We start from the raw sequence: 51,923 nt of genomic DNA, 5'->3' as shown, positions 1-51,923 counted from the left end.
GACTTTTGCAGTGACGTTTCGTGGTTTCTGTGTAGCATTAAGCTCATCATCTATGTCGTTCTCAGTGAAACAACAAGGAGCATTCATTATCTTGTGGCATCTTATATTATGACTTGTCAAAGTTGACCTTATCAGCCAGCCACATCTGTCCAACTTCGGTCACATTCAGCATCATACGCCTGGATGCCAGGTCGAAATGTCAATCGGACACAGGCAGCGGTCCGGCGTCAGCCCATGTCGTTCGCTGCCACCTGTTCTTCCACAATTCGCCATTTCCAGCAATGAGCTGCATATATTCCGGGCCCCTTGGTGGAATGGTGATCGACGGCCAGGACAAAGACTGGTTATTACACACCATAATCGAAGGGTTGAAGCTATTGTCGAAGTTCAGATATGTTTTGTGATTGTATTACGGCGTATTTAGGGCGAACACAACCAAGTGCTGCCAACTCCGCTAAACCAGACCCACTGAAAACTCAAACTTGTTTATTAATGTCGTTTAACACTATCCTCAGCAAGTAGCTACATCAAGAGAGCAGTCAAACCTATTAACACAGAAGACATCCTCCTAGAGCGGAGCCCAATGCTGTGTAAGGGATCATAAAACACATGTTCGATGATAGGTAATTGGATGTATACCTGCGGATTGGATGTTGTTACTGTAACAATGTGATAATGTCCGAGATGAGCGCACTGTGGATTGCTCTTTCACATATTTGGAACTGTTCAGCGTCCATTTTCATCTAACAAAGGACACGCTTAAAAGATACTACAAATAACAACACTATTGCGGATCCTTTACCTAGTACCAAGAAGAAACCGTAAAGTTCAGCTCTGCCTTGCAACATGCCCAGCTTGCCTGACTGGAGAACGATTCTGAACGTCCATGTACCCCGGTAGATTGCGCCTTGGTGAGATACATTCTGCTGCTTCTCCTGCACGGCAAGTCTGGTCTCGGTCTAGTTATTGCCGTGTGCAAGGTTCCAATCAAGCAGTTTTCTCGTGAGCGGCTTACTCTGGCGGCTTTGAGTCATGCCATGGGCCTTTCCGTTAATTTTCATTCCAACAAGAATGCTGCTGAAGTCGCGAGTGCCATTGAACAAGGAGACAAACTTATGACGGTGACTGAGGCGGCAGTGTTGGGTATAGTACCAACTATTATTGACATTAGCGTGGCATTTGCTGTATTGGATGCCAAGTGTAGTCTATCGGTTTCTGTGTACCATGGTCAATTATTGGACCTATTCAAGGCACAACCTGATGCCCTTAATACGGCGGGTGCAAGACTATTAGAGAATATTCGAGGCAATGTCGAGTTTGACCACGTCACCTTTAGCAATAATAACAAACAACTTCTCTAAAGGACATAGGCATCAGCGCAATGGCTGGCGAAACTGTAGCCACAGTTGAAGCAACGGGCACAGGAAAGTCATCGGTACTAAAACTTCTGATGCGATTTCATGTACAAGAAGGGAGTATTACAATCGACGGACAAGACATCAGTCCTCACTTCACAACGCGTTGGGTGTGGTTCCGCAAGATCCACAGCTGTTTACATCTGTTTTCACTGCATGCCGCTTAGTAGCTATTCACAACAATATCCTCGCACTCACAAATGGGTACAAATACTAACATCGGCGAGAATGGGATGAAGTTGAGTGACGGCGAAGCACAGCGACTTGCGATTACTCCGGCGTTCTTAAAGGACTCGCCTATTCTTATACTGGATGAAGCGACGAGTGATGTTGACAATAAAACCGAAACGCAGATTCAAGATGCGCTTAAGAGACATTGTACGGCGAGGACAAGGTTTGTAATTCCTTCTTTACAGAGCTTCTGGAAACGGCTGTCATGCTGTCGGTAGACGCCCAGCCCAATTGGAACAGTCATGCCCTAGTATTTCTTCAAAGAAGCCACCTATTGCAGAAGTCTGCTCAGTCAAGACCAACTGCCGAATGTCGACATTTTGTACCGAAACATGATATGTCTTTAAGCAATCATAGAACCCGGCCATAACAGAGGGGAAAGGGGCGTGTTGGCTGAGACGATGAGGCTTGTGGGAGTGCAATTTAGTGCGGTTAAGTGGTTGTCGTGTAATGCAGATAAAGCAGCCCGTACATACTGGATATTTGGAACATCAAATCTGCCCTCTTCCCTCGACGGCTAAAGCGATTCTATCACAAGTTGAGATGGCGCGCGGACTCTTCTCCGGTCAAGAGGCGCTGGGGGCGGGACAAGTTTGGTCGCCACGTAAGCCATCGCAGGGCCTCAGTTATAAAGCGGTGTGCGCCACAGCTGGAAGTCCCAGAACCTGCTCATCGGAGGGAAATGCTGAAACCTACGATCTTCGATGAGAACTGGGACTCACGAATCGACTGGCTTGCTTGCACAATACAAGCGCAGTCGAGAGGAACTGGAAACCAGTTACAATCTAACCGAGGCTACATTTTAATCTATTTACCTGAAAGTTTGCATATAAAATTCCACAAGAGTACTCCAATTGCTCATATAAACATCGTCTTCTTTCTAAAATCCAACTGCGTATTATATTAAAACCTCTAGCCAAGCAGAGTCTTGTTTCGACCTACTACAAGTAGTCTCTTCATCCACGCTCAACTAACAAATGATTCACAAAGTTGTTTCAAACTAGTAATCATGACCCTTTTTCAAGTATCGCTACCGGCGCCACTAGCAGAATGTGCCATGGTTGTCGCCTTCATAGCCATCGCCTCCTACAATTGGATCGAGTTACAGGTGATGATCTGGATGTTATTCAAGAGACGCAGCGGACTTTATTTCTACAGCCTACTTGTTTCGTCTTTAGGTGTCATCATTGGCATATCTTGCCTGATAATGACAATTTTTAAAATCGCAATAAATCAGTATGTTTATACTGTTATTTGCATGATTGGTTGGTGTGCAATGGTTACCGGACATTCCCTCGTTTTATTTTCTCGGCTCCATCTTACCACTCGCAGCCTTACAAAACTGAAGTGGGTTCTGCGGATGATAGTACTTGACGCAATCATGTTCCATATTCCGGTTATTGGAATCGTGTTCAAGGTTTATTTTTCCCTAGCCATGGCTGCCGGACGTTGATAGATAACTAACAAACTGTATAGTTATGCTCTCCTGACGTACCTGCTATCTGGAACACGGTCTACGATATATCAGAAAAGATTGAAGTTGTAGCTTTCTTTCTCCAAGAGATTATTATCTCCAGTCTCTATGTTTTTGAGACGAGGAAAATGCTAAGACCCCAAGAGTCCATCAAAGCAGAACAATCTCGCCGCGTACTCAAACATTTAATCTACGTCAATATCCTGCTTATTGTGTTGGATATTGTCATGATAGCTACCGAATTTAACGATTGGTGGCACGTACAAACTTCGCTCAAATGTGCCACGTATAGCCTGAAACTGAGGCTGGAGTTCTTTATTCTTAATCAACTAAAGGAACTTGTTGCGCCCCCACGGCAACGTAGCACGCTGAGCTTTTTGGTCCCGCAGAGTATTACCAACAGCAAGACTGAAAGCACAACAGAAGGCACAACAGAAGGCACAACAGAAGGCACAACAGAAGGCACAACAGAAGGCACAACAGAAGGCAATCTTTCATCCAAGTGTCGATGAGAAGAGGGTTCACAATATTCTGATACATCACGATGAGTCATTTGCTAGCATGACAAGAGGTTCACCCGAACATACTGGTCCTAATCGCCAGTCGCACAGTACACGATTCGAAACCGTTCATCCCTCCTTTGGTAATGGAAAGGAGAATTACGTTACGATAACTCATGACACGTCTTCGATATGATGACTGCCACAGCAGTCGCGCCATGCTACATTCAGCTAGCCCGTCATTACTGCTAAATACCGCATGTCAACCGCAAGATTTCTTTATTTGTATTCTCTATTTGTTATATGTTAGAGAGACCTTTTTATGCATGCTTTACCTGCTGCCTGGACTGCAGAACTTAAAACTGCCTGTGGACTATTCACGAGTGGAATTTGCCTTGAACGGATATAACAAGTGATAAAAAACCCCATTTTTTCTTGTTTACCAGACGAATATGCCAATTTGTTAGTGTGTGGACATTAAGTCGCCCTCTTATGGCCGCTGAAGGATGAGTTTGCTTGGGGTCCAATGAGATCTCATTTTAGGAAAACAGAGGAGTGGAGGATTGGGGGCCAAGATAGTTTCCCCCGGTCTTTAGGCCATTTTGAATGTTGACATCGACGTTAGAGCTCTGTCCTTGGCACACCATAGATCATTGCAGCAGCTCGAATACTTAAAGAAGTATTGTTTTTAAGTGCTTCAAGCGCTAAATTTACTTAAGCTTCATTTGACGTGGATTCCATTGTTTTTGGTAGAGCCATTAGACATATAGAGACCAAGGTAGGTGTTTGGGTGAAAAGTGGTACGCTCGCTATGCACCTACGTTATCTGTCTTGAAAACGACCCCAGCTAGTCGGCACCCCATAAGTCGACACCATGATACGATCCCCTGTAAACAAATTCGCGCCGAAACGTCGGCAAACACGACAAGACCTATAGTTGCTCCTCCTGGACAAGGATTGCATGATGGATGATGAGCTGCCCGGCTTATGGTGTGCTCAATTCTCCCCCTGCCAAGAGTTAGGATTAACGGCACCACCGGTTGGGAGCCGCGGAAGGTATTCTGGACAAGGTTATGCTTCGTGAGTGGAGGGGTGACGTATCAAGCATTTGACGACGGAGTTGATATCTGACCTGACTTGTCAAATGACTTTGCGCATCACAGCCAGGCCCCTTCGCGCCGTGACTGGTGGCCTGCTTCAGCTTTGGGTTATGCCAGTTGTGTTGTCCCGTGTGCTAAGCAGCCACAGCACTGCTCCGGTTGCATGTAGCCAATCATCCTCGAATGCAAATCCATTGGCGTAGCGGCACGGACTGCGGCTCACTAACGGTCAAGGAGTAGTTACAGTAATTGGAAGAGTCGCCACGGCATGCCTGTCTGTAGTGACTGGTCGTCAACCCGTCTTGCCCTGCTCCAGGTGCTGAGAGGAGAGGCCGATACGCGCAACGACATAAGCCGTGAGAGACGAGCGGAAACTTGCCGCAAATCCTGGACCTTGTCTTGACAGCTGAATGCTGAGGAATGAATATATTTAGGCGCAATGAACCATCCACGACATTGAAGACACTGGCCTTAACGACGGACAACGGCAAGGTAAAGAAATAACCAGAGGCCTATTACGATTTTGCATCCTCCGTGAGGGGCAAGCTTAAGAATCCTCCAATTATTCTCGTGGATCGCACGGCGCATTCTCCGGACCTGTGCCACAATCACATCGACATCAAAAGTTCCTGGCAATGACCTCGGGGGCGGGGGGTGTGGTGGTGTCAAGTCAAAGAGCTTATCACAAGCAGCCGACGTCCTTTCGAAACGAACCAGAGGGCGGGTTGATATGAGAGTGCCATCTAATTCCAACGGCCTTCTTGGCTCCAATATTCCCAGAATTCGAAAATGTAGAAAATGTAGTAGGGCAAGTATCCATACCGTCATCTCTACAGAGTACCATCGTCGAGACTACTTCTGTCCGCCCCTAGCTTTTCTTTGGCGCCTCTCCTCCACAAAACCCAATCGTAATGGGTTGGTGGGAATAGTGATGTGGCCTTGTACAGTACGTGTACGTACAGTACTGTATTTTAGCCCTAGTACCGTACGTACAATGGGGTTGTACAATACAGTACATACATACAAATTTCCCCTTCCTTTTTGGGCAATAGTGAGCCCTGCCCCTGCACCATTTTTGAGCCTCAAACCTCAGATTCCACCTCAGTGCCAACACCCAATATATCACCCGTCGACTGTAATACACCCTCCCACTCAAAATCCTCATTGGTTGAGGCCATCGCGCCGTCCATCCAGACCTTCTTGCCCTGCGCATTCACAAATAACTCGAGATATGAATCTTCGAGTTCTAGCCAGTCCTTCTCCTCAAGATCCGCCCAGCGTTTTTTGTGGGCATACTTCTCGTCCTTGAAACGATCTAACACGCGGTCATTCATAAAAATGAAGGCTTGCATATCAACATGCATGGGCGTAAGGCGATTCCGAGCTTTCGTATGTGTGAAACTAATAGCAGAGAAACTTCGTTCTGAGGGTACGGAGTTCGCAAGTGTGTTCATCACCTTCACAGCTACTCTAGCCAGAATCGAGCCCTGGTTGAGGAGGCACTGCCATGCCATTGCTGGCTTAAAGCCATCGTCGTATACGGCGCTGTGCTTATTGAATAAGCCGTCTGGGCCGCCCGTACGCATTCGGAAGTGTGTGAATTCGGAGAGAGCACGGTGATATTCGTCGTTGTTTTTCAGATGTTTCCGCAAATACTCTTGTACGCGCGCAAAGACGCTAGGTGGCAGTTTCGAATTCGGACCTGTTGTGTCAGGCCGGAGGGCATCAGCGACCCAATGTATATCGTACGTTTGCTTATCAAGCCGTGCTTTGAATATAGCGTCAATATCGTCCCACGGAACATCGGGAAACTGATCAGCCTCCCTCATCTCGGCCCACTTGCTTTTGATTTGCAGCCAGCGATTTACAACGTACGCGATTCCCGACTCATCAGCCTCGGAGGCGTGTTGAAAGTCGTTCACAGGCTTTAGCACAGCGATCGCAGTCTCGAGTTTTAGCCAGAAGCTGTTGTCTTTGATGATCCGAACCGCTTCAGGCAGGAGAACGGGGCACCCTTGGGATCGCAGCTCGTCTCGTACATCTTTTCGAATAGACCAGTCTCTGTCAGGGTCTCGAGAACGGAGGAGGGAGAAAAATGAATTGTACTGAGAGCCCCAACGTGTAATTACACTATTTGGTTAGTATAGGGATGTAGCCGACAGACAGCTGGCGAGTTACCTTCTGATCAGCGCGGGAGTATTCCGTTCCACCTTGTGCGCTGGCACGTTCTCAATCTTTGCAATTGTAATTTAGACCGTGACAAAAACGTGAGAAGTGTGGTGACGTTATCAAAGAGATCCTCAAAGAATGGAAGGAGAAGGATATCTTTAATTAAGAGCTGAAGGCCGTGAGAATCGCACAGAGAGAAGTTGACATGTGAGAGCTCTGGGAATCTCCCTAGTAAATCGTGTACCGAGCGCATCGTATTTTCGGTATCCGTACAGATAGAGTTGATTCTGGAGAGATCACCGCCGCACAGTTTCTGCATTTCTCTCCATATCAACTTCACCCAGTTCTCTGCTGTGTGCTGTTCGTCTCCCGTATCAAACGTTTTCCAGTAGAAAGCTGGGCCGTCTGGTATTTGTACCGAGATATTAACGATTCTGTGGCCGGAAACATTATCGGAAGCGTCAAATATTATATTGAACCATTCTGAGCTAGTAATGCGTTGGAAAACCTCGTCGAGGAGTTCCTGATACAAGTCGGGGAGAATTCTCGTGATAGCAGCGCGGCTAGGAGGCTTCCAGCCAGGCTTAATGCGAGTGAAGAAATAATGCCAACGGCGGCTCTCGAACAGGCTGAAGGGGCGGCGGCATCATAGGCGAAACTGTGACTCTCGTCTTGCGAGATATGCTGAACTCCGACCTCGGTTATCTTCTTTTGTATAGCTTCAGAATATGGGGGAGGATGTCCAGCTTCATCTTGAGCCTGACGCTCTTGTTGCTGCTTGCCTTGCCATTTCTCACACGCAGCGAGATGCTCTTTAGGCCTCCCAATAGCAGTGGCTGCAAAGTCCTTCTGGCAGTGACGGCATCTGTATCGCTTGCTTTTCTTAGGGTTAGAGCGGCCGAGGTCGATAAACTGTCGCCAAACAAAGGCAGCGTTAGCTTTGGTGGGCGCCATCTTTTTAGCGATACCTTCAATTGGTACAAAATCAGGCGTGCGTTGAGCCAGCAGAGCTTTTGTACAGCCCCGTATTTGTACGATATGACCCACAGATTCCCCTATTTGGAATATCGTACGTACGCAGTACGCGTACGTACTTTTCTTCTTGTACGTACGTACGTACAACATCACTATTGCTGGCGGGTACTGAATTCTCCGTGCCCGTGACATTTCTTGCCTTTTGTGGGGGGATAACTTTGATATTGTGTTCATATGATTGGCGACGATCTGATCGGGTCTGCTATGTGGAACTTAGGTCTGTAAGAAGCAGCCATTCACGACATCACCCAAACACGATCCACATTTGGCAATATCCTGCATCTTGAACAGCAGTTCTCGAAGCTCTGTTCCTTCTCTTGCAGAATCCTTTCGATAGCTACAGCCTGGCGCACCATGGAGAAATGTTATCGGGCTCTGCTTCCTAGAAATATGCTAAGACCTGTTACTGAGGCTAATGCACGCAGTGGGAACGAAACCGAACCAGAATCCAAGCTGGTAAGCGCGGCATGTGAGCCCTGTCGTCGTAAAAAGTGCAAAGTATGTATCTGTCAAGTAGTATCTAAACGTTTACGCACCAGAGGACAATAATAAAATGCAAGGCTAATCAATTGGCGTTACCAGTGCGATAAGGAACGGCCATCATGTACGCGTTGCGACAAACAAGGCATGGAGTGCGTATACATCACTAACGCTGGCGAAACCCGATCTTCCGCGTTTAAGAGGAAATACAACTCACTGGAAGAAGAACTGGACACTCTACGGACGCTCTTCAGCTACGTTCAGACTCGTCCTCAATCTGAGGCTCAAAACACCCTCATGTCTGTCATTCAGTTGTGCCAGGACCCTGCCGAGGCAATACAGCTATTTCTCACACAGGGCGATGGGGCTACAGAGATAGAGGAATTCGCTGAAGCAGAAGTATCTGAGAGTTTCATAACTCCCACGTGTAGTGAAGCACATCCCTTTCTAGCAAAGCACTTAGTCCATGTTCAGGCTCGGCCCTGGACTACAGTTGCTGGAGACGCTATAGTGTCACAAATTATATCGCAATTTTTCATTGATGAGCGACCACTTGCCTTACCTATTGTGGACTTTACTGTGTTTATAAGAGATATGACACAGGGTGACGGCCCATTTTTCCTGAGCCGTTTACATTTGATCCTACAAGATGGATAAGAGCAAATGAAATGGTCTCAATTTGGAAAACTTCTTGGCTAACTTCACGAAAGGCAGCAGGCAGTGTCTAGGTATTCAGTAAGTTTCAAGCGTAGCATCCAATTACAACCATCCATGAGTCTAGTGCAACATTGACAGTTGCCTTCCAGGTTAGCCTATGCAGAGTTGTATCTCACCATAGCTAGCTTGGCGCGGAAGTTCGATATGGAACTCTACGAGACAACGATAGCACACGTGCAAATCCGTCGAGTTCGGTTGCTTGGATACCCGGAAACAGATCCCAAGTCGAAAAATAGTCGAGGGCAGGTCATGGTAAAGATCGCTGGCCGTGCTTGACTACTCCAGTTTGGCAATAATGAAGGAGACTACGGAAGTCAAACTATCCTGCTTATTCTGGCTATATACAAGAGCACATGTAGCAGCTTGTCGGTTAGGTGTCTCGCTTTCCGACGCTCTAGCGTTTTCAGCCATGCCTTGGATGGTATGGACGCCCCAGTGTTCAACTGTATTTTTGAGATGCTCTACGGAAAAAACCGAGACAAGAGGCTGCTCAATTTCCATGCAAAAAGTGTCCAACAAAAATCCCTACCAGGGGCAGCGCCTTATGTGACATGTCAAAAAAAAAAAAAATGCCGTTATGTTACGGGGTCAAGCCAGTTGGTGAGCCGTGCCAGCCACAACAGTCGCTCTCTGATTGGCTGGACAGAATATAAATCTACGTACAGAGTTTGAGGCCTGTCGTCTTAATGCTACCGTACGAAGGTTCTCCTGTTGTTCACTGCCCATCGAGATCAAGGTTGAGGAGTTCAGAAAAAAGATGAGGGATGTTATGGCACTTTTTGATGAGCAAGTGGTGAAAGGAAATGAAAAGTTTATTGAACGATTTATAGCTTCAAACGAAATTAATTGTACTTTATTGGAGGAAGTTGCGCGTTGTCAAAATAGGCGGAGAATGCCTCAAACTTGGGGGAGATACCGTCATCCAGCGACGATGTACCTCAAGTGAATTTAGAAAGACAGAGTTTTGATTGGCTGATATTCCCGGGCCGCCAGTTTTCCACATGATCGCATATTTTGTCTAGGCGATTACGCGCACTTTGAACGTGATACAACATCACGTGCAACGTCCAGCCTGCGCCTTCCATAAATAGCCTACGTTGGCGGCATCTCTTCCGCTGTGACGTTCAACACCAGTCGCATTAACGGGAGATGAATTTGAGACATTGTAATGAAAGCAATGAAAGGACTGGCTATTAATAAACAGATTGGACTGCGCACCATAGCTTTGTCAAGTTGGTTGACCATAAAGAATGGATTGCTCAATGAAGCTGGGCCCGTTTGGTGAGGAGATGGAGAATGCCTCCTCAACACCGCCGCCTTCCGAACCGTCCATCAGTTCAACCTCAAGCGCACATGGGTCCAGCAGATTCCCGAACTATCAGACTTGGACGACTGACAAGTTCAAGCTATTTCCCAATTTCACAACATGCCATGACCCTTCTCGAGAGCGAACATGGTGGTGGCAATTTGGCTTCAGGATGAAGGACCACGGCTCTGAACCTCATAAGATTGTATGGGTCTGCGAAAGATGCTTCCTTCGCAACAAAATGAAAGCTACGCATTACACCTTCATCGCCTCAACCGCTGGAAGCATTGTTCGACATCTGAGAAAGGAACACACGATTTTCCAGCCTGCTGGCTCACGCGAAGACGGGGTTGTCGGGACAGGAAGTGCACAACGGAGCTTGCTCGATATGCTGCGCGCTGATCCGAAGAATCCTCGCGACCAAAGCCTTCTTAGCAATTTGCATACTTTGTTTGATCCGGCGATGAATCAGCTTCTTCTCCTGGACTGGCTAACTTACCACAACCTCCCATTTAATTTGGTTAATTCCGAGCGCTTTAGACGGCTGCTGCTCTACAACAATCCGTGTCTTCAAGAAGGGCAGATACCCAGCGACAGGACCCTCGTGAACCTCTTAACAAAAGAATACAATCGAGCTCTTGATCCCGTAAAAGCTATTCTTCAAAGAGCGAGAAGCATGATTCATTTTACTTTTGACGGTTGGACCTCCCGACAAAACTCATCATTTCTTGGCGTCAACGCCCACTTCATTGATCGGGATTGGAAGCAGTGGAGGATCCTTCTGGCGTTGCCCGCTCTCCGTAAGCGCCATACTGGGGCAGCGCTGGCCGATGAGGTTGCAGACACAATATGTGCTTTCAGTCTTCAACATAAGATTGGTTACTGTACGCTTGATAATGCAACGAACAACGACACGGCTATGGAAGCACTTGGCCATGAATTTGACTTCGACCAACACGAGCGTCGTATTCGGTGCGCTCCTCATTTCCTGAATCTGTCAGTAAAGGCAATGATGTACGGCGGTAAAAGGGACAATTTTGCTGAGCTGCTTGCGCATTGGGGAGATCAGGACTTCATGACTGACGAAGACGAGCAGCGTCAGCTGTCCGACGCTGTTGATGCACTGAATGGCGACGACGATCTTGACACGCCGAATCTGGAGGAAGATTACGAGTCAAACACTACTCTGGGGGAGAGCCAGGATTCGTGCCTAGTTCCTGAGATAGTCAATGCCGACAAGATGGAGAAGTATCGCAAGTACGGCCCTTTTGGCAAGTTGCACAATATCGGCATTGCTCTTCGAACGAGCAGCCAACTTCTCGAGGACTTTCATGAAGCTCAACGGCAAACTGCCCCTGATGAACCCGTATTAACGTGGGTCCAAAATGTCTGTACTCGCTGGCAGTCCGATGAGGCCATGGCCTCTCGAGCGCTGCTGAAACGATCCGCTTTGAACCGAATGCTATCAATTATTGAGGAACGATGGATTCGCCAAGGCGCCAAAGGACAGGACCGGCCAGCGATATTGAAAGCAGACTTGCAAACAAATAAATGGCATTCAAATTTATTCAAATCAAATCAAATAAATCCAAATATATTCAAATCAGATCCCGCTTTCAATTACTTGAATCAAATCAAATCTGAACGCTCGATTTATTTGGATATTTGACTATTTGAATAACGCCCTAGGGTAGGCTAGTATTCCTCGTTACAGCGCGAAATTCCAGGGGGCTCTCCCACTAACGTTGCTTTTTCTGCCACGCGTTACCTGAGGATGTTGGTGGGCGCACCGCAATTGACGCCACAGAGTCCATAATGTAGATTCTGGAGCGCTTTTACCTAGTAGCAGGCAAATCGAATACAGATCTTGACATTGGCAGGTTTAACCTGTCATGGATCTTTACTGCGAATACCGACTGGCGCCCTTCCGGGCTTGCCCGACAACGACTACGCCCATGGTCACTTCGAATGCGCCAGTTTCCGCGCCTGTCACGGACGGCGGTTTAATCTCTCTTCTGCGCTGGCGATGTTTTCCAAGCGTACCTACAGTCCCTACAGAGACGGATGGTTGAGGCCTTCAGGGCTTGCTGAAAACTGATATTATTGGTCTCTTGAAGAGAGAAAAGTGGGACCACGGAGATATCCAAATGGAGTCAAATGAGTCAAATAAATCAAATTGGGATGAAGTCAAATCAAATTAAATCAAATCCGTGGCTCGGGAACTTGAATCAAATCAAATCCAAGTGTCAATTTGATTTGATTTATTTGTTTGCAAGTCTGATTGAAAGAAAAGCTTTCGCTCGAGGAATGGAAGGTCGTTACTGCGGTTCAGAAGATACTTCAACCGTTCAAGGTTGCTTCAAAACAACTCCAGGGCGCAGGCATTTCTGGCAGACGCTCAACAACAGGTGGTTTCGATGAGTACTCTCAGGTGATTGAGATGCTCCTTGATCACCTTGAGTGGGCCATTCAAGGTGTAATAATCGAAGAGAATGATGATCATATGATGGAAGAGGTTCACTTGTTTGACGACATGGATGCAAAAACCCGTAGGCTCTTAAAAATTTACATCAAACTCGGTTGGAAAAAACTGAACGATTACTATGATAAACTGACCTCGACCGCCTATGTGGCGGCGATTGTATTCCATCCGAGTAAGAAATGGCGAGCTTTAGAGCAGCTTTGGAATCAGCTGCCGTCTCGTCAGACATCAGGGTGGAAAAAAGCTTACGCCGGGAACTTGACAAGCATCTGGGAGGAAAATTACAAGCACATGGCTCACGAGCCAGCCTGCAATGCCATGTCAGCATCTGGAAGCCATGATGCCTTGGACTACATTGAGCGCCGATTGGCGTTTAGTCGATCAATCGTTCGTCAAGACGCCGAAGGACTACAGACAGAATCCGGGAGGCGCTGTTCTCCCCACCGAATCAGGCGGGATCTGCCGCCGCTTTTGGCGGCTTCGACAGTGAGGGGCCAACACACAACTCAGGTACAGTGTACATTGAGCCAGGAACAGGCACGACTAGGCAGATTTGCCAACAGGCCCCAGCAGCTCCACCATGCCAGGCACATGACGGTTTCAAGCCAACATGGCACGCACTTCGATCCAAAGTTCCTGAATCTGGTTTACGCAATCTGGTTTACGTGAATCCGTTTTCCGACACCACCAAAGTTGACGACCGTACCAAGTCCCTGAGCAGTGCCTGAGTAGCGCCTGAGCCGATGTGTCATTGTTTAAAATGGCCGTCTTCCGCTCGACCTTGCTGGGTCACTTTCTCAACGTCTTCATCTCTTGAGACTAGCGACTAGGTAAATCATCATGGCACCTCGAGTCCCCCGCAAGAACACGTACACAACAAATCATGACGATTTCCTTCAACAGTTCACTCAACGAGAGAATGAGAAGCGACGAATCAACAAACCCAAGCCTCGCAGTGCAAAAGAACGGGCTGCTATTCGGGAGAAGCTGAAGGACGTGCAGTTCCTTCTACCTGACCACGCCGACGGAACGAAGATCAACATCGCAGGCATACTCAAAAAATGGAAAGTGTACGTATTTTGTCCTTGATGTAAGACACATATCATGCTAACAAGGGCTAGTTACTGCCATGCTGCCGAACTAGGGGATTGGAAAGAAGCGATAAAAAAGCTCTGTCGGCCTGTAGCCCAGGATTTCCTCGACCATCTGTGCGAGAGATGGAAGATCACGTCCTGGAGCACATCGTGGATATACTGGCGGCAGTTTAAACAACTCTTTACGAGTGTCACAGGCCAATTCTTCGACAGGAATGACAACAACGAAGTGCGAAAGGTATGTCCTTGCTTTGATGCCTTCTAGGGATAGTACAAACCGTGCTGACCAGGTGGTAAAGTGGCACGACACGGTTCTAGTTACAAGATGGGATTTGCGGCCACCTAACGTTGACGGCAAGCCAGTTCTTGGTACCGATGACTTGTTAGTGCTGCAAACTTTCAACCTAGCCTACGATGACACCATCTTCCCTTCCGAACGACATAGAGTTCAGCTTTTAGGCTGCTACCTGTTGCTTGCATTTACTGGCGCACGACCCGGAGAAATCGTAGACAATGAGAAAAAGAAGCCAAAGGACGGCTCATGGCAAGACATATACGGCCGAAAGACAGCTGGGGCTGAAGACTCAGATGATGGCAATAAAGATCTAGATGAAGCTGACCGTTTGCTCGAAGAAATGCTTTTTCAGGAAGCAAAGCATCGTGGCCGGCCCAAGGCACTTTGCTATGAAGATATCTTCTTGTCGATTGTGCGACATCCCGAAACTGGCAAGGACGTCGCGACTATGTCAATCAAGTTTATCCACCATAAAGGCGAGGACCGAAAACCCAAACCGTAAGCATTGGCCTGGCTTCCTCTCAGAGCCACAGTACATAAGCTGATACCCTGCAGAACTATCTTCCTTTTCACTGGAACAAGGAGGCTTATGTTTTGCATCGTGACTGTCATAATCAGTCTTGCTATTAGCGACGACGCATTCGACGCTTCGAATTTGAAGAGCGTTGCAGATGTGTTCAAAATCCGCAACAGAGATCCGGAACAATGCCAGCAGCTTCGATGGAAGAAAAAGTGGCTAAAACGGCCAATCTTCCGTGGGTTTGAAGGCTCTACCGTGTCTCAGGAGAAAGCTCTTCCTTACGATGAGCTGAATGACGATATGCAGCGCCAAACATTAGATGCCGGATTTGAGCAAGCGTTTGGGCCAAGAGCATTTCGCAGAGGAGCTGCGAACAAAGCCAATGGTACGTATGGTAGTCCGCAGTCGAATCCGGAAACATATTAATTGTCGACATGAACAGGGAGGGCATCAGATGCTGTTCGCGACCAAATGATGCGGCACGACCCCAAATGGGCCACTTTCAATAGCGCATACATCAACGAGAAGGTTCAGCTCCACCTCGAGAGGGTCGTTGCTGACGAGCCGACCGACGACTGCCTCATTGACTTGTTCACACATATGAGCATGACCCGGGATCCACGAGCCAGTCAGAATATGGTGCCTGCAGAGGTGTTGCGGAAATTGCCACCGGACCCTGAAATTGCACAGCTTGAAGATCGCAGAGATCAGCTCAAGAAAGGACGATATCGGATCCAAGGTACCGAGCACGAGGACCAGATACGGGATCTCACGAAAACGATCCGTACGAAGCGGACACAACGAGAGAAAAACCTCCGAAAACAGTATCGACAATACTACTTTTACAACCGGCCCACTTGGGAGATAGAGCGGCAACTCGCAGGCGAAAGCGACGACGAGGCGGGGGTTGTTTATTCTGAGCCAGCTATTGACCTTCACATACCTGAACGAGCTCGGCTCGCTGAACTCCTCTGCCACCAGCAGCCAGACAAGCAGAGCTATGAAGAATACTGTAAACTTCGCATTGAAGTTGCGGAGTTAATGGTCGCGCTGAGCAGCAAAAGAGAAACTATTAAACGCAAGAGAGTCCAAAAAGTGTCGGACGTTGATACTATGAGTGGGGTTCTCACAGATGTCCATGTAAAGGAGGAATCGCCTGAGCCCGACAGATTTCCACTCCTGATGCTGAAATCGCAGTGTCCGCGATGCATCGGTGACGAATCCCTGTCTGTTGAAGAGAGAACTTTCCCCTACTGCCGCCCTGCGGTAATGAACGATCATTTTGACCGCGAGCATCTGGATACGATTGAGAGCTTTGATAATCTTATCATGTGCAACCACCCGAAGTGTACGGATGCTGATTTGAAGTTGACAAGCTTAGACCATTTTCGGAATCATGTTGCCCGTGTTCATGGCGTCACCCTTAGAGCCTCGCGGTCGTAGGTAAAGAGGCGCAGGAATTACGTAGTCACAGCGGGTTTTGATCCTGGATATAGGTCTTACCCACTACGCTGTACACTGATTGAAAGTTTTCCTTAGCTTTAGTCTAGTTATTGAATATATTTACAACCGTTTCATCGCCGGCAGAAGTAATGCTCACAACAGGGCATGTGCCTGGTTTCCGTTTTTTTTTTTTCTTGGTTTGCGCCATTCAAGTGCAGTAGATTCTGCAATGGCAAGCTGATGGTAAGACCCAACTGGTTAGGTCAGGACTACGCAATGCGACCCTCGTGCCATCAATTAGTTCTGTGTTTTGCCACTGTTTGACTGTGCCAAATTTTTAGTATCCGGCCAGATGGTTCCTAACTTCATATGAGTATAGCCGAATTTATCATGAATAATGCCTGTGTGTTACGCGATAAAATGTAGTTGACTGACTCTCATAACGTGACAAAGCCAGCCACACAGTAATTTAAAGAGTATACACGAAGAGTAATCTGTTCATACTTGCAACGATACCCCCCGTATATTCTTCTAATCTAGCCAAAACTCATCTAAATGCTGTAAGAATTCCAGATCAACGTTAATGAAACTCTTCCACAGGTCAATCTCTCGCAGCCACGGCTTTGTCTGTATGGCGAACGTCACAGCCGTACAAGTTCTCAACAGGTCCCCAGCATCCTCTCCCATGGCGAGAACTAAGTCCCCGCGGCTCACCACACGGTCTCCAAACTGTTCCCGTAGCAGCTCCAATCTTCTCCAAGTGGTGTGATGTGCGCTGAACTCGCTGCCGGGCATGTCTTTGGGCACAAACTTCCACTGCCAAGATCGGCCGGCGCTGTCGAGAAAGCTGGTTCCCTGCCGGTTCTGTATTCCGACCATGAGAGGGTAGAAGTGTGGCGCCGACCAAAGCCGGAGGAGGGCAAAGCGGGCGTTGTGATGTGCGTTGGCGAAGTTCCGTGCATGCGGCAGCAGCACTGGCCATTCATCTGGGGCAGTAAAGAATAGTGGGTATTTCGTGGGGAAGTTGCCATAACGGTCTTCATAGTTGATGAAGAGGTCTAGTTTGTCGGGACGGTGAGGCTCCGTGTTGGCCGTGGCCATTCCCGAGACGACTTGTGGGTCATTTTGATAGTATGCTGGCGCAACAATTCCTGCCCGATACACTATAATTTGTTAACAACTTCTGCCATGTGAGGTACGAGATATCTCAAGGGGATTGACTAACAGTGAGCTACGATAGGACGAATCGCAAGGCTCCAATCGAAGGGGTATACATCAGCGTAGTATCTCGTGGTTTTCGTGACTGTCTTCCAATTCGCCCAGAACTCTTGACTACGAAACTTGTAACTCGTTCGGCTTCGTCGATCAGGTCGGCTCATGCTTCGCTCTTTGGGGTCAAACAGGAGCGAGTTCCTGAAATCCTCGCACTGGTCCAACTTTAGGAAGTTGGTCACAATCGCAGTGACGCCGAGGTCAGGAAAGAACATAGCCATGGCTACAAATGCCCGAACCATGTCTTGGATAATAAAGCTATGTGGCCATGGTGCGGAAGGATCCTGTGCATAGCCATTGTACTCTGCTCGCAAATGAAGCCAATCAAGTACCTCTCCGATGAACCATACCCAGTCGGTAGGGCCGGGATAATCGTATTTGAGCATTTTGTCGATTTTGTCCTGGACTTCAAAATATTTCTGGACACTTCCTGGCTCGAGATCCCCGGCATGAAATGACTCTTTGAACTCTAAAAAGCTGTACGTTAGTGTCATTGATCAAGGGACCGAAAATTCGACTATCAGGTTACTCACCGAAAGATCTGTCGCGTTCCATGTTTTCCATGCAGTCTACCTTGTCAAGTCGCTGCCCGAATGATGGTCTCTTGTGGGTGGTATCAAGACCGGTACGTTTGAGGAGCTTGCTTTGTTCTCCCGTAGGTTCCTCTCGGCGTACCTGCTTCATTCCGGACTCCCAGACCTTGGGTAAGGCCCAGATGTTTTTTTCATCATCTCTCGTACCATGGAGCGCTGCCATGAGACCCTTACCCTGGTTCAAAATCTCCACGCCTTTCGCGAGATGCCGGGCTGCGCTGGGCAAGATGCCACTCTCGATGCGATTGATGCCATTTCTGATCTCTCTGAAAGGCATATTTTGCTTGCCAGAGACCAATTCATCTGGAAACAGGACCTCATCCTCGACAACGTTAGCCTCGCAGTAGAACACGTACGGTGACGTGGATAACTCCTTTGCGCTGCGACTAGCCACACTCTTTCCGTCAATACTGAACATGAGGAATTCGTTCCTGTCATCCATCAGACTATCCCAGAGGCTCTCGACGTCCTCACCTGCCCTGATTTGTCGAGTGCGCATTGAGTCTTTCTCCCTAGTCATGGTTCGGAGGAGTGGCTCCATATGAGCATAGATGTCGCGAGGTTGTGTAATGCGCCATGCATTCCTGAGTTCCTGTGGTGTTCTGCTTAATTCACGTAACATCTAGGTGCTTAAGCAGGAAACTTACAGCTATAATCACGTTGTACGTGACCATTGACGATTGACCAGGCACAAAGTCCCAAATGAAGACGTCGTAATAGTCATCGAACCCAAGGCGCCATTTTCGCAACGCATCGGTCATGTCAAAGTATTCAGGTCCCACCTCCAAGACGTTCACCCATTCATTCTTCGAAGCCCTTCCAATGCCCTGCTTCTTGCGATATGTCCACAAGTGTTCCTCAGGAGGCGCTGTGATGACGCGGCCGGTCTTGCCATCCCGTACCAAGACCAACAGCTCTCCGGCCCGCATCAAAAGATACTGCAGGAAACGTCGAGTGATCGGGTTGTTGCGTTTCATGTGGCCGACAACGATATTTCTCGTCTCGACGATATCATGCTGACGCCGACCTTGGCTTCGACCACCGACCTGATTATGGCGGCTGTGCTGTTGGGCATCGAGATCAACAAAATACGGGAAAAATTCTAGTTCCTGAAGCTGCTGGATCAACCTGTGGCTGCCCCAAGAGAGCCAATTCGAGGCTGGAAAGTATTGCCATAGAGTGAGGAGGTTCAGGTCTGAAAACTCAGCCCAGTTCCGGCAGAGCTGGATGGCGTCTTCAAGGCTGCAGTCCTTGGCCAAGACTGAGAATTGAAGCCAACCGTCTCGGGACATTGCCTTCTCGCTAGCGTGATTCCAGATGCTTTTGCCACAAATGGTGACTTTCATTTTGTGCAACGGGGATGCGGTCTTCTGCCGTGGAAGCTTTGCCTTTTTGCCGACAACCTTGTCGAGGAACCAGTCATGAGTATGGAGGTGTGAATATCGTCGCTGGTCATTGAGCAGTTCTTCAAAGGTCTCGTCTTCGTCGTCAGTGATGTGTTGGGTATCCTCATCTGCTTTGTCTCCGCGGGCAAAGTCGGCACATGCATCTCTAATGACTTGGAGAGTAGGCTCTTCTAACTTCAAACAGAGATCCCGCAGATCAGATTCGCTAACCTCCGCGTCGCTGAGAAATTCCTGCACACTGCTGGCTCGTAGCGCAGCAGGCAACAGGGACGCTTGTGCAAGGAGCAGGCGACTAAACAGTAGCAGTTTGATCTCCCTGATATCGTTGACGACCGATTCGATCTCGTCATCCGTCATCGGTGCTGTCCTTTCATGGGTCTCATGAGGGTTCTCCAACGTACCGACAAGCTGAAAGCCCCAAATGTTGTCGTAATTCTTCTTGACTCCTTGGCTCAGGCGTTTCCTCATTTCCTCTTCTGTCTCGATGTTGTTCTTATCTGGCTCTTCTAGATCAGTGCTACTGGCGGTTTGCGAGCTCTGCTGCATTACCAAGAGCTTCTTCTGGCCTCTATAGGCCATGCCTGCGTCCGCAGAGTTGTGACCTCCGGCGTTGGATTTAGAAGCTCCACCTTTTGTCTTTGACTTTTTTCTCGGCTTCGTGGTGGGTGTTTGAGGCTCACCATAAGGACCAATCTCTTCGGTTTTGGTATTTGAGCCATTCAAATGGGTTTTGGCCTCGTCTGTGTCCAGCACCTCCAGCCAGAGGAAGTGCTTGATCAAGTCAATGTAACGATGCCGCTTCTCGTGTTCCATATCTTCAATGGGGTCCCACGTCCCATCTGCCGACTTATCTACCGACAAGGACAATCGCTCCCAATAAGCGTCGTTGAGGTATGCATCTTGGCACATCTTTTCCTCATTTTGTCGCATCAGGTCTAGCCTTGTCCGCAGGTTCTTCATGTGTCGCCTAAACAAAGCAGCTTCTTGCTTGACCTTTTTCTGTTCCTTCACTCGATTTGCTTCTTCCTTCTCCTGGACCTTGCGAACCCATGTAAACCATTGCTCCTTTTGATACAATACTTGCGCAGTTCGCTTTTCGAGTGTCTCCAAAGCGCGAAGAATAGTGTGACGCTGGCTGCTGAGCTTATCGACGTATGCTTGATGGCCATAATCAACCTGGAGTGGGTAGAAGTGCCTGTGGTGAAGTTTGCGAGCTTCGATGACCTTGCTGAGCAATACATACTTGCCAAATAGATGAGAGTGAACTTCTCGAAGCACGTTCTCGTGTTGAATACTTTCGAAAGTTTCGTTCGCGAGAGGAACTTGCGTGTTCGTTAGGTACGGAGGCGACTCTTCGTCGAGCGCATCTAGCTGGGCATTGCGCCGTTTGTAGCCCTTGTATAAGCCGAAAGCCTGCCTGGCATGGAGCTTACAGAAGAGGCCATTGGCATTTGTGGCCTCGTCCTTGCATTTCTGGCCATCAGAAAGTTGCAAGGCCTAGGGCGTGTCACGGTTAGCCGCAAGACTCTTTTAAAGGACCAACTCTTCATCTTACCTGACATTGTGACTGGTCGGAGGCCATGATGATACCAGGCCAGATCAAATGACGGGTATGCTGAGCACCAGACGCGACTTTCAGTGCCGTCGGACGCGTCATTGCTGGAGACGCCAAACTAATGGTGCGCTCTGCCGATATTTCTCCGGGCAGGCGATTTTGTGAAGTGCCACGCCCCAGTTTCTGGATACCCATTTTGTGACTTGGTTACTTGCATGCTTCTCATGGCTCATCGGCTGCCCAGCAGGAGGACTCCGTAGCCCAAGTTGTCGCAAAGCATCTGAAGTCGTTTCCCAACCGTCTTACGATAGTGGAATTTTTCTCTTCGTGTATCTTTCAGCGAGAACCCGCACCCCACGCACATACGTCAATCCTCGACAAGCTGCCTTCTGCTATGGAAATGAGCGACAGAAGGGCTAGTTATGCATTACGTGAGTGGCAGCACAATGTTATGATGCTGAGAAGCAGGTCAGTAACGAATAGTAGCTCTTACTACGAGTGTGAACAGCCCACATTTAGGCAACCTACAATTTATTTCGACGAAGATTTTCCAGCTTACCGAATGGGTGTACAAATTCATAACGTCGGCTCACTCGAGCAACGAAGAGAAGATCTCCAGTAAATCAAGGATATTCTACAAGGAGTGCCTTGATTGGTATACAGAAATTCTTACCGTTGCCGAGAAGGATTTTGGTAGAACGCCATTCGTACTATTTGTCCAGTAAGCAATCATCCAGTAAATCCCCAAAAAGAAGAGTCGGAAAACCTTAACCGACGCAGTATGTACTATCACTAGACAGTCACGAATATGTCTATGCGCGAGAACTCTCCCTTGTAAACATTTTGTGCTGTTAGCAGCCCGTTAGCAGGGGTAGGGGTTACAGGCCACTCAGCCACTGGTCCACGCTTGGATCCAATCACGACACTAACGGCACAATGGACGACTTAGGAGGTGCTCCCGGAGGAAGGCAAGCAGATATTGAGATTCTTTTGCATTTAACCCGTCGATGTGGGCAATCGTAGTTAATGATTTCACAATGTATACGTCTGTCGTCGTGCATTGGGAGCCCAAACAACTAATACGTAATCACCTAGTGGCTTCATCTGCGGCAAAGAACCGTACAGTTCCACGTCATACCCTTCCATCGGCGAGACGATATCGGCAGACTTTTATCACAACGGCTACGTAACAGGAACCGCTCACCCAACACTACCTTCTCGTAAAGATTCTACCAAAAAGCAACCACAACATAGGAAATCAATTAATCTTCGCTGGTATCCTCTTCATTAGATGTTTCCACATCAATCTGACATGTTCGTGCATTATGGCCAGTCTTGCCGCACACACCACATCGCCGACCCTTCCTCTCATCCCTCGGTTTGCAACCTCTCGTCCGGCGATCTTCTTGCTTTATCTGCTCATCCACGTCATTCTGGCTGGTCCTGTAGAGCTTGTCCCTCGGCAATAGTCATGCTACCGCCCTGACGTAAACGGGTTTTTCGAGCTCTTCGCCGCTTGCTTAGTATTGCATCTGCCTCTCGAAGTAGCTGGTTCTCCGCTTTCAAGAGTGCCATCTTGTGCATAGTTCCGCATGTACCCTTCGAAAATTGATCCATAGCAGCCAAAATTGACGTTGGAGAGCTTCCTTGGTGGCGGCTTATTCGCCTTTTGATATAATCAGTCTGCGAAGTAGCCTCAGTTGGGTTATTTGGGGTCTTTGGAACCCACAGTTGCGGTAGCTCAGTAGCCTCTTCAACAGGTGGTGGCGTCCGTGGCCTTATATCTAGCCGTGACAAGACACCTTTTGGATCAAATGGAATAAGGCCTGCACCCCTAAAAGCCCCCTGGATATTTTTTTCCGTCATTGCAGCTTCAAATGCGGTGAAAAATGCGGGTAGGAAGTCCGCCTTCGTAATGTGTGTAATCCCCGCTCTCATTAGCCCTTCGATTTCTTTACCATGGGCCTTCTTCAGTGGCCCAAAACAGCCAAAATCTAGTGGCTGAAGAATATGGGATGGATGAGAAGGCATGCAAAGCGTGATTATCTGATGTTCCTTGCAGAACAGCTCAAATTCCGTGGAGTGGTGGCTTTCATGCCCATCCATGATCAGAAGACGATATGCGCCTTGAGTTCGCGGCTTAGTATGCTTTTCGAAGTGCTGAATCCATTCAACGCCTTTCTCATTTGTAGTCCAGCCGTTGTGAGTTGTAGAGATAACCCAATCCTTTAGTAGCGCGCTATCTTCATACCAGTTCAGTGATGTAATTGGATTGGAGGCAATTTGGATTGGACTGGATTTGACGCTGAATGGCTGGACTGGATATGGTCGTCTCGATGAGTTGGACTGGACTGGATTGATTGGCAACCAGCTCCTGGAGCTCCAATGGTCTAACCTGATAAGGCAATGGCTAAGCCTAGTTTAGTAGTCGTGACAGGGCTCCGGTCGGTAGACGACGACACGACGGCCTGTAACTTCGTTGTGCCGTAGGCGTCACATCCAACACGCGCAGTTTGGTCTGCTACTAAAAGAATGGAGGTAAACGCGTCACTGGTAACTTCAGCAGTCCATCTGCTGTGGCAGACGTGTCTGAACAGCCAACCCACTACCTACACCATGGCCACTATATCCAGCTATTTCGGCGCTGCCAATGGTCGCCGTCCTGATTCTGACCGAGTTATTCTTGCTCCAGCACATATTAGCTCTCGCCCAAAAGACGTCAACGGAATCCTGATCGAGCCTGACGAATTTATGCTGAATGGAAAGCGATATGTTCGCAACTCTGCTGTGGCAAAGCCCCAAAAGCACACCAAGAAGAGAACATCAGTTGTCTGGCAATATGGCGAAGACATACAACTCATGCAGGACCCGACAAAAAGATTCTGGTACTGTTATCTGTGCGAACAGCAGCAGCGCCAACAGGGACTTCCAATTTCCGGCAAGGGCAATTGTACTGCCTTGCTCAGGGCTGGCCTCATTTGGTGGCGTTATTAGCATCAGCATCAGCCGAGAGTGCACATCAACGCCAAGCCCGTTACATCATGCATGCTGCAGACAAACACCTCCGTTTTAGAGTGTACATGTTTATTCCACCAAACAAAGGTCTGAGACATGTGTTGAATAAAAGTAAGAAGTTGCCATTGAGCCATACCTACCTCGGGGGGACCCTAACAGGTTAGGGGTCACTTGTGGGCCTCCCAGCATCCGACCAGAACGAGATCAAAACAAACTGTAAAGCCAACTTCTAATGCCGGGCTGGGCGGTTGAGGTGCACTCGGCTGATGCCGATGCTAGTAACGCCACCAAATGAGGGTCTCATGCTCAACCACTCAGCGTAGAAGTATGTAACTAGCCATTCAGCTCTCTCCGAGAGCTTTCAGTTCTTTTTCTGCCCAATGCAATAAATTTGTTGGTTTCGAGACACACTTCTGGCTGAATAAGCCTCGTGCCCCTTACAACAAGGCGCCCCTTACAACGAGGCTCAAATTTAGCTTAAGGCCCAGCAGAAGTGTCCGTGCGCTTTGCCATGCCTCTTTGTAGGTAAAATTGACCTTCGACACACGACTTGTCTTTCATTTCGAGACTGCACTCGCTTCCCGTCCAGAAGTCGCTCGTTTCCATTGCGCAGCAAAATGCCGCTCATTGTGAATGCCGACGTTGGCAAGCTTAGTGGCCTGGCGCCACGTGCCTGCGAGCTTTGCCACAGGAAGGACGGCGTCCTCCGCTGCTCGGCCTGCCAAGCCGTCTACTACTGCGGGCCAGACTGCCAGGCTGAGGACCGTGCCGACCACAAGGCGCCGTGTAAGGTGATCAAGAAAGCGCGTCTTCGCTTCGAGTTCGAGGAGAAGAAGCTGCGCGACACACCGGGCGACCTCCACACCGAAAATATCTTTAAAGACCATGTCGGCTACTTCTGGGGCATCTTGGAGACGCGTCCGTACATGCGCGCGCGCTATGAGCTGGTGGATGTGATGCTCCTGAGCTACGGCACCGCCGGTGGCCCTGTGGACGTGGTGCAGATGGCCCTGGATCATCTCTTGGATATGATGCGGTTGTGTCGCGGGGACAACATGGGCGTGCGGCAGCTAATACCCGCGCTGTATATTCGACTCGGCAGGGACCAGGACGCCTACGACTTTATGAAGTGGTACGCGACCACGGGGGAGGAACCGCAATACGACCGGGGCGATATGGACCAGCCATTCCTGGACGTCAAGGATGCAGATGCGTTGGAAGCACCAGCGAAGAGATGGACGAAAACCACCTTCCTAGACCTGAGCCACGCCGTGGCCCTGGTGCTAATTAAGATACGAGTCCTGCTCGACCTGCAGGCGATCCAGAACGCCAGAATTGCGCTCCGCGGCGCCATCCCACAGGAAATTATTGAGATTATTCGTGGCCAGCTTGTGAGCTGTATCGTTGGGTCGCGGCACGATATTCTCCTGGCCAGGCCGGAGGAGACGGCACAGCTAGCCGAGACGATCAAGAGCCAGATCAGGGAGGTGTACGGAGCCATTGAGACATATAACTCACACTTCTGGGAGTTGCTGGTCAAGGATCCGGATGCTGGCGTTTTGCAGAGACCAAACGGGCCATACACACACCGGTCGAAGGAGGAGGCTTTGTTGGTAATCGGATACAGCTATGCTTCGTGGTATGAGACTCCGGGAGCGGTGGACGTACTTCGGAGTCTGAGCAAGGTGGGCTGAAGTTCTGACTGGTTGAGAATGGAAGTGGGATCGCTCAACGTACATAACAAGAAAGTGTTTGGCGGGATCGAGAGGACATTTTGTATGAAACAGATGTACCGTTGATCCCCCCCTTTTGCGCATTTTTTTTGGTTCATCTGGCTTGAAGGATTAAGGTCTTTTATCTTCATTGGAATAGGTACCCAACCACATGATTATATCAGGTGGCTGGCCAGTCTATTGACGTTGCCTGGAAGCCTCGTCTTCCATCTCATCGGAGTCTGCTTCGTGTTGAGGCCTTTCCAGCGTTTTACTCGAGGCAGAACGTGTTCTAAAACTACTTCCGACACTCTGAGGTACTCCCATTACAGCATTGGATAAGTGAATCGTCTGATTCGTGGTGATGAAGACAGTATGAGGCGTCCACACACATTCACACATTAAGTCTTGAGCCTGGAATTTAAGCACCCGCGCCATGAGTAGATTTTACCGAACTACGCAATGCGACCAGCGAAATTGGTGGTGCATCACTGCCCCTCACTAATTGAATGTGGCCTGCTTAGTGAGAACTTGGCAGTTGTGTTGACACAAGGACAACAAGGGGAGGGGGGTTGGTGGGGTCGAAGGATTGAGTTCCCGCTATCCCTTTGACTGCGGAAGTGTTACATTTTAGCGCGACAGGGGTCCCAACCAATCAAACCACCAGATTCTCAAATTTCTACTTCACTGTACAACTTGTGCCACTGACTCCAGCAGTCTCCATCCTCACACAGCGGCACGTTACACTGCTTACAGTCACTGCATTTTAATGACGATGCACCTGCAAGAACCCACCCTAAAGCTACTATTTCTGCACTCAACATCTCTCCCATCTTTTATGTAAAATAGTCATAATTTGAAAGAGAGTCTAATTAATACCTCGGGTGCACTGTATGAAATTTTCAAAGGCCTTGAGTGGAAGCCTGAAGAGTTATTCAGACTTGAAGGGGAAGCGCCGGATTTTTTGTCCATTTTGCTAGTAAATTGCACAGTTTTCCAGCACTCTCTACGTCATTTGCTAAATACTCCATAACCTGAAGCTCCAAGGCGCCGAAAGTTCAAAATAGTATATTTTTCATCTTAAATAACCCGTCAAATTTAAATTGAGGCATTTTTTACCGGAGGTTTGATGATATGTTATGCGTTAAATTTCATGAGTTTTGGTGAGAAAGTGGGTTTGCATCGTCATTAAAATGCTCCCACTGTACAACCAAAAAATATATTGGACTTTCGTTGATTTTGCCCATGGGGGTACTCAACAGTTAAAATAGCCTTCTTCTTATTAGAAGAACAGAAAGCACACCATCCTCGCTTAGGCCTGCGTATCTTTGAGTCTCTATATAAGTTACGTCTAACGTCTAGATGACTCTCTTTGTTGCCTTCCTGCCGCCGCCAGAGTTGCCATGAATTTGTAATGCAAACCTCCAGTAGGAAAAGGAACGCGATAGCCCGCCAGCCTCCGCGCCTTGTTCGTCGATCCCAGTTATACGATGACTTTAGTTGGTCACCAATATCAACACCTCCCATAAAATGATTGTAGTCATCGATAAACTGTGGGATAGGGAGCTCTTTAGCGAACTCGCCGTCAAATGGGAACCTTGCAGTCTTTGCAGAGCTCGAGGTCTTGGAAGGGCAGTGCCGAAGACGAAGGATCTCTTCTTCTCAGCCATCAAAATAACTTGAAAGCAAAAGAACGAGGGCATTATCTTTCCAAGCAAATTGCATCACCTTTTGATCTTTCGTTGGCCGAGAGTAAGCTGTTCCCCAAGGTATACAGTCCCTTTTATCGTCCTCTTTTTTCAGCGATATGAATTTGTCACCAATACCTCCTGTACGGGCTCTTGTCGTCCCGGTTGCCGCAATGCCACGCTCACGTAGAAGTTTCAAAAGGGGAGCCGTCGCGAAGAGATTATCTATAAAGACATGGTAGCCACGGGAAGGAGATGGTGCCGGTGGAAGCTTTGAAAGGAGCCAAGCAACTACGGCTTGGGTGTTTGCCAAAGCCTTTCCAGAGAAGATTTGAGGAGTCAATCCAACGGGCCCACCGCCTTTCTCATGCCAAGCCCATTGGAGAAAATAACCCTGTTGCGCCATAACCCAAACCTTGAAGCCAATTGGGATTGGCTTTGACGGCAGGCGTACAATCTCTTTACTGCGGCCACTGAAAGGAACCATAGCCTCATCAATGGATATTTGGGAACCAGGACACCAAAGGCACATCGGAATGCTTTGCATATGCTGATTCCAATCATCTACTTTGTCCCAGACTCTAGCAGTAGTATCAGATGAATCGTAAAGACAGATGTTCCGCATTAGAAGAAGGAATCGATCCCGACTAATTAATCGAGTAAATGGATGCCTGGGCTCCAAGGGGTGAGACCATCCAATAGTCCTGGATTTGGCGTTCTTTATGAATCCCCATGTATATCAGGATGGCGATTAAGAGATAGATCTCCTCAGTGAAAGTCGGAATCCAGGAGGCTTGACGCGCCGCAGGCACCGCCATAGCCCCCCTTTTTTCATTCGTCCAAGCAACCCATTTCTCAACTAGCCATCGAGGTATCCATTGCTCAAATAGAGCCCAGCAGTCTGATCCAATTTCTTCTACCACATGAGCAAATGGCTCTGGTTTAAAGGTGTCAAACGGTTTAGGGGTCGCTATTTTATCGAGGGGTCTCAAAGGGGATGAGGGCGGCTCGTCTGGCGTTGAATCGTTTGGCTTAATGCAAGGTCGCTTTGAAGGCCGTTCAGGAGGCGGAGCTGGGCGTTTTGTGCCTATACAATTGTTAACCGCCTAACCGTACCGGCACATAATGCGCAGGGAGCATCTTACCTTCCATTCTGAGGTGAATGAATGTTTTTCCACATTGGGTTGCTCATTGCTGGGGCTTAAGGCTCATGGATGTATCGCGAAGTAGAAGTGGGGCGCGCTAAAATGTAACACTTTCGCAGTCAAAGGGATACTGTCCTGCTGGATGAGATATTCAGGTACAAGTACGGCGAACGAGCGGCCAACGAGCTGGAGCGCCTAACTCACGAGCTCTGCTATTTGTTCGGACGAGCCACCAAAGCTGTGAGCATTTGCCCGCCAGCCTACTATGCCGATATAGTATGTGAGCGTGCTCGTGCTCATCGTCCGGAATACGATGTGTGCGACGTGGAGAGTGCAGTGACCTCTGCGTCGACGGAGTCATCGGGTGCGGCGGGTGTGAGACAGGTTCACAGGTCGTTAAGAGATACAATGTATTATATCTGATTCCCGTCTGGGGCGGCCCTCGGCTAGATTCGTCGCTCTCCATGCTGTCTCTCGCCGACTTTGACAATGTGGCAGCGGATGGATCATCTTGATCGGCTTGCACCACTTGCTCTACATTTTTCACAGGATATTGCAATGCCCATCCCCTTCATCACCCAATCACTCCTATTTTGGGGTGGGTCGCCCGGTGGAGGCGTGGAATGCAGGATGGACCCCCTGCAGCCCACTTCTCCAACGTGCAAGGGGGGACGTAGTATTTTAAATTTTTTGGCGATATGCTGTCCTATATGAGTTCTTGCAATCAAGTCATCTTGCCATCTCCAAGGTGCATTGGAATGGTCCGAAACATGACGAATGTTCATATGCTCGCGCGTACTTTGCTCTGTCATTGATGGCGATCGAGGTAAAATCTGATGATGGAGACTGTAAAGTGACTTGACCAACATATGGAAGTTGATTGGCTTGTTTCACCGACTTGTCGGTCATTTTGGCGGGGAGGCACCTTATTCATACAATGAGGCATAACTAACTAGCTAAAATTAGAAACCACGACTCTGGTCGCATTGCGTAGTCCTGACCTAACCAGTTAGGTCTTGCCATCAACTTTGCCATCCATTGCAAAATCAACTGCACTTGAATGGCGCAAACCAAAAAAAGATACAACTAACAAAACCAGTCACACGCGCTGTTGTGGGCATTACTTTTGCAGACTATGAAACAGTTGTAAATATATTCAATACCCAGACTAAAGCTGAGCAAAACTTTCTAAGACCCGGTTGTGTCAACACTACCAGACTTTGCCTGTCATTACATAACCATTCTCGTCATGGCTGGGATCATCGATTCTGGGTTCACCGATATGGTCTCTCATGTTTACTTGAAAATGAAACAACCAGAATGACAGGGAAGTCGACGAACCATTCAAAACATCTGCCACCTAGCCCGCAGGTTTGCGAAGCGCACCATCTTCGTGTCAACACGACAACATGTAATTATATAAATCTCATGACCCTGGCCATGGCCCTTTCCACCTTCTGCCTTCGCCATTGATCACCCTGATCCCCGAAACAGTCATGCCCCAAACCATATGCTTACCTGTAGATGTGCTAAGAATCGCCTGGAGCCGAAGATTCTGTTTTATCACAGGTAAAATAATGACCAGAGTAGAGCGCGAAAGGCTGATCGAAACGCAAGAATGCATGCCCCGAGCATTGAGACAGCGTGGAAGACTCGTAAAGAGTAATGATTGGGAAAACAACGATGCTGAGAACCAGCTCCAACTTGTCTCATTCATCCTGAAGAGCTAGCTCGGCAAGAGAATGCACTACTGGACGTTCCAGAAGGCACACAGGGAATCTCAATGGAGAACCGTCACAAGCTAAAATTAGAAGCAATGGAGGTGTTGGGTGTACCAAGCGCCCAATCCTCCGACCCCTCCCAGTCCTTTGTGTCAACACCACTGCCCAGTTCTTGACGAAGCAAGCCACATTCAGTTAGTGATGTTTCAGTGAGGTTCCACCGATTACGCTGGTCGCATTGCGTATTAATAGTCCAGACCTAACCAGCTAGGTCTTACCATCAGCTTACCATCCTTGGTAAAATCTACTACACCTGAACGGACAGCCCTGTGGCGCTGGAGGAAGACGAGAATAGTTGGTAGTATACCTAATACGACTTATGATTAGCTCATACTGTGGAATGGTAAAGCGTGATGAATTCATTAATACGTATTCTACTAACTATGCATAGTCTTCCTCGTCATGGAGCTCCTAGCAAAAGCAACTTCAACAGTGGATCTATGTAATTCATCACCGCACGCCTCTCCATAAACCTTGATGGCCGATCCTGAAATTTAGTAATCCATCAAATTAGGGGTATCGTACTTTCTTAGCTGTGCGAATTAAACAAGAACTTAAGCTCACTTTCGCCCAAGCGACCAATCTTCATGCTCTCTGCTTCATCGAGTGCCGCCTCAACAATCTCCTTCTTCTTATTCTGCAACGCCACGATACGGTCCTCTACCGTCTCCTGCGTCAGAATCCGATACACCTCCACTTCCTTCTGCTGTCCGATTCTGTAGGTCCGGTCAATCGCCTGCATTTCTATGTACGGGTTCCAGAACGGGTCCATGATGATGACGCGCGTCGCAACCGTGAGATTAAGGCCTGCGTTTCCTGCGCGAAGAGAAACCAGCATAACCTTGTTATCGGGAATGTCGCGGAAGTTGTTGGCTGCAGTGGCGCGTTGGTCGCCGGACATGCCGCCGTCGTAGCGGAGAGGTTTGTTGGGGAACTTGTCATGCCACATGGCTACTTCGAGAAGATCCAGGAGCAGGGTCCACTGAGAGAACACGATGGTCTTTTCGCCGGTTTCCTGGATTTGCTTGAGCAAGTTCATGCACTCGGTGACCTTTGCAGCTGGCATCCATGTTCTTCGGAGATATCGCATGTATCGTTTATATGCTCGACGGTTCTTGGCTGCCTCGATACGTAGGCTCTTCAACATAGATGGTTTTACGTCGGGCATTTTGGCCTTGCCTTTGCCTTTCTCCTTTCTTTGGGCCATTTTGGACTTCTTCCGCTCTTTGCTTTCCAGCGCGGAAGCTTCCTTCTTGAGAACATCAATGTCGGCGAGCTCTTCTTCGTCATCATCATCAACAACGAATCCCTTGAGATTTCCTTTACTGTTGACTTCATCTGTGGCATCCTCTTCTTCCGATGAATCTTCTTCCTCGTCGCTCGATTCGTCGTCGACCGGTTCAATCTTTCCCACCTTCTCCACAGTCTCTGGCATGTGGACCTTTTTGAATAATTCGTAAGTGAAGCATTTTCTCGGCTCGAATACACCACGGCAGACAGGGCACTTAGCCCGGTCACTCTCGTTTCCTTCGTGGAGGTTCTGCGAGATAGCAGTGTCCACTATGCGTGATAGACAGTCTTTGCAACTGTCGTGTCCGCAAGGTATAAAGAACGAGGGCGATTGTACTGCATCATAGCATATGGGGCATTCAAAAGCATCAACACCCTTGATCCTTTGTACAATAGATGCGTCCAATTCCTTCACAAGCTTCTCCACATCAGCATCGGTAATGGGGCTGACGGCATCGTCAACGTCCAAATTGAGATGAGGATGACAGCAAGCTTGACGAAGTCGAAGGAGCAATACGAGGATGTTGGAATAATTCTTACCAACACTTCCTTCTCGAAGATACTTGCTGAACACTACATGAGCATGCTGTTCGAGCTGTTTGTAAAAGTCTCGCTCGTCCGTTGACAGTTCCGCATACACGATATGCTCTCTCTTCTCGGGAAGTTGCAAAATAGGCTTCCCATCGAGCTTTGAGTCTTTCTTTCGACGCATCATAATCGCTTTGAGCAGTGCTCTGAGCTTGCTCATCGCTATACTCTTAGGGTCGCCTTTTTGGCCGAACAATACGCCAAAAGTCTATTCTATGCGTTAGTTCGAATAAAGAAGCCGACGACACATTTGGCTGCATACCTGACGGAAGTTCTCCCAAGCGTTGTAAGGTTTTATGCGGAGGAACTTCAAGAGTGAATATAGCTCAAGGATCCCATTCATCATCGGGGTACCAGTCAAACACCATCTATACGTAGCCCTCAAGCTGTGGCAAGCTTTTGCTGTTTGTGTACTCCGATTTTTAATGCACTGAGCTTCGTCCAGAATGATGCGGTGAAAGACGGCTTTCACTGGATGTAGCAAGGGAAACTTAACCGCACATGATATGTCATTGAAGTTGATGTTCCTATCTTTGTTCTCCTCAATAAACTTCTCACGGCGCCTGAGTTCCTGTGCCAAGGTACCATATGTGGTGACCACCACGTCGTACTTGAGGAGGTCATCTGTCGACGCTCTCTTGCCGTGATATACAAACACTGACAACCGATGTGCTAGTTTTGTCTTGTTGCTGATTTCCTCTTCCCATTGGCGGATCAACGAAAGTGGTCCTATAATCAGATTTGTCTGCAGCGTGTCAGAACATACCGGGTTTATTCGAAAGAGTTACAAGAATTACCTTTGGACGAGAGGTGGCGAGGTTGGCAAGCATGAGACCCAGGGTGGAAATCGTCTTCCCGAGTCCCATGTCATCTGCCAGAATTCCCCCCTTGTTGGTGCCCTCTTCCATTTGTTTCATCCAAGTAAGCGCAACCTCTTGGTGTCTGTACAGCGGATACTTAAGCCCCGGCGGACCAACGCCTCGGTTATGCTCTGGAATATCTATGTCGGGACGGATGTTCTTCAACAAGTCATCTAATTCCTTTCCTGTTACTGGTGACTCATAATCATCGTCGAGAACACGAGCCAGACGACCATGTAGTGGATTACCGAACGCATCCTGCACGTTAGCGTGGTCAATCATGCTTGTTCTTTCAATGACATTTGAAATAGTAGACCCATTATCACCTGGGTGCCATGGTACGCCGAAAAACGGTGGTCTTGGAGATGGAGTGGGCTGAAAGACATTCCTCAGCGCCGGGCTAGAAAATTGGCTGTTTCGCAAAACATGTCGTGGGTTCCCGGATTGAGTACCGTGCCCTGAAGGTCTCTGACGGGTTGCACCGATCGAATGCCTACTGAGAGCTTTCACTGCATTGCTCGGCAGACGAGCATGACTGACAAGCGGACGTCTATCCCACGGACTTGGGTTGTCCCAGGACCCTGGCATTGAGGCTCTCATCGTTTCGCCTGATGGCACCGGCGTCTGAGTGCTGGAGGATGGCAGAGACTGCCAGTCCCAGCTTGTTTGTCCTCGCGAGTTAGCTCGTTGCGTAGCCGTGAGTCTGGCAAAAGCATCTGATTCGGATGCATTTGCGTTCGAAGACGATGAGGGAACCGGGGAATATTGACTGGAAAATTGCATAGCCATCGGCATGTCTCTATTCTCTTGTTCTTGATGCTGTTGCTGTCGAATTTGTTCGGCGATTACGGTGGAATCGAAGTCGACATCGTCACTGTTTACGTTAACATTCTGATAAATTTCTTTCGCAGATGAGGGAACATTCATACCCAGTGAGATCAATAATATCGATGAATTTGGTGCGATCTGATTCCCTTCCTTGCCTCGAAGGAGTAGAAGAACGGTCGCCGCCAGGATTCGGAGTCGTCCGTCTTGACTTATTTTGACTATTCATCGTGAAAGGATCCCTCGCTCGAAGATCTCTCTTCCTACTCGGTAACGAGATTGATGACGGGCTGTCCCAGACATCGTGATATCCGGAGTATGTATCCATCTTGGTTGAGCGCCCCCCTGTTACAACAGGAGTTCTTGGTTGGGGTGGCGGTGCTTGTGCTGCAAACCCATTAGTAAATAAGAGGGTGAAATACTTTCATGCAGATTCCGCAGGTACAGAACCGTCCAGTTTCAGCGCCCGCTGATATACTGACAAAATGTTAGGTGGGACAACAACAGGAAGTAGTGGCACCTTAACAACTTGGTAACATCTGGGCGGACGCTGAACCTGGACCCCTCTGTACTCCTGCTATATATACATAGGACAAGGTTGCAGCCAAGCCAGTCACAAGCTGTTGGGTGATATTCTCTACGGTTATTTTCCTACCGCCTGCCAGACCACACAGCTGGCAAAGAGTGTCAAAAGGTTCATACCAGCCGGCAAGAGGAGTAACCGTGCAATGTAATCGAAATCCAGACCCTAGGAACCCGCGCAGGTTGGCGCGAAGGCCGCGTAAATAACTTCACGCTAAGGATCGGGGAATCGAGATGGCTAGAATGCACAAGAGGAACAAGCACTCACAGGTAGGCGTGCCGGGCGGAGATTGCTTCTGTGAGGCAGAGCCACCAACATCTGAAATAGAGCTGTTAGTCTATGTCACAAGTGATGTCAACAAGCGTTGACTCGAATCAAGCACCTATAACAGAAGAAACGGAAATCACAGAGGCAAAACCAACCATCGCCGTTTTCATTTCGTGCGCGATCTTTTTTCAACTTTTCGAGCAGGTGCTTCAGCCTTTCAATTTCTTGGATAATGTCGTTCCGCTCGTCCTCAACTCCATTCCATGCCTGGCCATCCATAGAGCTGAGCATGACCTGTTGAACAGTCAACTCATCCATTACCTCCTCTATTCCATCTTCCATGACAGATAGATCTGCCATTTCCACCCCCTAGAGTCCTGCAAACAATCATGCCTTGACACGTCGGGGCATGCTGGCTTGATAGGCTAGGTGTAAGGTGAGGCGTGAGAGTCGCTTCCAGGCTAAAGGACCGGCCAACAATGTATTGCCACAGTAAATTAATTGGGCGCCCTGAATTCGATATCGTTTTCAGGATGGGATGCGATGGGTAACGATTGTTTATCGCTTGGACCATGGGATCAATCAAACCGTGTTGTGACGCGACCTCGGCAAGTATGATTGGTGAGTAGACGCTTGTATTGTGGGGCCATCGACGCCAGCCAAGTCGGTCCCATTGCGAAGTCCAACCTAACCAGTTAGGTCCCCTTCTCGTCCTTGTGTCAACACCACTGCCGAGTTCTCGCCACATTCAATTAGTGAGGGGCAGTGATGCATCACCAATTTCGCTGGTCGCATTGCGTAGTCCAGACCTGACCAGGTAGGTCTTGCCATCAGTTTACCATCAGCTTACCATCCTTGGTAAAATCTACTCCACATGAACGGCGCAAACAAAAATAAGAGTTAACAAAACCAGGCACACGTGCTTTTGTGGGCATTACCTTTGCCGACTATGAACCGGTTGTAAATATATTCAATAGACTAAGCCGAGCAAAACTTTCAATCAGTGTGCAGTACAGTGTGTATTAATATGACCTATAGCCATATTCGTTCAAAACCCGTTGTGATGTATTTCTTGCGCTTCTTTTAGCTACGTCCGTGAGGCTCTGAGAGTGACGCCATGAACAAGAGCAACATGATTTCGAAAATGATCGAGGCTTGTCAATTTCAAATCAGCATCCCTACATTTCGGGTGGCTGCACACGATGAGATTATCAAAGCCCTTGATAGTATCCAGATGCTCGCGGTCAAAATGATCGTTCATTATCGCAGGGCGGCAGTAGGAGAAAGTCCGCTCCTCAACAGACAGGGATTCGTCACTGATGCATCGCGGACACTGCGCTTTTAGCATCAGGAGTGGAAATCTGTCGGGCTCAGGCGATTCCTCCTTTATATGGACATCTGTAAGAACCCCACTCATAGTATCGACGTCCGACACTTTGTGGACTCTCTTGCGTTTAATGGTTTCTCTTTTGCTGTTCAGCGCGACCATTAACTCCAGCGCTCCTAATAGTCCAGACTGCAGTCCAGACTAATAGTCCGTAGACTATTGGTCTGGTCTGCATTTTACAGACCAGACTGATGGTCCAGTCTACGATCCTGACACAGACTGTTGGCCCGGAAGCGAGGACACAGCGCGAGAGCAAGGTTCACACAGGAGGAGGACTGCCTTCTCATCAAATTGAAAGAAGAGCTCGAACTTCCGTGGGCAGACATTCATGCACGGTTTAGCGACAGATTTGCATGCCGTTCAAAGGAGGCCCTTCAGGTTCGTTACTGTACAAAGTTAAAATGCCGTGGATGATCTCTAGGTGGTGTTTGCGAGATCACGTCCTAGATTCAGCACCGTAAGAATAACCTTTTTAGCCTACCTTTATTATCGTGTGTGCAGAACTGTCCAAGGCTGTCCAAAAGACCGCCTCACGTGCCCGAGTGGAATCGGCCCCAAGGGGAAAATGTTCGTCACGACTCTGCCTGTAGCAGTGTGTCTTGCTCTCAGAGTTGGATGGTCATCCGCCTTGCTGATGATCCCGAGGGTGGATGATTGGCCCCACCCAGAGGCAGCTCTAGCCTCGGGAAGTACCACAACGGATTAGAAGCCACTCGCCAGACTTGTCAGCAATGCAATCAATATTGATTGATAAGGCTAGCATTGATAGTGATATCGAAGATTTAGCCAATATTGACATGGAATAAGGACCAAGTTGCAAGAGACATGTCAAGATAAGCGAGCCCTTGGCTGCTGGTCGAAAATCGATGCTGTCCAAAGTGTGTGTCAGCACCAAATTCTCAGTTGTCGATCGGCAAGGCTAAGCCGAGCCTGTACATGCCTGGTGAGGACCTAGGGAAGAATAGCATATATTCCTGGCTCGTCGTCTCACCGGCCGGCCGTGTGATCGGTGACTTTATGGACCTAGGAACTGCTGGAGCCAATGCGAGCAAACAAAATCCAAACTATTATCGCAAATCTAAAAGATTCGTCACCGAACCGCAAACAAGGAACCACATGAAGATCTTACCCGCGAGCGGCGATCATAGTATGGGTACCACCATTGCAAGCTATGAAGAATGGCTTCTTTGAGATGCCGTGCTCAAGCGTATACGCGATAACGGTATTATGACGTTTCAAATGCAATTTACCCACACTTCTCTCCCTGTGGCATTCACACCAAACCACAAAACACGACAAATGAGTCACCCAAAGACACGGACCAGCCGCAGAGCCAGGCAATAAAGCCTAAAGACCGTCGTTTGCGCAACGAGCACTCTTTGACACCGAAGCACGACGTTCTAACCATCATGCATCGTCGAGCGACTCTGACGATACTGATATCTACAAAGCGGAATTACTAGCACGGTGGGGTAAGAACATCTTCTTCCTAAGGTGGCACATCGACGGCAGTACCGGCTGGGAGCCGCGAAGGAACATTCTGGACAAGAAAATGCTGCAAAACCTTGAGTCGACTTATGTCGGGTTTGATGAGGGAGTCGATGTGCTGAACACACGGGAAAGCAAACGGGGTAAGCGACAATGTCTCTTGCATTTCCATGGTCGCCCGGAAGCCGAGGACTCTTGGGTAAAAGAAGAGCTGTTGAGCCCCAACCTCCTGGAAAGAGCCAGGCGCAGTGGGTTGGATGATAGAAAACATTGTACGGAAACTTAGTCCAGGTAATAAAGGCACGCGTTCTTTATGGCCGGTCACAGTTTGTCTGCACTCCTCAAAGCCATAAAGCTCACCATAACGACAGTTGCTCAAGTGACTTGTTACTCCAAACGCTCCTTAGACGTCCAGCTTAAATATATCCCAACAGATTCCAAAGATGATGCTGCTGATACGCGTGGCCATGGAGGCCAGGGGATTGCTTGCACGATGACTGTGATATTGTCCGATCACCGACGGGCCTATATCTCGCTGAGGCGTACTTCATATACTACAAATACTCACGATTGGGAAGATTATTACCCCTCGTCCTCGGACCCTTACGCTACGAATTTCCAGATATTCATGATATCGCCAACTCACACTCCTCTCATCCTTACCAGCTCGTCCAACTTTGCAATGCACCGCGGCAGATATTCCTTTACCCCATACGCAGCAAGGTAGTCTCTTTCTTCAACTAAATCGCTCAACGCCACCTTGACCCAATCACCCATCTGCTCCCTCCGTTCCCTTCTGGCCTGTCGCCTCTTCTTCTCCCACGCCAGCTTCTGGCGGTATATCTGGCCGCGTTGCTGCTTGTTTGGCCTCCCGGTCTTGAACACACCAACATCTGCATCTTTCATTGTCCATCGCCGCGGGACTTCTGGCAGTCCAGCTGCCAGGCTGGTTGGTCTCTCCCGCGCCTCAAGAAGCGGCAAAAGTGCGTCATCTAACATTTTGAAAGTCGGTTTGCTGTTATCACATGGGGTGCCGCACATCTTCAATGCAGCATCGAGGTCAGTATGGGACGCATCAGCCATGCTGAGCAGCAAGTTGAAGGCCAGCGTGGTGTCCATAGTGACTAACTTCTTGACAGCGGCCATGTGCTTGCGCGCGGACATGGCGTAGTTGGAGGTAGTGATCGCCGAGCTGTTGCCGCTCATCGTCTTGACCTTCTTGTCTAATTCGTCGACGCGCTTGTCAAGGGCCTTGAGGCTGTCGGTGTAGAGTTTCTTAGCTTCTTTGCTGAGACCTCCAGAGCTGGTCTTCTTGGCAGTCACGGAATTGGCCGTCTCAGTCTGCGTTTTGGTCGCCTTCGCGGGACGAGTGGTGGCATTTTCTTTGTCGGAGTCATCACTTTTGTATTTTGTGTCGCGCTTGCGCTTTGCCGAGCCGGAGGGCTCGAGTTGGCTAGTGAGGCTACTGAATGGGGCCATTGTCGATGCTGTAGTCGAATTTACGCAGCAAGGATGAAGAAAGTAGAGGGAGTATATCTGTTTTGGCCAAAGGGTGCGAATGTCAGACAGAAATAGGATTTTTTTACCTAACACGCGTTGAAGAGCACGCGTTAAGAAGCACGCGTTGAGGAGATCGTGTGGAGGGCACAGACCATCTTGAATGATCGAAAGCAGTTAACGTCGGGGACCCATCAACCGGCCAGTCCCCTCAACCGGCCACTCTTTTTCGTCCTTTCAACACCAAAAGGCCAACATTCCAACCGCGATTTCTCGTGCAATTTAATAGCAATTAAAATTCTGTTTAAATTTTTATATTTACAATGCCAAACTACACAGAAGATGATATTCAAAATGCTCTATTAGCTGTGCGCAATGGCCTCTCTGTCAGGAAAGCTGCAGCACAGTCGGGGGTACCAAGGACATCTATTCAAGATCGAATTTCTGGCGCCCAGACGCGAATTGATGCCTATGAGCCGCGTCAGCGGCTATCACAGAAGGATGAAAATACCCTCGTTACTTGGATAGTAGCCCAAACATCATTGAACGTGCCAATTACACATCAACAACTCCACCTCTTTGTATCACACATCCTAGCCAAGGGAGGCGACCATCGCCCGCTTGGGAAGAATTGGGTAAAGGGATTTATTCGCCGGCATCCCGAAATAGCAACTAGAAAAGGCAAGAAGATGGATTCCTGTCGCATTAACCGGGCTTCTGCTGATACAATTAAGAGCTTCTTTTCAAGGGTCCAGCTGCCAATAGTACAGGGAATTCCAGCGCGAAATCAATACAACATGGATGAGACTGGTATCCAACAGGGCCAAGGGAGCAATGGCCTCATCATTGGGAGCGTGGAAATTCGAGTAATTATCAGGAAGCAGCCTGGGTCACGCACTTGGACTACAATCATTGAGTGCATCTCAGCAGACGGCAGAGCGATTAGCCCTCTTGTGATATTCAAAGGAGCGAGCGTTCAACAGCAATGGTTCCCTGATAAATTCGATAAATACCGTAATTGGCACTTTACAGTATCACCAAATGGCTGGACTTCTAATGAAATTAGTCTCTTTTGGCTGCGCGAAGTCCAGGGTGGTCATCAACTCAACCCAATCAATCTCAGCCGTATATTGAGTGAGTTGGCCGCTTAATAAGCAATTCATCCATTGAGTTGATCAACCTCGACCTTATATTGAGTTTGGTTGACGTTGAGTTGACTGGTTGACGAAACACTATTACCCCACGAGGCATGCCTCAGCAGGGGCGTGGAATCTTAAGTAGTCAAGGCAAGCTTGCTCCCACCCGGCCTCTTCCTCCTGCGTCTGCACTTGCAGGCCCTTTAGCCATCCTCCTATCCCTTCCCTCTCGACTACCTGCTCTAACACTGCTTCGTCCGCTTTGTCCAGCAGTATAGGATCAACTTCGTCCACAATGCCTGCCTGCAGCCATGACCGCAGCACCTGACAGATAGCAATCGTGCTTGCTTCCAGCTGATTCCGAAGAGGCGTCACCATGCGGCCTGCCGCCGAAAATAATCTCTCACATTCCGCGCTCATCGCCTGAACTATCATGAAGTCCAGTGCCATTCGCGAGAGTCTGGGGTACTTGAACCGCTGCGCGTGCCAATAAGCCCGCGGGTCCCGAACGTCGCCATCCGTTGGTAACTGGTCCTTCTGCCACCTGCTGTACTCATCTTCCGTCTCAGTCCCGCTCTTCGCTAGGACGTATCCGGGCCTCATCCTTGAATTGTTCGAATGGAGAGTAGTACTGTGTCTGTCGACGCTTTGTAGCTGGTTCACCATGCTCCACCACTGAGATGTCCAATGTCTTGTACTCTCTGTCCCAAACTGACTGTACCATATCTTTTGCCTTGGAAATCCATGCCGGCCGCCCAGACCACACCATCTCAAAATAGCCCCACCGATAAGCGGGGTGCAGTGCCAGCGACGTGTAATAGATTGGGGTCTCATCTAGCTTGTTATAGTATTCGTCGAGTTTCTTCCAGCCAAGATTAATATTGACGCTGAAGTGCTCCGGTTCAGGACACTGATTGACCATAGCTTTGGCTTTCTCCAGTTCAGCCAGCGGGAATTCGTATCCCACGATCACGTCCCACACGTTACCATAGGACTCCAAATGCCCGCTTTTGCGCTTTCGCTGAATTCCGTCACCTTCAAGCGCCTTGACCGCGTCCTCGAAGCTCTGAAGGATAGTGCCCAAGCCGTCCAGAACGGCCCAGTCCTTGTCGTCGAGCTTGTTCTCGTCGCGACATATGGCAGGCATGACCACACTTGCCTTGAGTCGCCCAGACCGCTTCGAGGTGTTTTCCTTTTCCCACTCCTGCTTGTGCTTTAGGACCAGTGTCTCGAGATACGGTCGAAGCTTTAAGGCTCGCCGGATCATGTAAAACTGCGATAGCCAACGGGTTTCATTGTCTACGACCACGCTAAGTGGTCTCCGAGTTCTGATCCTAGGATCCTCCGATGCAGCGAATTCCAGCTGTTGGATACTGTGGAGAAGAGAGGTAAGCACATCAGACCTGTGGATCGCAACCACGAGGTTGTGCAGCTTTCCGACCGGCCCTTTCTTCCGCCAGAGCTCATGTTCAGTCGTAGCAGATACATCTCCATGACCTAAGCGGCCTTCAAATGCATCAACATCCTTGCCAAATAGGATGGCCCTCACCACAAGGTTGATGACATGACCAAAGCAACGGCCCCGCCGTTCCATGCTGCGAAAGCCAAATCTCTCTCCAATAGTCTTCATTGCGGTGTCATTGTTTGGCGCGTTATCGAGGATAAAGTACCCAACTTTCTCGTCTGGGATCTCGTACGACTCCAGTATTTCGATGATCTCGTGTCCAATGTTGGCTCCAAAGTGTCGAACTGTAAGTTCAGGCACCCCAAGAATAAGCTTTCGAGGCTGGCCATCTTCACTTCGAAAGAAGCATGCGACGCCGTACAATGCGTGCTTATTCCGCGATCTCCAGCCATCGAAGGAAATATGTATCAGGCCAGGCGCATTTCTCAATATCTCAATAACCTCGCCTTTGTGTTTTTCAAACTCGGCAACTGCACGCTTGCGGATTGTATTGTGGCCCACATGGGCATCAGTGCTTGCAACGAATGGATTGAGGTACTCGAAAATGGTGCGCAGCCTTTTGTTCTCGGGTTCTCGAAACGACAAGTTGCTCTCGACAATCCATTCGACCACTAGACGCTGAAAGACATTCCTGTCAAAGCTCTTGATGAAGCGATTCGCAACTGCTTGCTCTCGCTGCGCCGTCAGATCGAGATTGAGGGCTTTCGTTATCGTCTGGTATCCTGTCATTGATTTCTTGCGAGATGCTGGTGCAGAACGTTTGCCAGAAGGATCCTGGACTTTGTGCTGCTCCCAGAGATGCCGCTCAGCATTCTGGGTGCCTATTGCAATGACATTGCCGGGCTTTGGCGTGTTCCTTTCAATGCACAGTCTGCACACCCATCGCCGCTCCAAGTCCTTCTCGATGTCGAAGCCGTATTCCCACACCCATGACTTTGTATTTCTGTTTCATTGAGACCACGTATAGCCACGGAAGTGTCGGAACAGTCGATCCTCATCTCGACGACCAGCACGGGCTTCCGCTGGCGTAGGCGGCTCCGGTGTTGATGGCGCGGGTGTTAGGAGGCTCGGTGTGAACGGGGACGCCTGCACAGTATTCACAGCCTCGAAATCCAAAATTTGTGACATGCTCAGGCCGAAGAGAGGAGAGAGACGCCAGTGGAGCAAGTCACGGAAGGGAAGCTCAGGCTGATGCTCAGCATAAAGAATGGCATGGCGAATTGACGACCAAAAGATTGGACGCGTTTGACGTGTGAGGCATCGCGATGGCAACGCGTTAGTGAATGTTCTATGGTACCTTGATATATATACATGTTTGGGCGTATATAGGAGTATATCCTATTTAGTGCTAACACTTCATCGTGCCGGAAGCTGAGCTACCCGGCACACAAATTTGGTATGACCAATTGCGATGCTTTATCAACCCAATCCACGTAACCAAGTCAAAATCGTCATCATGTTGAGTTGGTTGACCAGTGAAAAAAAGTTGTGTTGAGTTTGGTTGGGTTGGTTGACGTCAACCAGGTTGACAACCTCGTGATTGATGTTGTGTTGATGACCACCCTGGGACTCGGCAATCCTGACACCATGGGCAGGACAGGCACCAACACTCAAGTGACTGAAAACCCACCTTAGAGATATTAGGCTGCATAATGGATGGATTGCATGAGCTCACTTCGAAGCTGAAGCGGGCTCATAGTTCATGACACAGAAATGGTAACAGTACATTGACCTGACGGACGATGAAAGCCATTTAAGTGGGCTAACCGTTACGTTATGACATGAATTTGCCTGCCTGGCATTGATGCGGTCACGTTATGAGACTCATAATTAGCTACGTCACTTTATGTTATGGCACAGAGGTAGACTTTGTCGTGGAATCAATGTTGTCCACAGATTCTGCTTGGACACTATTTTCTGCGGCCGTTTTCAAATAACAGAACTTCCTTTCGTCCGAAGCATATAATTGCTTTTTCCGGCTATCTTCATCCTTAATAGCCGACGTTATGAAAGCTAGCTACACCAAGTGCGCCTGTTCTATCAACAGAGAGGCATACTTATCCCATAGATGCGGGCCGTATGGTCGCAAAAAGAGCTGGAGAAGCGCTTGTCTCCCACGAATACGAAGCATTCAGCATTCGGGCGTTTATTCCATCCCGGCAGGGATTTGATGCGTTAGCGGATTGAAGTCCCATTTTCATTACGACTAGACCTAAAATGGCAATCGCGCTAAAATTACGTACCGGCTCCAAGAGCAGTTGACCGACCAGAACGCCTACGCGTCGCGACACGGCAATGACCAGCACTCATCGCTCTTGTTTGGCATCGTACTGCACAGAGCTTGGTGACTTTGTCTGCCGCCTGTTGGCAAAGTCTCAACTGCATCAAAGAGGAGCTCAAGCTCAAGTGACCAGCCAGCGTTTCACAGCCAGCTCCGGGTCCCGGGGTGGGCCATGCCGCTACGTCCGCTGGCCCACCAGCTCATGATCGTTCCGGGGATCTCCGTCACGGAGCACATGAGCATCGACTCGTTTGGACAATGGGCCGGATGCTCCTGAAGCCCTCCTTGCGCTTTCCGCCCAAGCCTACCTTTGGAACCAATATTCCTCGTGCAAAGTGGCGTGCGGGTATGGGGCTGACGGCCGTGGTGCGCTAAGAAGCCCGGGGGTAGTTGTTCGGAGGCGGTCAATTTGGCTTTTTGTTTCTCATGCACTGCGCTCATATTCCAGGAGAGCGACTTCCGCGTCGACAACAAGTAGCAACTCCGCCAGGAATGGGTAGCCGATTTTAGTCCCAGATGACAACCATCTCTGTTGTCGCCGAACAAGTCGGTGAGAGGAGTCAATCAGAGCCAGTGAATCGCGTCGCCTTGTGTTGTCAGGGAACGGTCTGGTTATGACCTCAGCAGCGATATCAAGCGACTGGCAAGCCTCAGGATACTGTTGCAGTGTAAGTGGCAATGATGATTTGCCAATTCTTCAGTTTCTTCGCGTGGGCGTCGTTCTTGTCCGAGTCGGCGTCGTTCGACTTGTCGTTGTTCAGCTTGAGGTTACAATTGGTAGCAGTTTCTATTCCAATATTGCTCGCGGTCCTCGGCGGGTGGCAGACCTGCTTAATGTCACCCCTATTGGGTCTCCTCCCAGGGAATCAAGTCCGAACTCTCCTTGTTCAACATCCCAACTCACCCATGATACATGCGCTCTAGCGCACCCGCCCTCCAACATTGGAACAAAGTGGCATATAAGTCGTTGACTGCGTTTGGAACGATGACCGATGCGGAAGTCTATTGATACGAAAAATCCAGTCCATTCCCGACGCAGTAAACCTCGATCTCGTCCCTCCCTACTGATAAGCAAATATTACATACCACTTCGGCAGTGTGCATTGGCTGGATCCGACTCCAGGCTTTCTATCCATAAACGTATGGAATAAGATAATCCATATGGAACGTTCCATATGGACTAACCGTATTCCATATGAGATGTTTGTATTCCATACGTATGGAAATACGGCGGAAGAATGTTGATCCCTTCGTTGTTCTTTGTAACGAGTGATTTGCTGCTCTTGGTGGGCAATGCAACCTGTCATGTCGCTATCTTGAGAACTGCAGAAATGGTACCATGTCGCGGCAAGATGTGCATTGATACTCCTTCCGTACCTCTAGCGCCCGCCGAGCGAGTGCATGTCTTCTCTGGTGCATAATGTGTCGCGATGTGAATTGAATTGAATTGAATTTAGTATCGCCTACTGGCGCCCTAGTGTAGGCATGAGGCGTGCTATTCTAGCTTCATTGAAATATACTACCCTGATCCCCTTGTAAGCTAGGAAAAGAAACTAACAAACTCTAGAGCCCTTCAAGCCCATAGTGCAATGCTTTAAGCTCCGTGGCATCCTGTGGCAATATAATCTCCCCTAGGTAGCAGATGTTCGCCTAGCGGCAGTTTGGTGTCGGTATCGATACCCGTCAGCGGGATCACGATGATGTCGACAAGACCGGCCCCACGGCTGGCCCCGCGGGCAGTCGTGTCGACATATTTTGTCACCTAGTCTTTGTAAGGGGACCAGCGGGAGCCCTTTTGTCGGTGGTAGCGTACTACCAAATAAAGCAAGGAAGATAAAATCTCCCTGGCGGCGACCTCGTTGAGCTTGCCACACCCGATGAGGTTAACTGGCAAGGCACCGCAGCTCAAGTGGAATAGACGCTCTCCAAAATTCTTCCTTTTTGTGGCTGTCGTGGCCCCAGTGGTCGTGCCATCAAAACTGCGAGTCTCTGGGCAGGGGAGAGTTGAAATATAGTAACCTCGTCAAGGCCTGGCATGCCCAACGAGCTCGATTGGCGAGACCGCAGCTCAAGAGGAATATGAACTCTCCAAAATTCTTCCTTTTTGTGGCTGTTACGGCTCTGCTAGCCATGCCATCAAAACTGCGGGTCTCTGGGCCTGCAAGAACCCCGCCACTAACAGCTGCTAACAGCTCCAGGTTCGGAAAAATTTTTACAGGGGAGAGTTGAATGTGTCGCGATGTTGTTGGATCGGTGTCAGACGTAGGGTAGTGTGAAAGGAGAGATTGACAATGCCTTGAGGAACGAAGAGACGAAAGGTCTTATGCCCCGCCCCAGGACCATAACCTGCCTTCTCATTGGTCGTTGATTAAGCGTCCCTTGTCATCATTTGTTTGGTCAGTCACTGTTGGTCAGTCACTGTCACGTCTCACTGGTTCCCTCCCTTCTGGGGGGGGGTTTTTTTATGGGTTTTTATCTCGTTTACGGGCGTTTATCTCGTTTGATCACTGACCGTCACCGGACCCTCCGCTCTCCGCCTTCACCTACACACGACCCTCATTGCGCGGTCTGTTGCTTTCGCGCCACTCGCGTCTTTTCGCCGCTTCACGGTGCAGTCTGCTAAGGTTTTTGTTCTACGCTCCTCCTCATCCGATCAGGTCGTGAGCCTCCTGCATGGTCTTCTTGCTCAGCGCTTCCAGCCTCTCCTCCGCGGCAGTCATGTCCTCGGGCACCGTGTTGCCAACCAGGTCTCTCTCCCGCACCTTTGACACAAGCATGATACCATCTAATGACGGGCAACGCGATAGCTGCACGTATAGGCTGTATGGATCGCACTGTGACGCAACCATCTGACCGTTCACATTCGTCGTCCTCGTCCCGCGCAGCTCTAGTGCCACTCGCTCTAGCGTTTTTGCCTGTACCTTGTAGTCTGTGCACGCAAAGGCCGCTGCACACGGCAAGCCCTTTCGGGCCACGTCTCTCACTTGCCATGGCCGATTTCTCTGGGCTCGTATGCTGACGCTCATCGGCGTCAGAAGGATTGTGCCCGGCGGCATCCCGACAAAGTGGAACTCTTGGGTTGTCTTCGCCGCTAGCAGAATCCCCGCCGGCGGCCCGAAGTGGAGCATCGTATCGGCCGAGATCCGGTGGCCCGGGTACGCCTTGTCGAGGATGACGTCCAAGGCGGTGTAGCTGGCTCCATTAACCAGCTTCAGGCCCTGGTGCGTGTTGTGGTTGACGACGATGGGCATCCCGGGCACGAACATGAAGATCGCCGGCACCGGTATCGCGCTGTTGTCTCCGTGGTTGAGCATCAAGATGGCTTCTTCCTCGCTCGCCTGGCCGTCTTTCCACCTGTGTTCGGATATGAAAATTCGCATCGTCTCACGATGTTGTCTCTGGAACGACAGAGTGGCCTCCATGTTCAAGTTCCACCGATTCCTGTTCAGCGGTGTCACGACGGTAATGCCCGTTTCCCACGGAATCGGCCTATCCTCCCGGTAGCACCTAGAGTTAAGGAGGTCTAAATCTGTGCGGTTCTGCACACCCCGTCGGATCCGTTTCAGCAATTGTTGCAGCTCTGGGTCCCCAGCAGCGCGCACTTGTTCGTCCAGCATAACGACCGTCGTGAACCTCCTCCACAACGCGTGGGCCCTATCATGCTGGTGTCTTTGTTCTGGGCCGAACGAAGTGTCCTCATCCCATGTCACGGCCGTGCTTGGAAGGAGGATCGATCTCTCCTGCACAGGCCGGAACTGGCGGAAATCCCCGCAGAACAGAACGATGGGAATCCCGCCAAAATCCCGCTGGCAGCCGCGGAGCCTGCAGAGCCGCTCATTCACCGCATACAGCGTCCGCGCTCCTAGCATGCTGACCTCGTCAATGATGAGTAGATACTTCTCTTGCCAGTCCATTCGGGACTGGCCGTTGATAAATCGCTCTGCCGAATTCGATAAATTGGCCCCGTCGATATCTCTGGATACGCCAACGCGCGATACGCGGTCCTTTAAAAAGCCACAGGCTGAGTGGATTGTGATGCCGTTGATCTGCGCTGCTGCTGTCCCTGACGTCGCCGTTACGAGCACACGATTCGAGATGCCCGCACTCGCAAATAGCTCGACCAGTGCCTCGATGACTCGTGATTTCCCGGTACCGCCCTCCCCGCCGATGAACTCGCAGAGCTGACCAGCGGCAGCCCCGTGACCTCGTATCGAATCAAGCCGTCGGCATATCAGAAGAAAGGCGACTGATTGCCTTCTATTCAAGGTGAACAGCTCTACCAGCCTCCTTCCTGCCTGGAGGAAGGATGTTGACGGCCCCAACCGGACCTTCGCCTGGGGGCTGCTATCAAGACTCCTGCCCTTGGGGTGGGCAGCTGTCACGCGGATATCTTGCTCCCCAAATCCGTTCAGCACGTCCTCAATGGCTGCGCTACGATTAGTAGTGGCCCTATCTCGGTTATCGGCCACATGCTGTATTCCCTGTATCATCCTCTCCCTCTCCCTGGAAGCAGCTGTCTGCTGTGACTTAATGGCCCTCAATTCTTTCTGGGCTGGGATCTCCGCTCTCGAAAACGGCCGCCCGGACAATTCTATTCTTCTTACCCCGCGTTCATCTATCACTCTGGCCCGAAGCTCGTCGCTTGAGCACAGCGATGACTGTTGGAAGCGACAGAGTTGCTGCATCCATGCCATGATCTCCTTCGAACCGGCAGTGATCTGGCTCACTCCCGCAGCCATTCTGACGACGTCGATCAGACGCGTGGCATCGCCGACACTATCAGACCGGTATACATCCGTGGCCTCCGCGTTGCATTCGTTTAGTCCGATACTGACCGCTTCGTCCGTGCGATCGCTGTCCGCGGACGAAGCAGCCCATTGCCTGGCGTCACGCTTGGCATCTTCAGCAGAGCGCCGGAGCAATTGAATGTTGTTAGCAACGAACGAGAGTCTTCCAGGCAGTAACCCCCTCTCCCGGTTCCAAATATTATTGATATCACCATCTTCTGCCGACAAGAAAGATTCCCACGGTACAAAAAGTGCCAGATGCTGGACAGCAGCCCTTCGTGAAAGGCGTCAGCATGTTCGAGCTGCGGATTGACAGAACATCGACACTCTGACTCACCTCCTGTAGCAGGGTCCGTCGTCGTCCTGAGCAAAATCCATACTGAGGTAGCCGTCTAGGCAAACAGTAGCATGCTTGCCTGGCCGTCTCAGAGTCTGGGTCCACGCGCAGGCCAACGGCCACCCGCTCTCGAACGGCACCTCGCCCCAAGGTGTAGAGTCCTTGCCCTTACCTTTACGCTTGAGTCGTACGAGCGACATATAATCATATAGACACAGGCCCCGCAAGACATAGCCTCGGTGCTGATAAGCGTCGACAGCGGATATCCTCTGGCCCGCCTCTTCCACGAGCACTGTCTCCTCGGTGGACTCATCCTCAGCCTCCGCGCCGCTCGACTGTCGGAGAAGGCGCCATCGCTTGAAGACGTGCCAATAGAGTAGCGACACGTTCAGAAATGTCCAAGCGCTGTTGCTTGTGAATTCGCTCGGATATCCCAGCAGATAAGCGATGACTTCGACCTGAGACAGTGGCCGATCTGTGAAGATCCGGTTTGCCACTCTCATCAGGAATTGTCGCGTCTTGTTTCGGCCACCATTCTCCGATACAGCACCGGCCTCAGTATCCGCCCGGCTGCCCTGCTCTTCCACTTGTAAGACGGGAAGAGCCTCTGCAGCGGCGGCGATACGCTTCCAGACCGGATCCTCCACCTTCGTTGCATAGTTCGTCACATAATAAATAAGCGCCATGGTCTTGCATTGCGTCGCAATGAAGGAAATATCGTGGTTGTGCCGCAACCCGACCGCCATGGCCTTGTTCCACCGATTCACCATGCCGTGGTTCCGCCGGATGTGCAGCACACCATCCTCTGTGAAGGCGGTCTTCTCAACCAGTCGCCAGGGGGCTTTGAAGCGGCAAAGGTCTCGACTCCTACCCTTCTTGCCCAGTGAGTACTTTATACAGGTAGGGCTATGGGTGTGGATTTGTGTCGCCCCAGCGCAGAAATTGGCTTCTTCATCGAACATGCCCGATAATTGCCCACTGTTGCCCAGCAGCGTGGATATATCCGCCGTCACCGAACGCTCTGCCTTGATGGCACAGAATCCCTCTTGGTCCAGTTCCTGCAGCCGACATCAGCTTAGGGCATCTCCGTCGGAGTAAATAGGTTAATAACTGCCACGATAACCACATACCTCTGAGAAGACGCTATCGACATACCGAACAATTCGCTCCCGATAGGTCCTCTGGTTCTCACTTTGGGCGTCGGCAAATATCGAACTCATATTCATATTCCCATGCAACCAAAGCAGCCCGTGCAGATGGAGAGCCCCGCGCTCATTCGTCTCAACAGCACCATAGTACTGGCTAATCCGTCCAAACACCGACTCTTCCCCCACCTTCACATAGTGGTCGAAGAATAACGTCATCTCACGATGGAAAAAAAGGGCTGAGCTCATGGGATCCGATATTGCCAGCCGTACACGCTTGTACGCTACGTCCAGATCTCGCAAGAATGCCTCAGCCTCCTCTGGACCACGGCTTCGGTACGCAGCCAGCCGTAGCTTTACTGGGTTCGTGATGTCGTTCGGGTTTAACGTGAACCAAATGGCCGGCACGCCGTGTTGAAGTATCAACGACTTGATCTTTCGCCGCATGCTTAGCCGGAGTTCTCTCGACATCGGCTGCCGAAATCCGTACAGCGAAAGGCTTCTCAGGAGCTCTTTCACTCCCGCGTCGGTTGCAACACCCGAGCTCTCAAGCTCGACTCTAGCCGCCTCCAACCTCTCCACACTCAGCGACCGTACGATGCGTTCAACTTTTCGGAAGCCCTTCCTTGTTACGCTCAGCATGCTTACGCGGCGATTCCGGGACCTCACCCCCATATTGAACACCAGAAATGCAAAAATATGGTGCGTCGCAAAGCGGCCGCCATGCCGCCGCAGCACGATGCCAGCCCAGGTGTGGAGGCTCATGTTTCGAGACGACAAGAGATTATTTGCTGCTGCCGCCTCTACCTCGCCGGCTTCACCCTCATGGCTATCGCTGCCGAATTCTGAGACGGCCTCTTCAATCAGGCGAGGACCACCAATACCAAACGGAAATAGCGTGGGGAATGTCTTTGCGAAAAAGAAGGCATCAAAAGAGTCAGCAAATTCATTTCCCCGACAAATCTGGACGTACGGCTCAACGGCTTTTCTCTGCCGTCCATGCGCTGATCCCACCCAGGCTCCAGGCCCAATTTGGTCCCCAAATGCACCTTTTCCCACCGCGTCGCGGACAAATCGCAGCTTCTCCGCGTCCGCCACATCCGGCGGACCGTCGAGAGTAAACATGCCCGACGAAGTCACCTCATTGATCGGGTCCGCGAAATGTTGGCGCTCAGCTTCCTTTCCTCTATCTCTATCATCCATCTCACTCCCTTTCGGTTCTTGGCATCGACCATCTGACACATCTTCCCCCTGATTGAGCGCCGCTAGGACTTCTCCAATCTCCAAGGATTCCTCGTCATCCATACCACGCTCTGTCGGTGGAACAACGTGAGCCGTCCGCGTTTTTTCCCACGCCGACGGCTCGTTTCGCTCCATACACCCATAAACACGCTCGGGTACTCCATGAAGTGAGGTACCCCAGCTGTTCATCTCAACCACATCGATCTCAATGTCTGCATAGTGAGGATTATTCTTCTTCAACCAGACTAGGGCCCTCTCTACAACACAACGCCGCACCGACAAGAGCCCCGAAAGGTCGCTTGGTGCTGGTTTCTCTC

The 51,923-nt window shown here is 49.7% G+C and overlaps 14 protein-coding genes across 14 annotated transcripts; 7 read left to right on the top strand and 7 right to left on the bottom strand.

The window, feature by feature from the left end:
* Positions 1–3,027: 3,027 nt before the first annotated feature.
* VFPPC_12175 (hypothetical protein) lies at positions 3,028–3,632 on the top strand (the record flags this gene model as incomplete). Its single annotated transcript, XM_018290138.1, has 2 exons — positions 3,028–3,063; positions 3,123–3,632. The coding sequence occupies 2 exons, from the start codon at positions 3,028–3,030 to the stop codon at positions 3,630–3,632; spliced, it is 546 nt and encodes a 181-aa protein (XP_018136561.1).
* Positions 3,633–7,357: 3,725 nt separating this feature from the next.
* Positions 7,358–7,843, bottom strand: VFPPC_17616 (transposase; the record flags this gene model as incomplete). The annotated part of the gene is made up of 1 exon (XM_022429309.1): positions 7,358–7,843. The coding sequence occupies one exon, from the start codon at positions 7,841–7,843 to the stop codon at positions 7,358–7,360; it is 486 nt and encodes a 161-aa protein (XP_022285664.1).
* Positions 7,844–8,278: 435 nt separating this feature from the next.
* Positions 8,279–9,061, top strand: VFPPC_12178 (fungal zn(2)-Cys(6) binuclear cluster domain-containing protein; the record flags this gene model as incomplete). The annotated part of the gene is made up of 2 exons (XM_022428813.1): positions 8,279–8,389; positions 8,507–9,061. 2 exons carry the CDS (start codon positions 8,279–8,281, stop codon positions 9,059–9,061), a joined length of 666 nt encoding a protein of 221 aa, XP_022283952.1.
* A 1,322-nt stretch (positions 9,062–10,383) lies between these two features.
* VFPPC_17617 (Ribonuclease H-like protein) lies at positions 10,384–13,637 on the top strand (the record flags this gene model as incomplete). The annotated part of the gene is made up of 3 exons (XM_022429310.1): positions 10,384–11,814; positions 12,721–13,296; positions 13,362–13,637. 3 exons carry the CDS (start codon positions 10,384–10,386, stop codon positions 13,635–13,637), a joined length of 2,283 nt encoding a protein of 760 aa, XP_022285663.1.
* Positions 13,638–13,749: 112 nt separating this feature from the next.
* VFPPC_12180 (FluG domain-containing protein) lies at positions 13,750–16,261 on the top strand (the record flags this gene model as incomplete). Its single annotated transcript, XM_018290141.1, has 5 exons — positions 13,750–13,979; positions 14,031–14,241; positions 14,303–14,796; positions 14,854–15,203; positions 15,261–16,261. The coding sequence occupies 5 exons, from the start codon at positions 13,750–13,752 to the stop codon at positions 16,259–16,261; spliced, it is 2,286 nt and encodes a 761-aa protein (XP_018136564.1).
* Positions 16,262–16,792: 531 nt separating this feature from the next.
* On the bottom strand, positions 16,793–21,114 carry VFPPC_15008 (mfs allantoate protein; the record flags this gene model as incomplete). The annotated part of the gene is made up of 5 exons (XM_018292771.2): positions 16,793–17,424; positions 17,487–18,002; positions 18,067–18,718; positions 18,774–21,029; positions 21,088–21,114. The coding sequence occupies 5 exons, from the start codon at positions 21,112–21,114 to the stop codon at positions 16,793–16,795; spliced, it is 4,083 nt and encodes a 1,360-aa protein (XP_018136565.2).
* A 2,589-nt stretch (positions 21,115–23,703) lies between these two features.
* On the top strand, positions 23,704–24,081 carry VFPPC_16990 (hypothetical protein; the record flags this gene model as incomplete). Its single annotated transcript, XM_018294742.1, has 1 exon — positions 23,704–24,081. One exon carries the CDS (start codon positions 23,704–23,706, stop codon positions 24,079–24,081), a length of 378 nt encoding a protein of 125 aa, XP_018136566.1.
* Positions 24,082–24,719: 638 nt separating this feature from the next.
* On the top strand, positions 24,720–25,796 carry VFPPC_12182 (zinc finger domain-containing protein; the record flags this gene model as incomplete). Its single annotated transcript, XM_018290142.1, has 1 exon — positions 24,720–25,796. The coding sequence occupies one exon, from the start codon at positions 24,720–24,722 to the stop codon at positions 25,794–25,796; it is 1,077 nt and encodes a 358-aa protein (XP_018136567.1).
* Positions 25,797–27,002: 1,206 nt separating this feature from the next.
* VFPPC_16991 (transposase IS4 domain-containing protein) lies at positions 27,003–29,459 on the bottom strand (the record flags this gene model as incomplete). Its single annotated transcript, XM_022429053.1, has 5 exons — positions 27,003–27,467; positions 27,516–28,178; positions 28,252–28,589; positions 28,816–29,166; positions 29,210–29,459. 5 exons carry the CDS (start codon positions 29,457–29,459, stop codon positions 27,003–27,005), a joined length of 2,067 nt encoding a protein of 688 aa, XP_022283953.1.
* Positions 29,460–38,358: 8,899 nt separating this feature from the next.
* On the bottom strand, positions 38,359–39,195 carry VFPPC_12189 (hypothetical protein; the record flags this gene model as incomplete). The annotated part of the gene is made up of 1 exon (XM_018290144.1): positions 38,359–39,195. One exon carries the CDS (start codon positions 39,193–39,195, stop codon positions 38,359–38,361), a length of 837 nt encoding a protein of 278 aa, XP_018136570.1.
* A 1,719-nt stretch (positions 39,196–40,914) lies between these two features.
* On the bottom strand, positions 40,915–42,942 carry VFPPC_16992 (restless-like transposase; the record flags this gene model as incomplete). Its single annotated transcript, XM_018294744.1, has 2 exons — positions 40,915–42,757; positions 42,800–42,942. The coding sequence occupies 2 exons, from the start codon at positions 42,940–42,942 to the stop codon at positions 40,915–40,917; spliced, it is 1,986 nt and encodes a 661-aa protein (XP_018136571.1).
* A 1,767-nt stretch (positions 42,943–44,709) lies between these two features.
* VFPPC_17618 (hypothetical protein) lies at positions 44,710–45,066 on the top strand (the record flags this gene model as incomplete). The annotated part of the gene is made up of 1 exon (XM_022429311.1): positions 44,710–45,066. The coding sequence occupies one exon, from the start codon at positions 44,710–44,712 to the stop codon at positions 45,064–45,066; it is 357 nt and encodes a 118-aa protein (XP_022285662.1).
* Positions 45,067–46,740: 1,674 nt separating this feature from the next.
* On the bottom strand, positions 46,741–48,834 carry VFPPC_17619 (ATP-dependent DNA helicase PIF1; the record flags this gene model as incomplete). The annotated part of the gene is made up of 1 exon (XM_022429312.1): positions 46,741–48,834. One exon carries the CDS (start codon positions 48,832–48,834, stop codon positions 46,741–46,743), a length of 2,094 nt encoding a protein of 697 aa, XP_022285661.1.
* A 381-nt stretch (positions 48,835–49,215) lies between these two features.
* Positions 49,216–50,181, bottom strand: VFPPC_17620 (ATP-dependent DNA helicase PIF1; the record flags this gene model as incomplete). The annotated part of the gene is made up of 1 exon (XM_022429313.1): positions 49,216–50,181. One exon carries the CDS (start codon positions 50,179–50,181, stop codon positions 49,216–49,218), a length of 966 nt encoding a protein of 321 aa, XP_022285660.1.
* Positions 50,182–51,923: the final 1,742 nt, after the last annotated feature.

The sequence above is a fragment of the Pochonia chlamydosporia genome, chromosome 2 (assembly GCF_001653235.2).
Source record: "Pochonia chlamydosporia 170 chromosome 2, whole genome shotgun sequence".
Taxonomy (NCBI): Eukaryota; Fungi; Ascomycota; class Sordariomycetes; order Hypocreales; family Clavicipitaceae; genus Pochonia; species Pochonia chlamydosporia.
This window is presented reverse-complemented; position numbering and strand designations above follow the sequence as displayed.